General features: G+C 44.1%; 1 protein-coding gene across 1 annotated transcript; it reads left to right on the top strand.

Moving 5' to 3' along the window:
- Positions 1-21,555: 21,555 nt before the first annotated feature.
- On the top strand, positions 21,556-30,532 carry LOC123165502 (kinesin-like protein KIN-UB). The gene is made up of 19 exons (XM_044583160.1): positions 21,556-21,913; positions 22,963-23,063; positions 23,157-23,279; positions 23,798-23,983; positions 24,097-24,318; positions 24,414-24,579; positions 24,721-24,870; positions 25,025-25,113; positions 25,277-25,480; positions 25,986-26,078; positions 26,226-26,354; positions 26,479-26,610; positions 26,994-27,135; positions 27,762-27,854; positions 28,529-28,654; positions 28,778-28,903; positions 29,322-29,465; positions 29,642-29,770; positions 29,864-30,532. Exons 1-19 carry the CDS (start codon positions 21,703-21,705, stop codon positions 30,022-30,024), a joined length of 2,727 nt encoding a protein of 908 aa, XP_044439095.1. The 5' UTR covers positions 21,556-21,702; the 3' UTR covers positions 30,025-30,532.
- Positions 30,533-72,089: the final 41,557 nt, after the last annotated feature.

Genomic DNA, 72,089 nt, shown 5'->3' with positions numbered 1-72,089 from the left:
CAATAGTGGAGTCTCCCTACTGAAGAGCATGCTCCTAACGGACCACAGACAAGTAGAGAGCATCACCAGAGGGCTGATAGCGCTGACGAAGATGAGTCCACATCTCAAAGACAGTACCGAGGCCTATAAACTCAGAAGCAAACTGAGGCAAAACACTGGAAGTGAGAACAGTCGCAGCACGAGCATCATCATCACACCACTGAGTGTAAGCAGCCAGATCGTCATGATAAACAGAAAGAGCATTTGAATAATCCAAGACCTCCTGGCCATAAGCGGCATCCGCATCATCAGCAGCAACCCTGGCTGCAGCCCTATCAGCATCAGAAGCATCCGCGTCAAGAGCCGGTGGCGTCGGCAGTGGGGTAGGAGCCACAGGAGGCACTGGGCGCGGAGGACAGGGGACCTCACTGGAAAGAACACCACAGAGACGAATGGCACACATGTGAATGCGCATAAAGGCAACGAACTCAGCATAGTTAGCCCCATCAAATATCACTGGGCAGTGCGGGATGACAACATAGCCAGATGACGCCAAAGACATGGTGCTCTTCTCTGTCTCTTTTTTTTAGAATAGCTAAAGGTCACCCAAGACTCAGCTGGCCAAGATGAGAGCGGCCAGAACCAGCAGCAGATCAATCACACGAAAAGCTAGCCGAACGAGGACCAAATCGGTTTGACAGAGTCGCGATCTGGAGCAGTAGACACCCGGACAAGAAACAGCAGCAGCCACTCACGTGACCACGCGAGCGCCCTGCAGGCACCGCGGAAGACAGCAGCGTCGCGGACGGGGCCGACGGTCGGTAGCAGCAGCGCAGATGGGGCGGCGACCGGTGGCGCCGAAGAAGACAACAGTGACGCAGACAAGGCTGGCGGCCGGGCGGGGACGGAGCGGTTGACCTCCGATAGCTGCTGCCTCTGCTTGATTGAGAGATGGACCGACGGGCAGCTCGATCTGGGGCGGATGGATTGGCCTGCAGCAGAGGAGTAGGCTATAGCGACGGGCCCGCCTGCAGTGACAGAGCCGCGATCTGGAGTTGTAGATGCCCGGACACGAAACAACAGCAGCAAAGCATGCACGCGTGACCACTCGAGCACCTGCAGACGGCAGCGGAAGGCAGCAGTGGCGCCGACGAGGCCGGCGGCCGGCAGCCGCGGAAGGCAACAGCGCCGCTGACGAGGTCGGCGGCCAGCAGCCGTGGAGGAAGACAAACGGCCAGCGGCGACCTTGGAGGAAGACAAGCGGCCATCGGCTCAATCGATCGGGACGAAATCCGATATAGAATCCAACACAGCGATGGATCGGCTAGCTAGCATGGACGTGAAGCGCATGTAGCTGGAGATGGACATAGGCAAAAGCAAAATCACGGGCCGGCAGAAAAGAGAGCAATGGCGGCCATGCAGAAGATTGGACCGGAAGCAGCACGAGTTGCGCGTGCGGGAAAAAACCTAGAGCTCTAATACCATGTTATGAAAGCAACTTATATTATTAGGAGGCCAATGCCAATATATATACATATACATGAGGATGCCAAAAGGCTACAAGAGGATGCAAAGAGACTAGAATGCAAAAGGCCAAAAAACATCACTTAATATAACTCTAACAGTATGATTCTCAGACGTGCTACGCATATTCAAGTGCAGGACGAAGGACACAGAAGCTTAACACGCACGCTGCAGCTGCAGGAGCACAAGAATAGTAACCGCGGGGAGGGATGCGTACGTACGCAGTGGCAGTGCGAGTGGGCTGTCACCGTCGGTGCCAGGTTAGAGCAACTCTAGCAGAACCCGCATTTCGCCCCGATGATGTCTACTACGCAACCTTCTTCTTGTAGACGTTGTTGGGCCTCCAAGTGCAGAGGTTTGTAGGACAATAGCAAATTTTCCTCAAGTGGATGACCTAAGGTTTATCAATCTGTGGGAGGCGTAGGATGAAGATGGTCTCTCTCAAACAACCCTGCAACCAAATAACAAAGAGTCTCTTGTGTCCACAACACACCTAATACAATGGTAAATTGTATAGGTGCACTAGTTCGGCGAAGAGATGGTGATACAAGTGCAATATGGATGGTAGATATAGGTTTTTGTAATCTGAAAATATAAAAACAGCAAGGTAACTAATGATAAAAGTGAGCACAAATGGTATTGCATGCTAGGAAACAAGGCCTAGGGTTCATACTTTCACTAGTGCAAGTTCTCTCAACAATAATAACATAACTGGATCATATAACTATCCCTCAACATGCAACAAAGAGTCACTCCAAAGTCACTAATAGTGGAGAACAAACGAAGAGATTATGGTAGGGCACGAAACCACCTCAAAGTTATTCTTTCTAATCAATCCGTTGGGCTATTCCTATAAGTGTCATAAATAGCCCTAGAGTTCGTACTAGAATAACACCTTAAGACACAAATCAACCAAAACCCTAATGTCACCTAGATACTCCAATGTCACCTCAAGTATCCGTGGGTATAATTCTACGATATGCATCACACAATCTCAGATTCAACTATTCAACCAACACATAGAACCTCAAAGAGTGCCCCAAAGTTTCTACCGGAGAATCAAGACGAAAACGTGTGCCAACCCCTATGCATAGGTTCATGGGTGGAACCCGCAAGTTGATCACCAAAACATACATCAAGTGAATCACGTGATATCCCATTGTCACCACAGATACGCACGGCAAGACATACATCAAGTGTTCTCAAATCATTAAAGACTCAATCCGATAGGATTACTTCAAAGGGAAAACTCAATCCATTACAAGAGAGTAGAGGGGGAGAAGCAACATAAGATCCAACTATAATAGCAAAGCTCGCGATACATCAAGATCGTGCCAAATCAAGAACACGAGAGAGAGAGAGAGAGAGATCAAACACATAGCTACTGGTACATACCCTCAGCCCCGAGGGTGAACTACTCCCTCCTCGTCATGGAGAGCGCCGGGATGATGAAGATGGCCACCGGTGAGGGATCCCCCCCTCCGGCAGGGTGCCGGAACAGGGTCCCGATTGGTTTTCGGTGGCTACAGAGGCTTGCGGCGGCGGAACTCCCGATCTATTCTGTTCCCCGAAGTTTTTAGGGTATATGGATATATATAGGCGGAAGAAGTACGTCAGGGGAGCCCCAAGGGGCCCACGAGGGTGGAGGGCGCGCCCAGGGGGGTGGGCGCGCCCCCCTGCCTCGTGCCTTCCTTGTTGCTTTCTTGACGTGGACTCCAAGTCTCCCGGGTTGCTTTCTTTCCAAAAAATAACTTCTCCAGAAGGTTTCATTCCGTTTCGACTCTGTTTGATATTCCTTTTCTTTGAAACACTGAAACAAGGGAAAAAACAGGAACTGGCACTGGGCTCTGGGTCAATAGGTTAGTCCCAAAAATAATATAAAAGTGTTTAATAAAGCCCATAAACATCCAAAACAGATAATATAATAGCATGGAACAATCAAAAATTATAGATACGTTGGAGACGTATCAGCATCCCCAAGCTTAATTCCTGCTCGTCCTCGAGTAGGTAAATGATAAAAACAGAATTTTTGATGTGGAATGCTACCTAACATAATTATCAATGTAATCTTCTTTATTGTCGCATGAATGTTCAGATCCATAAGATTCAAAACAAAAGTTTAATATTGACATGAAAACAATAATACTTCAAGCATACTAACAAAGCAATCGTGTCTTCTCAAAATAACATGGCCAAAGCAAGCTATCCCTACAAAATCATATAGTCTGGCTATGCTCTATTTTCATCACACAAAATATTTAAATCATGCACAACCCTGATGACAAGCCAAGCAATTGTTTCGTACTTGTGATATTCTCAAACTTTTTCAATCTTCACGCAATACATGAGCGTGAGCCATGGACATAGCACTATAGGTGGAGTAGAATGGTGGTTGTGGAGAAGACAAAAAGGAGAAGATAGTCTCACATCAACTAGGCGTATCAACGGGCTATGGAGATGCCCATCAATAGATATCAATGTGAGTGAGTAGGGATTGCCATGCAACGGATGCACTAGACCTATAAGAGTATGAAAGCTCAAAAAGAAACTAAGTGGGTGTGCATCCAACTTGCTTGCTCACGAAGACCTAGGGCATTTTGAGGAAGCCCATCATTGGAATATACAAGCCAAGTTCTATAATGAAAGATTCCCACTAGTATATGAAAGTGACAACATAGGAGACTCTCTATCATGAAGATCATGGTGCTACTTTGAAGCACAAGTGTGGTAAAAGGATAGTAGCATTGTCCCTTCTCTCTTTTTCTCTCATTTTTTTGGGCCTTCTCTTTTTTTTGGCCTCTTTTTTCTCTTTTTTTATTTTTCGTCCGGAGTCTCATCCCGACTTGTGGGGGAATCATAGTCTCCATCATCCTTTCCTCACTTGGACAATGCTCTAATAATGATGATCATCACACTTTTATTTACTTACAACTCAAGAATTACAACTCGATACTTAGAACAAAATATGACTCTATATGAATGCCTCCGGCGGTATACCGGGATGTGCAATGACTCATGAGTGACATGTATGAAAGAATTATGAACGGTGGCTTTGCCACAAATACAATGTCAACTACATGATCATGCAAAGCAATATGACAATGATGGAGCGTGTCATAATAAATGGAACGGTGGAAAGTTGCATGGCAATATATATCGGAATGGCTATGGAAATGCCATAATAGGTAGGTATGGTGGCTGTTTTGAGGAAGGTATATGGTGGGAGTATGATACCGGCGAAAGGTGTGCGGTATTAGAGAGGCTAGCAGTGGTGGAAGGTTGAGAGTGCGTATAATCCATGGACTCAACATTAGTCATAAAGAACTCATATACTTATTGCAAAAATTTATTAGTTATCGAAACAAAGTACTATGCGCATGCTCCTAGGGGGATAGATTGGTAGGAAAAGACCATCGCTCGTCCCCGACCGCCACTCATAAGGAAGGCAATCAATAAATAAATCATGCTCCGACTTCATCACATAACGGTTCACCATACGTGCATGCTACGGGAATCACAAACTTTAACACAAGTATTTCTCAAATTCACAACTACTCAACTAGCATGACTCTAATATTACCATCTTCATATCTCAAAACAATCATAAAGAATCAAACTTCTCATAGTATTCAATGCACTTTATATGAAAGTTTTTATTATATCCCTCTTGGATGCCCATCATATTAGGACTAAATTCATAACCAAAGAAAATTACCATGTTGTTTAGGCTCTCAAAATAATATAAGTGAAGCATGAGAGTTCATCTATTTCTTCAAAATAAAACCACCATTGTGCTCTAAAAGATATAAGTGAAGCACTAGAGCAAACAACAAACTACTCCAAAAGATATGAGTGAAGATCAATGAGTAGTTGTATAATTATGTAACTATGTGAAGACTCTCTAACATTTAAGAATTTTAGATCTTGGTATTTTATTCAAACAGCAAGCAAAGCTAAAGAAAATAAAATGACGCTCCAAGCAAAACACATATCATGTGGTGAATAAAAATATAGCTCCAAGTAAAGTTACCGATGAACGAAGACGAAAGAGGGGATGCCTTCTGGGGCATCCACAAGCTTAGGCTCTTGGTTATCCTTGAATGTTACCTTTGTTGGGGAACGTAGTAATTTCAAAAAATTTCCTACGCACACGCAAGATCATGGTGATGCATAGCAACAAGAGGGGAGAGTGTTGTCCACGTACCCTCGTAGACCGAAAGCGGAAGCGTTAGCACAACGCGGTTGATGTAGTCGTACGTCTTCACGATCCGACCGATCAAGTACCGAACGCACGACACCTCCGAGTTCAGCACACGTTCAGCCCGATGACGTCCCTCGAACTCCGATCCAGCCGAGTGTTGAGGCAGAGTTTTGTCAGCACGACGGTGTGGTGACGATGATGATGTTCTACCGACGCAGGGCTTCGCCTAAGCACCGCTACAGTATTATCGAGGTGGACTATGGTGGAGGGGGCACCGCACACGGCTAAAAGATCAAACGATCAATTGTTGTGTCTCTAGGGTGCCCCCTGCCCCCGTATATAAAGGAGCAAGGGGGAGAGGTGCGGCCGGCCAGAACGGGCGCCAGGAGGAGTCCTACTCCCACCGGGAGTAGGACTCCCTCCCTTTTCCTTGTTGGACTAAGAGTGGAGGGGGAAAGAGGAGGGAGAGAGGAAGGAAAGGGGGGCGCCGCCCCCCTCTCCTTGTCCTATTCGGACTAGGGGGGAGGGGCGCGCGGCCTGCCCTGGCCGCCTCTCCTCTCTTCACTAAGGCCCACTATGGCCCATTAAGCCCCCGGGGGGTTCCGGTAACCTCCCGGTACTCCGGTAAAATTCTGATTTCACCCGGAACACTTCCGATATCCAAACATAGGCTTCCAATATATCAATCTACATGTCTCGACCATTTCGAGACTCCTCGTCATGTCCGTGATCACATCCGGGACTCCGAACAATCTTCGGTACATCAAAACATATAAACTCATAATATAACTGTCATCGAAACTTTAAGCGTGCGGACCCTACGGGTTCGAGAACTATGTAGACATGACCGAGACACGTCTCCGGTCAATAACCAATAGCGGAACCTGGATGCTCATATTGGCTCCCACATATTCTACGAAGATCTTTATCGGTCAGACCGCATAACAACATACGTTGTTCCCTTTGTCATCGGTATGTTACTTGCCCGAGATTCGATCGTCGGTATCTCAATACCTAGTTCAATCTCGTTACCGGCAAGTCTCTTTACTCGTTCCGTAATACATCATCCCGCAACAAACTCATTAGTTGCAATGCTTGCAAGGCTTAAGTGATGTGCATTACCGAGAGGGCCCAGAGATACCTCTCCGACAATCGGAGTGACAAATCCTAATCTCGAAATACGCCAACCCAACAAGTACCTTCGGAGACACCTGTAGAGCACCTTTATAATCACCCAGTTACGTTGTGACGTTTGGTAGCACACAAAGTGTTCCTCCGGTAAACGGGAGTTGCATAATCTCATAGTCATAGGAACATGTATAAGTCATGAAGAAAGCAATAGCAACATACTAAACGATCAAGTGCTAAGCTAACGGAATGGGTCAAGTCAATCACATCATTCTCCTAATGATGTGATCCCGTTAATCAAATGACAACTCATGTCTATGGCTAGGAAACATAACCATCTTTGATCAACGAGCTAGTCAAGTAGAGGCATACTAGTGACACTCTGTTTGTCTATGTATTCACACAAGTATTATGTTTCCGGTTAATACAATTCTAGCATGAATAATAAACATTTATCATGATATAAGGAAATAAATAATAACTTTATTATTGCCTCTAGGGCATATTTCCTTCAGTCTCCCACTTGCACTAGAGTCAATAATCTAGATCACATCGCCATGTGTTTTAACATCAATAGTTTACATCACCATGTGATTAACACCCATAGTTCACATCGTCATGTGACCAACACCCAAAGGGTTTACTAGAGTCAATAATCTAGTTCACATCGCTATGTGATTAACACCCAAAGAGTACTAAGGTGTGATCATGTTTTGCTTGTGAGAGAAGTTTAGTCAATGGGTCTGCCATATTCAGATCCGTATGTATTTTGAAAATTTCTATGTCTACAATGCTCTGCACGGAGCTACTTTAGCTAATTGCTCCCACTTTCAATATGTATCCAGATGAAGACTTAGTGTCATATGGATCATTGCCAAAACTTGTATCGACGTAACCCTTTTACGACGAACCTTTTGTCACCTCCATAATCGAGAAACATATCCTTATTCCACTAAGGATAATTTTGACCGCTGTCCGGTGATCTACTCCTAGATCACTATTGTACTCCCTTGCCAAAATCAGTGCAGGGTATACAATAGATCTGGTACATAGCATGGCATACTTTATAGAACCTATGGTTGAGGCATAGGGAATGACTTTCATTCTCTTTCTATCTTCTGTCGTGGTCGGGCTTTGAGTCTTACTCAATTTCACACCTTGTAACACAGGCAAGAACTCTTTCTCTGACTGTTCCATTTTGAACTATTTCAAAATCTTGTCAAGGTATGTACTCATTGAAAAAAAAACTTATCAAGTGTCTTGATCTATCTCTATAGATCTTGATGCTCAATATGTAAGCAGCTTCACCGAGGTCTTTCTTTGAAAAACTCCTTTCAAACACTCCTTTATGCTTTGCAGAATAATTCTACATTATTTCTGATCAACAATATGTCATTCACATATACTTATTAGAAATGCTGTAGTGCTCCCACTCACTTTATTGTAAATACAGGCTTCACCGCAAGTCTGTATAAAACTATATGCTTTGATCAACTCATCAAAGCGTATATTCCAACTCCGAGATGTTTGCACCAGTCCATAGATGGATCGCTGGAGCTTGCACATTTTGTTAACACCTTTAGGATCGACAAAACCTTCTGGTTGCATCATATACAACTCTTCTTAATAAATCCATTAAGGAATGCAGTTTTGTTTATCCATTTGCCAGATTTCATAAAATGCGACAATTGCTAACATGATTCGGACAGACTTAAGCATAGATACGAGCGAGAAACTCTCATCGTATTCAACACCTTGAACTTGTCGAAAACCTTTTGCGAAAATTCTAGCATTGTAGATAGTAACACTACTATCAGCGCCCGTCTTCCTCTTGAAGATCCATTTAATCTCAATGGCTCGCCGATCATTTGGGCAAGTCAATCAAGCCATTTTGCGGAATCTGGGCTCATCATCGCTTCCTCATAGTTCGTAGGTTCGTCATGGTCAAGTAACATGACCTCCAGAACAGGATTACCGTACCACTCTGGTGCGGATCTCACTCTGGTTTACCTACGAGGTTCGGTAGTAACTTGATCTGAAGTTACATGATCATCATCATTAGCTTCCTCACTAGTTGGTGTAGTAGTCACAGGAACAGATTTCTGTGATGAACTATTTTCCAATAAGGGAGCAGGTACAGTTACCTCATCAAGTTCTACTTTCCTCCCACTCACTTCTTTCGAGAGAAACTCCTTCTCTATAAAGGATCCATTCTTAGCAACGAATATCTTGCCTTCGGATCTGTGATAGAAGGTGTACCCAACTGTCTCCTTTGGGTATCATATGAAGACACATTTCTCCGATTTGGGATTTAGCCTATCAGGATGAAACTTTTTCTTATAAGCATCGCAACCCCAAACTTTAAGAAACGACAACTTAGGTTTCTTGCAAAACCATAGTTCATACGGTGTCGTCTCAACGGATTAGATGGTGCCCTATTTAATGTGAATGCAGCTGTCTCTAATGCATAACCCCAGAACAATAGTGGTAAATCGGTAAGAGACATCATAGATTGCACTATATCCAATAAAGTACGGTTATGACGTTCGGACACACCATTATGATGTGGTGTTCCAGGTGGCACGAATTTGTGAAACTATTCCACATTGTTTTAATTGAAGACCAAACTCGTAACTCAAATATTTGTCTCCGTGATCAGATCGTAGAAACTTTATTTTCTTGTCACGATGATTTTCCACTTCACTCTGAAATTCTTTGAACTTTTCAAATGTTTCAGATTTATGTTTCATCAAGTAGATATACCCATATCTGCTCAAATCATCTGTGAAGTTCAGAAAATAACGATACCCGCCACGAGCCTCAACACTCATCGGATCGCATACATCAGTATGTATTATTTCCAATAAGTCAGTTGCTCGCTCCATTGTTCCGGAGAACGGAGTCTTAGTCATCTTGCCCATAAGGCATGGTTCGCAAGCATCGAGTGATTCATAATCAAGTGATTCCAAAAGCCCATCAGCATGGAGTTTCTTCATGCGCTTTACACCAATATGACCTAAACGGCAGTGCCACAAATAAGTTGCACTATCATTATTAACTTTGCATCTTTTGGCTTCAATATTGTGAATATGTGTATCACTACGATCGAGATCCAACGAACCATTTTCATTGGGTTTGTAACCATATAAGGTTTTATTCATGTAAACAGAACAACAATTATTCTCTAACTTAAATGAATAACCGTATTGCAATAAACATGATCAAATCATATCATGCTCAACGCAAACACCAAATAACACTTATTTAGGTTCAACACTAATCCCGAAAGTATAGGGAGTGTGCGATGATGATCATATCAATCTTGGAACCACTTCCAATACACATCGTCACTTCATCCTTAACTAGTTTCTGTTCATTATGCAACTCCCGTTTCGAGTTACTACTCTTTAGCAACTGAACTAGTATCAAATACCGAGGGGTTGCTACGAACACTAGTAAAATACACATCAATAATCTGTATATCAAATATACCTTTGTTCACTTTGCCATCCTTCTTATCCACCAAATACTTGGGGCAGTTCCGCTTCCAGTGACCAGTCCCTTTGCAGTGGAAGCACTTAGTCTCAGGCTTAGGTCCAGACTTGGGCTTCTTCACTTGAGCAGCAACTTGCTTGCCGTTCTTCTTGAAGTTCCCCTTCTATCCCTTTGCCCTTTTCTTGAAACTAGTGGTCTTGTTAACCATCAACACTTGATGCTCTTTCTTTGATTTCTACCTTCATCGATTTCAGCATCACGAAGAGCTCGGGAATTACTTTCGTCATCCCTTGCATACTATAGTTTATCACGAAGTTCTACTAACTTGGTGATGGTGACTAGAGAATTCTGTCAATCACTATTTTATCTGGAAGATTAACTCCCACTTGATTCAAGCGATTGTAGTACCCAGACAATCTGAGCACATGCTCACTGCTTGAGCTATTCTCCTCCATCTTTTAGCTATAGAACTTGTTGGAGACTTCATATCTCTCAACTCGGGTATTTGCTTGAAATATTAACTTCAACTCCTGGAACATCTCATATGGTCCATGACGTTCAAAACGTCTTTGAAGTCCCGATTCTAAGCCGTGAAGCATGGTGCACTAAACTATCAAGTAGTCATAATATTGAGCTAGCCAAACGTTCATAACGTCTGCATCTGCTGCTGCAATAGGTCTGTCACCTAGCGGTGCATCAAGGACATAATTCTTCTGTGCAGCAATGAGGATAATCCTCAGATCACGGATCCAATCCACATCATTGCTACTAACATCTTTCAACATAATTTTTCTCTAGGAACATATCAAAATAAACATAGGGAAGCAACAACGCGAGCTATTGATCTACAACATAATTTGCAAAATACTATCAGGACTAAGTTCATGATAAATTTAAGTTCAATTAATCATATTACTTAAGAACTCCCACTTAGATAGACATCCCTCTAATCTTCTAAGTGATCACATGATCCATATCAACTAAACCATGTCCGATCATCACGTGAGATGGAGTAGTTTCAATGGTGAACATCACTATGTTGATCATATCTACTATATGATTCACGCTCGACCTTTCGGTCTCAGTGTTCCGAGGCCATATCTGTTATATGCTAGGCTCGTCAAGTTTAACCTGAGTATTCCGCGTGTGCAACTGTTTTGCACCCATTGTATTTGAACGTAGAGCCTATCACACCCGATCATCACGTGGTGTCTCAGCACAAAGAACTTTCGCAACGGTGCATACTCAGGGAGAACACTTATACTTTGATAATTTAGTGAGGGATCATCTTATAATGCTACCGTCAATCAAAGCAAGATAAGATGCATAAAAGATAAACATCACATGCAATCAATATAAGTGATATGATATGGCCATCATCATCTTGTGCTTGTGATCTCCATCTCCGAAGCACCGTCATGATCACCATCGTCACCGGCGCGACACCTTGATCTTCATCGTAGCATCGTTGTCGTCTCACCAATCTTATACTTCTACGACTATCGCTACTGCTTAGTGATAAAGTAAAGCATTACAGGGCGATTGCATTGCATACAATAAAGCGACAACCATATGGCTCCTGCCAGTTGCCGATAACTCGGTTACAAAACATGATCATCTCAAACAATAAAATTTAGCATCATGTCTTGACCATATCACATCACAACATGCCCTGCAAAAACAAGTTAGACGTCCTCTACTTTGTTGTTGCAAATTTTACGTGGCTGCTACGGGCTTAGCAAGAACCGTTCTTACCTATGCATCAAAACCACAACGATAGTTTGTCAAGTTGGTGCTGTTTTAACCTTCGCTAGGACCGGGCATAGCCACACTCGGTTCAACTAAAGTTGGAGAAACTGACACCCGCCAGCCACCTGTGTGCAAAGCACGTCGGTAGAACCAGTCTCGCGTAAGCGTACGCGTAATGTCGGTCCGGGCCGCTTCATCCAACAATACCGCCGAACCAAAGTATGACATGCTGGTAAGCAGTATGACTTATATCGCCCACAACTCACTTGTGTTCTACTCGTGCATATAACATCAACGCATAAAACCTGGCTCGGATGCCACTGTTGGGGAACGTAGTAATTTTCAAAAAAATTCCTACGCACACGCAAGATCATGGTGATGCATAGCAACGAGAGGGGAGAGTCTTGTCCACGTACCCTCGTAGACCGAAAGCGGAAGCGTTAGCACAACGCGGTTGATGTAGTCGTACGTCTTCACGATCCGACCGATCAAGTACCGAACGCACGGCACCTCCGAGTTCAGCACACGTTCAGCCCGATGACGTCCCTCGAACTCCGATCCAGCCGAGTGTTGAGGGAGAGTTTCGTCAGCACGACGGCGTGGTGACGATGATGATGTTCTACCGACACAGGGCTTCGCCTAAGCACCGCTAAAGTATTATCGAGGTGGACTATGGTGGAGGGGGGCACCGCACACGGCTAAAAGATCAAACGATCAATTGTTGTGTCTCTAGGGTGCCCCCTGCCCCCGTATATAAAGGCGCAAGGGGGAGAGGTGCGTCCGGCCAGAAGGGGCGCGCCAGGATGAGTCCTACTCCCACCGGGAGTAGGACTCCCTCCCTTTTCCTTGTTGGACTAGGAGTGGAGGGGGAAAGAGGAAGGAAAGGGGGGCGCCGCCCCACTCTCCTTGTCCTATTCGGACTAGGGGGGAGGGGCGCACGGCCCTGCCCTGGCCACCTCTCCTCTCTTCCACTAAGGCCCACTATGGCCCATTAAGCCCCCGGGGGGTTCCGGTAACCTCCCGGTACTCCGGTAAAATTCTGATTTCACCCGGAACACTTCCGATATCCAAACATAGGCTTCCAATATATCAATCTACATGTCTCGACCATTTCGAGACTCCTCGTCATGTCCGTGATCACATCCGGGACTCCGAACAATCTTCATTACATCAAAACATATAAACTCATAATATAACTATCATCGAAACTTTAAGCGTGCGGACCCTACGGGTTCGAGAACTATGTAGACATGACCGAGACACGTCTCCGGTCAATAACCAATAGCGGAACCTGGATGCTCATATTGGCTCCCACATATTCTACGAAGATCTTTATCTGTCAGACCGCATAACAACATACGTTGTTCCCTTTGTCATCGGTATGTTACTTGCCCGAGATTCGATCGTCGGTATCTCAATACCTAGTTCAATCTCGTTACCGGCAAGTCTCTTTACTCGTTCAGTAATACATCATCCCGCAACTAACTCATTAGTTACAATGCTTGCAAGGCTTATAGTGATGTGCATTACTGAGTGGGCCCAGAGATACCTCTCCGACAATCGGAGTGACAAATCCTAATCTCGAAATACGCCAACCCAACAAGTACCTTCGGAGACACCTGTAGAGCACCTTTATAATAACCCAGTTACGTTGTGACGTTTGGTAGCACACAAAGTGTTCCTCCGGTAAACGGGAGTTTCATAATCTCATAGTCATAGGAACATGTATAAGTCATGAAGAAAGCAATAGCAACATACTAAACGATCAAGTGCTAAGCTAACGGAATGGGTCAAGTCAATCACATCATTCTCCTAATGATGTGATCCCGTTAATCAAATGACAACTCATGTCTATGGCTAGGAAACATAACCATCTTTGATCAACGAGCTAGTCAAGTAGAGGCATACTAGTGACACTCTGTTTGTCTATGTATTCACACAAGTATTATATTTCCGGTTAATACAATTCTAGCATGAATAATAAACATTTATCATGATATAAGGAAATAAATAATAACTTTATTATTGCCTCTAGGGCATATTTCCTTCAACCTTGGGGTGCCTTGGGCATCCCCAAGCTTAGGCTCTTGCCACTCCTTATTCCATAGTCCATCGAATCTTTACCCAAAACTTGAAAACTTCACAACACAAAACTTAACAGAAAACTCGTAAGCTCCGTTAGCGAAAGAAAACAAAACACCACTTCAAGGTACTGTAATGAACTCATTCTTTATTTATATTGGTGTTAAACCTACTGTATTCCAACTTCTCTATGGTTTGTAAACTACTTTACTAGCCATAGATTCATCAAAATAAGCAAACAACACACGAAAAACAGAATCTGTCAAAAACAGAACAGTCTGTAGTAATCTGTAACTAACGCAAACTTCTAGAACTCCAAAATTTCTAAACTAAATTGGTGGACCTGAGGAATTTGTATAGTAATCATCTGCAAAAAGAATCAACTAAATAGCACTCTCCAGTAAAAAGTTGAAGCTAATCTCGTGAGCGCTAAAGTTTCTGTTTTTTACAGCATGACCATAAAGACTTCACCCAAGTCTTCCCAAAGGTTCTACTTGGCACAAACACTAATTAAAACACAAAACCACATCTAAACAGAAGCTAGATGTATTATTTATTCCTAAACAGAACCAAAAAGCAAGAAACTAAAATAAAATTGGGTTGCCTCCCAACAAGCGCTAACGTTTAACGCCTCTAGCTAGGCATGATGATTTCAATGATGCTCACATAAAAGATAAGAATTGAAACATAAAGAGAGCATCATGAAGAACATGACTAGCACATTTAAGTCTAACCCACTTCCTATGCATAGGGATTTTGTGAGCAAACAACTTGTGGGAACAAGAATCAACTTGCATAGGAAGGTAAAACAAGCATAACTTCAAGATTCTAAGCACATAGAGAGGAAACTTGTTATTATTGCAATTCCTACAAGCATATGTTCCTCCCTCATAATAATTTTCAGTAGCATCATGAATGAATTCAACAATATAACTATGACATAAAGCATTCTTTTCATGAGCCACAAGCATAGAATTTTTATTACTCTCCACATAAGCAAATTTATTCTCATCAATAGTAGTGGGAGCAAAGTCAACAAAATAACTATCATGTGAAGCATAATCCAATTTAAAATTAAAATCATGATGACAAGTTTCATGGTTATTTTTATTCTTTATAGCATATGTGTCATCACAATAATCATCATAAATAGGAGGCATGCTTTCATCATAATAAATTGGCTCATCAAAACTTGGGGGACAAAAAATATCTTCTTCATCAAATATAGCATCCCCAAGCTTATGGCTTTGCATATCATTAGCATCATGGGTATTCAAAGAATTCATACTAACAACATTGCAATCATGCTCATCATTCACATATTTTATGCCAAGCATTCTATGTAATTCTTCTTCTAGTACTTGAGCACAATTTTCTTTTCCATCATACTCACGAAAGATATTAAAAAGATGAAGCGTATGAGGCAAACTCAATTCCATTTTTTGTAGTTTTCTTTTATAAACTAAACTAGTGATAAAACAAGAAACTAAAAGATTCGATTGCAAGATCTAAAGATATACCTTCAAGCACTCACCTCCCCGGCAACGGCGCCAGAAACTGCTTGATGTCTACTACGCAACCTTCTTCTTGTAGATGTTGTTGGGCCTCCAAGTGAAGAGGTTTGTAGGACAGTAGCAAATTTCCCTCAAGTGGATGACCTAAGGTTTATCAATCCGTGGGAGGCGTAGGATGAAGATGGTCTCTCTCAAACAACCCTGCAACCAAATAACAAAGAGTCTCTTGTGTCCCCAACACACCCAATACAATGGTAAATTGTATAGGTGCACTAGTTCGGCGAAGAGATGGTGATACAAGTGCAATATGGATGGTAGATATAGGTTTTTGTAATCTGAAAATATAAAAACAGCAAGGTAACTAATGATAAAAGTGAGCACAAATGGTATTGCATGCTAGGAAACAAGGCCTAGGGTTCATACTTTCACTAGTGCAAGTTCTCTCAACAATAATAACATAACTGGATCATATAACTATCCCTCAACATGCAACAAAGAGTCACTCCAAAGTCACTAATAGTGGAGAACAAACGAAGAGATTATGGTAGGGCACGAAACCACCTCAAAGTTATTCTTTCTAATCAATCCGTTGGGCTATTCCTATAAGTGTCATAAATAGCCCTAGAGTTCGTACTAGAATAACACCTTAAGACACAAATCAACCAAAACCCTAATGTCACCTAGATACTCCAATGTCACCTCAAGTATCCGTGGGTATAATTATACGATATGCATCACACAATCTCAGATTCAACTATTCAACCAACACATAGAACCTCAAAGAGTGCCCCAAAGTTTCTACCGGAGAATCAAGACGAAAACGTGTGCCAACCCCTATGCATAGGTTCATGGGTGGAACCCGCAAGTTGATCACCAAAACATACATCAAGTGAATCACGTGATATCCCATTGTCACCACAGATACGCACGGCAAGACATACATCAAGTGTTCTCAAATCATTAAAGACTCAATCCGATAGGATTACTTCAAAGGGAAAACTCAATCCATTACAAGAGAGTAGAGGGGGAGAAGCAACATAAGATCCAACTATAATAGCAAAGCTCGCGATACATCAAGATCGTGCCAAATCAAGAACACGAGAGAGAGAGAGAGAGAGAGATCAAACACATAGCTACTGGTACATACCCTCAGCCCCGAGGGTGAACTACTCCCTCCTCGTCATGGAGAGCGCCGGGATGATGAAGATGGCCACTGGTGAGGGATCCCCCCTCCGGCAGGGTGCCGGAATAGGGTCCCGATTGGTTTTCGGTGGCTACAGAGGCTTGCGGCGGCGGAACTCCCGATTTATTCTGTTCCTCGAAGTTTTTAGGGTATATGGATATATATAGGCGGAAGAAGTACGTCAGGGGAGCCACGAGGGGCCCACGAGGGTGGAGGGCGCGCCCAGGGGGGTGGGCGCGCCCCCCTGCCTCGTGCCTTCATCATTGCTTTCTTGACGTGGGCTCCAAGTCTCCCGAGTTGCTTTCTTTCCAAAAATAACTTCTCCAGAAGGTTTCATTCCGTTTCGATTCCGTTTGATATTCCTTTTCTTCGAAACACTAAAACAAGGGAAAAACAGGAACTGGCACTGGGCTCTGGGTCAATAGGTTAGTCCCAAAAATAATATAAAAGTGTTTAATAAAGCCCATAAACATCCAAAACAGATAATATAATAGCATGGAACAATCAAAAATTATAGATACGTTGGAGACGTATCACCCGACCCGTAAAATAACCTCCAAAATGCGGGTCGGGGCGAAAAAACCAGCCCGATCAGACCCCGCATCCCGCCCCGGCCCGCAAAAATTTTTAGGGGGCGCGGCAAAATCCCGAGCCCAACCCGGGAAAACGCGGCTTTCCCTCTCGCGGCTGCGGTGCCCTGCATATAAGCGGAAGCGGTTGGTGGGGGGACATTTCATCCCGCGCTTTCTCCCACCAACCACCTCTCCTCTCCCCCCTCGCGCCGCCGCCGACCGCCGCCCAAGATTCCGGCGACCGCAGTCGGCAGGAGCACGCCGGAAGGCCGCCACTCGCACGAGGCCTCCCCACCTCCCCCCTGCGTCGGCGGGCCGCCGGATTTGCAGATCTGCGACACTTCACCGCGGGCCGCCGGATTTGGCTTTTTCCGGCCGCCGGTTGCTGCCCCAAGTGATGGAGTGGTCGGGGAGCCTCTCCCGCAGCCCAGGCAAGGGCGCATCGCCGCATGCAGGTACGAGTTTGTCCGCCGCCGTCGCCGAAGGTTTGCGGGCATGGACTCGTCCGACCATCCACCGGGCTCGGCGCTCGCGCAGCATCTTTGCGGCTTGCCGATGCCGCTCATAGAGTGCGACGACTGCACGCGGAAAGTGCTGCGGCTCACTTCGAGCACGCCAAAGCACCCCGGATGGGTGTTCTTCAAATGCGAAAACGACGGGGTACGTGCACTTGCGGTAGCTCGTTTCATAGTTCATTCTCTAGTTCAATTGCGGTAGCTCACTTCGAGCTTGCTCATTCTTTTGTGTAGGACAATGGATGCTCATTTTGATTTTGGGAAGGTCAATACATTGATTTGTTGATAGAAAGAAACTTAATAAATGTTAGTGCACTCCTTAGTACAATCGAAGGCAATGATGCGGCTACATGTGCAATTAGAAGGGAAGCAACATCTACTTCTTCCGAACCAAAGATGAAGAAAGAAAAATGCAAAATCAAGAATCCACAGATCAACAACGAATGCATGGAGAAGATATTAGTCCAACTAGTGGAAGCAGTTATGAAAGTTGGAAATCTTCTAAAATGCATACTTGTAGTTCTTGTTTTCTTTGGTCTTGCTATTCTAGCAAAGATTTGATGATATCTTTTGTATCCAATGTTGTTAAATAAGAAAAGCAATGCAATATGCATGATCAAATTGAGTTGCAAATTTCAGTTTTGCGGGCCGGGAGGAGCTGCGCTCGATCAGACGCCGCAACCCCCAACCCATAAAAAAGCATATTCCGGAAATATCTTTTTTTACGGATCCATTTATGCGGGGTCTGCATACGCGGCCGTCCGCGCCGACCCGCAAAGGCGTTTTTCCGCAACCTGTAAAAACATTTTGCGGGTCGGGAGGATGCTAGAGTTGCTCTTAGGTGTGTGTTCAGTCGGTACAAACTGTATGTCTGCAGGGTTCGATCGGTAAGCTGAAATACTCCCGCACCGTCGGGATCGAACAGACAGAAGTGATGTCTCCGGCACGGAACACGTCGAGATCGGGATGGAAACATGGCGCCAACCAACCAGATCGAACGCGTACGTGTGCACCCTGTGGATGTAACGAGGCACTGACGGTGACGCGATTATTATGCCGTCTGTCTCCCCCCGTTGCCAAGGATCCTCGTATCGTCACCGTCCGTCCCAACAGAAACGAGTCTCGGACGAGCTCTGCGTCGCTTGGCGGACGGAGGAGGGAAGCCGATGGGGGTGCTGTCTTTTGCTGCAAACAAAACATCCATGTGAAATGTGAAAGTCGTCTCGAAAGTTGCATCGATCTTGGAAACATCCTCCCTCCACTCCACTCGATCATCAGCAATGACCCAGCACCCAGCTTTAATAATAATTAATAATAAAGAAAAGAAAAACACCGAAGTAACGGTCGTAACGTTCGTTTTGTTCGGATTTTGTCTGTTTGGATAAGGCAATGGGGCGGCGTCCGCGCGTTTTCCTGAACGTGTGTCCAACGCGCGGACGCATCTGGTCCGGCTAGCCGGAGTGTCTGTGTGCACATTTTTTAAGCACCAAAAGCACATTTCTTTTATTTCATAAACGACATTTTGATACACTGTAGTACATAATTCACCAATTCTTCTCTAGAATAGCAATACCAAAGAAAATAAAAACAACAATTAGACATTTTAAAAGATATCCAACTTCCATAACTGCTCCCACTAGTTGGATTAATATCTTCTTTATGTCTTCATTGTTGATCTGCGGCTTCTCGAGCTTGCACACTTCTTTCTTCTTCGGTTCTAAAGAAGTAGACGTTGCTTCACATCTAATCTTATCTGTAGCCTCTATTCTAGTAAGGAGTGCTCGAGCATCTATCAAATTTCGTTCTATCAATAAATCGATGTATCCTTTCCAATACCAAAATTTGCATCCATCATACACATAAATTTAGCAAACAATGAGCTACCGAAATTGCGCTCAGTCTGGTGAACATCCGAATCAAAAGAAGCACATACCCCATTTTTTTGCACTTGAAGAACACCCATTCAGGATGTTCCAGCATGGTAGAAACGTGGTGCACGACATTCCGCAGGCAATTGTCACACTTTATGACCGACAACGGTGAGCCGGCGAGCCGTTGGGCCAACGTCGAGCCCGGGCGACGGCCTGGCTCGTCTTTGACGGCGAACCGCCAACGTGATAAATCCGAGCGGCTAGAGGCGGAGTCATTACCTGCATGCGGTGCGGAGGCGTTGCCTTGGCTGTGCGCTGCGGTACCCGGCCAATCCATGGCAAGCCACAGTCGTCGGCGGCCAGAATGCGGCAAATCCGGCGGCCAGATGCGCCAAATCCCGCTGCCGAAGATTTAGCGGTTGGCTGTCGGTGCCGGGGGGAGAGAGGCACAAAATCCGATGGTCGTGCTTGGGGGGCGGGCGAACCGGCCAGGGGGTGGCCGGGAAAATGGGCGGCGGCGGCTATGGCGGCGGGAGTGGGAGGGAAGAGAAAAAGGGGCGTATGTACCCTCGACGGGCTGGCTAGGGGAGGACAATGGCACGCGTCCAGCCCGTCATCGCGTGTCCGTTTCGACGCAAATGTGGTCCAAATTTGAGTCAGAAATGGGACGAAACTGGACAAAAAACGGACGCTTGTCCGTTCCCTCCCGCACATTGGGCCACGTTTTGTGTCCACCCTCAAACGAACGCGGACGAACTAGTTGGGGTGATGCATTGGAGTTGGGCTAGGAGCATCTCTAACAGATCCCGTAAAAGTGGTCAAACCTTGGTATTTATGATACAAGCTAAAAAAATTATCCCGAATAGATCTCATAAAACAACATACTCCGTAATTTTTTTTACAGGCTCCCTTATATTCGAGCCCCAAGCCTTTATATCTAGTGGATTTCAGCCCTTTTTGTAGGATACTGTAAACCGATCAACGCGGGAGCAGGGGGGCTCGCGACGCCGCGCACGAGCAACGAGCAAAGCGAAGGAGCTCGTTGCCGGAGCATCGCCGGAGCATGCGTCGGGCCGTCGCTGGAGCAGGCAGCGGGCCACATCAGGCGGCAGGCCGGAGCGGCGCCGTTCGGACGGGCCGGAGTTCGAGTTCGTCCATGCGTGCGTTCCGAGGAAGAAGAAGCGTGAGGAGAAAAAAAAACCGTCTACGATACGGGTTTACGGAATCCGTTTCGCCCGATGCCTTGCGGTGCCGTAAATTCGTTTCAAGGAAGACTGTATACCGTGTTTTACGTGTGGTACTTTACAGGATCTTGCTAACCCCCTGTGGAGATGGACCATCAAATTGATCGACCACCACAAGTGAAAAAGATGGCGAGAGCGAGGCAGCCGGATTCAAACGCCCTACGCTACGCTACACACGGCCGCACGCCCAGCAGCCTCGCATGAACAAGTCGCATGAGGCCCGGGACCCGGTCGCTGCCCGGTGGGACCAGCTTCTGTCATGGCCCGCCGAAAAAGGCCTCTGCGGGGGGGCCCAGACCAGCCGCAGGAACCAGAGATACGGATACACGGCCCGCGACGCGACCCTGCTTTCTTGCTCTTGTGTTTGTGTAGCGGCTCGGCTCGGCTCCGCCCACCAACCCAGCAGCACAGCAGCAGCAGCAGCGGTAGCAGCCAGCCAGCCTCCACCCCCCCCCCCCCCCCCCTCCTCCTCGCCGGCCCTCCACCCCCTCCCTCCCTCCCTCCGGCGGGCCCCGCGCCCTCCCCTCCCCTCACCGCATTTATTCCCCGGCCACCGATCCCGTGCTCCCCCTGCAGGCCTCCCGGCTCACCATCTCCCCGTGATCCCTGTCACGGACGCGCCGCCGCCGCTGCCACCCCTATCTAATGGCGAGCGGCGCCAGGAATGGCGGGGGAGGGCTGGGCTCCAGGACGACCGCGAAGATGGACAGGCAGCAGGGCTCCACCGCCACGCCCAAGGCCCCCGCCGGGAAGCCCCGCCTCTCCGCGGCCGGCGGCGGCGCTTACCGGCGCACCAGCTCCGGCCCGCTCCCCGCCGCGGGCGCCGGCGGGGGGCGCAACTCGTCCGAATCCGGAGGTGCGTCTGCCTGCTTGCTACACTTAATGGGATCCGGATTTGGATTTGCTGTTATCTACGGGAGGTTTTTTTTGGGGGTTTGCTGTCCGGCCTGATCTGCCGCATTGCGCCGGCTGATTCGGCCTGCTCGGCCGTGCCGGATCAATCGGCTGCTTGATCTCCTGAGTTTTTTTGCGGGTTTCGGTTCGTCGGCGTGGCCGAGCGTATCTGCGCTAGTGCGATCGCTTTGGGGGAATTTCTTCAGATTTTGGACTGTGCTCCCTCAGTAGCGCCGCCGCCTTTGAACGATTATCGTGTAACGTAGCTGCACAAGCACAACACAGCAACTGCGCCAAACCGTGGAGGAAGAATGATTGAGATGCGTTTGGTCAATGGGTCACAAACTCACAATATCCTTAGATCGTAGTATCATTCCGAGAAATCAATAGCGGATGCCTTGCTGCCCCATTTTTTCTTCCCATTTTAGAATATGCTATTTCCTCGACGGGAGGACATTGGTGATATAGTCTTAGTTGTGCTCGGACCACTGGTGTTCGTCCTCCAGCTGCCTCGTGCACCGCTCATGATGGCACTGTACCCAGCCGCCACCCACCCTTCCGATCTTTCAGTAACTGCGGATTGCACCGAAGAGTCCAGCTTGGTAGATGTGCGTCCATAATTTTGCTTTTATGTTCTTCACTTCTCTTACTAAATTGTGCACCGCAGTCAAACTGTCAAAGTAGACAATTCACTCAGCATGGCTGGGAAGAATTCACTCAGCACTCAGTCAAGAATAGTCAACGGTTGCAGAGAGATTGCTTTTTGTGGTGATTTGTTTTGCATTTGCCTTTTGCATTCCAGAAGAATTACTTGCTGAAATGGTGGGCGCTGTTTTCCTATTGATATGAGATAGAATGCCTTCTTTTGCTAGATTATTTTTGTTGCATACGCAATTTTGCCTGACATGATCATTCCAAATTCATAAGCAAATTTGCGTGTGTGCGTGGAAATATCGATTCATCTGCATTCGTTTAATCAAATGAATTTTGCCTCCCCCATTTTTTCTGCAGTTTCTAGCAGAGTTAGAGTTGCTGTAAGGCTAAGGCCTCGGAATGCAGAAGAGCAGGCGGCAGATGCTGATTTTGCTGACTGCGTTGAACTCCAGCCAGAGGTTTGATCTCCTGTTTAGCATACTGTGTGAAATATGACTCATTTAGGTTTCCTATGGACTCACTTGAATACTTGATTAACGTTTGATGTTTAGCTCAAAAGACTAAAGCTTCGTAAAAACAATTGGGAGTCCGACACATTTGAATTCGATGAAGTGCTTACAGAGTTTTCTTCACAGAAGAGAGTGTATGAAGTTGTTGCTAAACCAGTTGTGGAGGTATGTGAACTTCGAACATTTATACATCAGTAATCACAGTAGCTTGTGCTCGTAGTGAAATCTCTAAGAAACAATATACATTTGCATGTTGCAAGCTTGTTGCTTTTAACCTATATTTTGTGGATAGATATTCTTAGCAGAACTTAAAATGACTTTTGGCGTGGGTGTTGATATATCATGTAATGAAATCTGAAACTTTAGCCAAGTACTCCCTCTGTTCACTATTATAATATGTTCATGTTCTAACTTTTTTCTGAATCGGATGTATATAGACGCATTTTAGTGTGTTTGTTCACTCTTTTCAGTCCGTATGTAGTCCATATTGAAATATGCAAAACATCTTATAATAGTGAACGGAGGGAGTAGCTGACATGATAAATGAAACCTGGAGTTGAACTCTTGGAACTTTCTTATTGTGTCATGGCCTTCAGTTTTACTCCTGCCATTTGTTTGTTCTTACCAATACTCCTGCTATGTGTTACTTTCTTACCAATGTCAACGATGTCCGTGTTCTGCAGAGCGTTTTGGAGGGATATAATGGTACAGTTATGGCATATGGGCAGACTGGTACTGGCAAGACTTTTACACTTGGAAGGCTTGGTGATGAAGATACTGCTGCACGAGGAATCATGGTCCGCGCAATGGAGGATATTCTTGCTGATATAACCCCTGAGACTGATACAGTATCACTATCTTATCTACAGGTTTGTGATGCTTGGCTTCTGTGTGATTTTATCTTGTACCTTCGTTTTGGATTTGTGCACTCTAACTTTATACAGTTCTCTGACCGTAACTCTGTATTGGGTTGTTGTTGCAGTTGTATATGGAAATGATACAAGATCTCCTTGATCCTGTAAATGATAACATAGCCATTGTAGAAGACCCAAGAACAGGGGATGTTTCGTTGCCTGGGGCCACTGTAGTTGAAGTTAGAGACCAGAAGAGTTTTATGGACCTTTTAAGGATTGGTGAAGCTCATCGTGTTGCTGCAAACACAAAGTTGAATACAGAGTCATCTCGTAGTCATGCAATTCTCATGGTAATCTTTATGTTCTTTGATCTTGCTGCCTATTAGCACATGATTACGACTACTGTGGTTATTTTTTTGAGCTTCTGTGATTATCTTTGGTGAAGGTAAATGTCAGAAGGGCTGTAAAAGGTAGAAGTGAAATGAATGTTAGCATGTCTGCTGAAAATGGGCATTCATCTTCAATGATGGACTCTCTACGACCACCTATTGTCAGGAAAAGCAAGCTTGTAGTTGTAGACCTGGCAGGATCCGAGCGAATAGACAAATCTGGTAAGTGCATTCTCATCGATAAAATTTGGCACATTTTTTCTTAAAAATGTCATGCCTTCCCATAATTTTTATCTTCGTCTTGAGATAATTGTTTTTACTGTAAACTGCAACCCTGTAGAGCTGAAAATTGATGTTGTGCAGGAAGCGAGGGTCATACATTAGAAGAGGCGAAGTCTATTAACTTGTCCCTAAGTTCACTAGGAAAATGCATCAATGCACTTGCTGAAAGCAGCGCACATGTACCTGTTCGTGATTCCAAGCTTACTAGGTTGCTTAAAGATTCATTTGGAGGTAAATTCCCTTGGTTTGGTCAAAAGCGAAAATGATTTACATAGCTAGGTCATCAGCCATCTTATTGCAAAGCTTGCCTTTGTGCGCCTTGTTGCCTGTAGGCTATCGCAGTAATTTGTTCTCACAGAGGTGCTTCTGTTGTTGGATTTCATAGGCACTGCAAGAACATCATTGGTTGTGACGATTGGTCCATCTCCAAGACATAGGGGGGAGACTACGAGTACAATAATGTTTGGACAAAGAGTATGATCTCGCACTAAGATATATTTAATGGTTTTATTTTCTCTTTTCTTGACCAACTGGCCATCTCATGATACCATGGAAGTGTAGGAAAACTATTCTGATTTGCTTTGTTTCTGATTTGCTTCGTTTATGGAATAACAGTTACTTTCATGTTTCATTCTAGGCAATGAAGGTTCAGAACATGGTGAAATTAAAGGAAGAATTTGACTACAAAAGTTTGTGTAGGAGACTTGATATTGAATTGGACAAGTTAATCGCAGAAAATGAAAGGCAACGTAAATATTTTGATGATGAAATTGAACGAATAACAGCAGAAGCGCAATACCGTGTTGCTGAGGCAGAAAAGGAATGCAAAGTTTCTCTAGAGGTTTGCTTCCATCATAATGTTCTTTTACTTCTGTTTTGTGTGCGTTGAACTCCATGAGGGCACTATTTTTTCTTATATGTTTTTACCTTTAGTTAGAGAATAAATATAAGATCTGGGACATCAGTAGTCTTAATTTGCTGAATTCCATAGGTGTAAACTTGGTTCTAGATCTCCACCATAAACTAACTTGAATCTTAAATTGCCTGGATAGTTTTTTAGTTGATACCTTCTCCATGTCTGGGCTCCTCAATTTTCTCACCTCTACCATCATTTAACTCTTCTGAAGCATCTCTGTTGGCTCTCTAGAGTCCCTCTAAAGGCGAGTTTGATCAAGAATAAGTACCATAATATTAACGCAAATAATCCTATGTTTATTTCGGAAACTCTTTTTTATTCGGTATAAATGGCTGGATCTTAAAGCTTCCTAAATTATTACGTTGGCTCTAGCATGCTTGATTGACACTTCATTTGGTATTCATTTTAGCTGTGTGGTTTCTTATTGCAGAATGAGAAAATGAAGTATCATCAAGAATACTTGGACTCTATAAAGATACTAGAAGAGAAGTGGAAAGTACACCAACAGTCACCTAAGAAACAGGTACATCTTATCATGATTAGATCAGCTTTACTTATTGGTTATTTGGTCAGTTATGGGTTAATCTTTTAAGACATCAGTTATGATGAAGTGCCACATCTTGTATTGTAAAATCTGAAAATGATTACCCATGCAATTTTTCAAATGTAGATTAAAGAGGAGTCTACATCAAATGGTGACGTGCAGGACTTACTGCAGAATGAGAAAATGTTACGCCAATCTGCTGAAGATGAGTCCAATGACCTTAAGAATCAATTATCACACTGGAAAAAGATGGAGGTACTGTCAATATATATTGCTAGAAAGATGACCTTAAGCATCAAGTATCCACTGGAAAAGATATATTGTTTTTGAAATAAACTCATTCCTCAGCGTCGCTGCTAACCATATTTTTGTGTTATAGGCCACAGCTACCGCTGAAGTAGTGAGACTCCGGAGAATGTTGGATACTGAAGCTAGCCAAAAAGACAAACTCGAAGAAGAAATAGCTGTTTTGAAAAGTCAGTTAATGCAGTTAAGTCTGGATGCTGATGAGGTAGGACTTACTGCTGATGCTAGTTTTTATGTTATTAATAACGTTTCTGAATGATGTGAAATTATTATTTTCAATTTAGTAAGTTGTGTATCTATGTTTTGTATTTATTTGGTGATTCCCTGTCAACAACGCAATTATTATTCTTTTTGAATGTTTCACCTTGTAAAAGCATTATTAAGTTCTTTGGCTAACCAATTTTACTTGAAGCAAACTCATAATATTACTTGACTTGTAGCCTTCCCTATTATGTGGAATATACTGTCTTTATTCAATGCATCCAACCATCTACAATTTGTTGGAACTTGTTTCCCTTTTTTACTTCTAATGAGTACTATAGTGCTACCCTAAGGTCCATAATGTGCCTTTTCTTTCGTTTCAATCAGACAAGAATGAGCCTTGACACAGGAGATGGACCAGGAAAAATATTTCCTGGTTTAGATTCTTTGATGTCTCACTCTCGGAATTCGCAGCCTAGAGAGCAGAGCAATGGACCTAAGGCGCCAGTCGCGAAACTCTTTGAGCAAGGTATTTATTACTTATTTGCTGTTTCTCGAGAATGAAATCTTGCCTGCAATGTTGAAAATTTCAATTAGTCGAGTTTTTTTTTTCTGCCACTGATTTTGGTTCTACACCTGACTCGCTCATGATTGCCTTCCAAATTCTGCTTATTTGACCCTCTTGTTCTTTAAAGCATCTCCAAACTGTAAAACCGAATGATTAGCTTAAAAGTATTACTCTACCAGTTATTTCCCTGGTTATAAAAGTGGTGCAAAATAATTTGTTTTCTGAAAACAAATGATACCTAGTCCTTATAATTGTGTTCTGTGCTTCCTTACAAACTTACATATCATGGCAGAGACACCATAGCAGAGCAATCAGATGTGACACATGTTGAGGAAATATTTTGGAGTATACTTACACATGCATCATGTATAGTGACGATAATGATAAAACAATACTGTATGATCTTGTGAATTAATACAGCTTGCGAAATCAAAGGCAACAATGAGAATATTGATTTAAACCATGATGAAACTACTACAGCGTTTTGTCCCTATCTTTAGTCTTTACTATAACTGTCATTTGAACTGATTGACATCTCTAGAGTGTGATTGATCTTTTGATGAAAGTTTCCCCCCTATCTGTTTCAGTTGGGTTACAGAAGATATTGTCATTGCTTGAGTCGGAAGAACCTGATGTTCGTGTTCATGCCGTAAAAGTTGTCGCGAATCTGGCGGCTGAAGGTATAAGCTTCACATTGTTTTAGTTAGATATAAAGCTGCTACATATTGTTTTACGTGCCAGTGTTGCATTTGTTGTATGGGTATGTTTTCCAGTCATCATATATTTGAAGTTGATTTTTAGGCATCACCATTTGCTGCATGTTGCTACATGTGGGTATATGTAGAGCTGTTTGTTATGCATGATGAAATTATATACTCCCTCCGTCCCAAAATAAGTGTCTCAACTCTAGTAAAACTTTAGTACAAAGTTGTACAAAAGTTGAGACACTTATTTTTGAACGGAGTGAGTAGTACTCCCTCCGTAAAGAAATATAAGAGTGTTTAGATCACTAAAGCAGTGATCTAAACGCTCTTATATTAGTTTACAGAGGGAGTACTTATCTATAAGCATGTTACTGATCTCTGAATTACCTCCTGGTTAGATATTAGGATGTTGTAGCATGGCTTTTCAGTTTCTACTTCAATTTAACCCTGGCACTAAACATCACTGTTTAATGGGAATATGTATTTTTAGTGCGACATATGATGCTTGCTAGCTCATGTCGATTCTCACTCTATGGACACAACTTGCAAATAGTTGCATTTATTTGCTCAACTTTGCCCTGAACATCATATGATTATGCACTAATTTCACATAATTGTGAAGTAACTATATTTGACCTTCCCTACTTCAGAGGCAAATCAAGAAAAGATTGTAGAAGCAGGTGGCCTCACTTCCCTCCTAATGCTGCTTAGGAGCTCTGAGGATGAGACCATACGCAGAGTAGCGGCAGGAGCAATTGCTAATCTTGCAATGAATGGTTAGTAACCCAGCAGTATTTTGGTTTTATAATTCATGAAGAGAAGTACATTATTAGATAGTGATTTTTTTCTCTGTGGTAGAAAATGTCTTCTTATCTGATTGTGATAATCTACATATGCAGAAACGAATCAAGATCTTATAATGGCTCAAGGTGGTGTAACCTTGTTGTCAATGACAGCATCTGATGCGGAGGACCCACAAACTCTAAGAATGGTGGCTGGAGCTATCGCCAACCTGTGTGGCAATGGTAACCATGTTCTGCTGGTTTGCTTAAGCAAGCGCTCTATTATCTTATATGAATTTAACGTGCCGAAAGATATGCAAAATTTTAGACACAGTACTGTGATGTTAGTGCTGACTAGAATTCATTATCTGCACTAAGCTTACCTGAATGTAGCTCTAGGTTCTGTAGTGCGGGAAGGGGGGGGGGGGGGGGGATGAGATCTAGGTTTTGTTCAGTAAGCAGGAGTTTTTGAGGTCAGGAATTGAATGGTAGATTGCTTTTCTCGAAGAAGTAGATTACTTTCCTAAGAAACAGTAGATTACCTAAAGGCTGATGTAGGAGCCTACATGATCTACAAATAATTCGATGATTACTTGGACAATAGATACATCATTTCTATCCATGTGGCTGTATCCTAAACTTCTTATTTTTCTTTAACCAGACAAACTGCAAACTCGTCTAAGAGGAGAAGGTGGAATCAAAGCATTGCTGGGAATGGTTAAGTGTGGCCACCCTGATGTCCTTGCTCAAATTGCTCGTGGCATTGCAAACTTTGCAAAATGTGAATCTAGAGCAGCTACTCAAGGTAATGGATTAACAGCAGAGACATGAATTTTCAAGTTCATTCAAACTTTGTACGATATCCCTGCATTATGTGGAGACACATATTAGCTAGACCCTTGATACATTGCAGTCCCACGTAATTTTTCTTTTGAGATCGATCTTTTATGTACTAAGATATGCATATTTCTATTCCATCAGGAAACAAGGTGGGGAGATCATTATTGGTCGATGATGGGGCACTTCCTTGGATCGTAAAAAACGCAAATAATGAGGCTGCCCCAATTAGGCGGCACATCGAGCTTGCACTGTGCCATTTGGCGCAACATGGTTACTACTCTTTCTCTCTCACACAACTCAAATAAACTTGTAAACAGTAATTGCATGTACTTATGTTTGTGGTGTCAATCTGGCCTTCTGCAGAGGTAAATGCCAAGGATATCGTGAGTGAAGGCGCGCTCTGGGAACTTGTTCGGATCTCGAGGGATTGCTCTCGGGAAGATATAAGGATGCTAGCATACCGCACGCTGACATCCAGCCCAACTCTTCAGTCGGAGATGAGAAGATTGCGGATAGAGTGTTGATGAATTGACCCAAAAAGATTCAACTGGGTCTCATCCTCGCACCGAGTGGAGTTACGTTTCTTGCCCAAATCTCCCAAGTCGAGTAGAGGCGCTGCTGTTGCGCAAGCGCTGGCAATCAAGCGCGCCGGCCCTTTGATATACCCAGCTTCTGCAAGCAAGCATACATGGCCGGGCAGCGGACCCGTTGAGTTCTGTCTCAACTGTCAATGGTGCGCGCCATCATTCTCCTCAAGATGATTCATTCTATTTATGGTGGCGATTCGTTTATTCAAATCCTAGCATGTGAGAGGCTTTACTTACTTGGATGTAACCTGTAGAAGAATTTGTGTTGTAAAATCCACGATCGTGGTCGGGATATGGGTGGGCCAGCTGAGTGGCTTGCGGTGCAGATAGGTTGGCTTGGGTTGGGGCCATGACATGGATTATATACTTATATACTTGTATTAATTGTACAGTAGACAATCTTTCGACTGTAACTTAATAGTTCTTCAGAGACTGTTTGTTAGAAGAGTGTTTGCGTATACAATATGTCTGGCAGATGGCTGCCTGCAGCGTGAGAATTACGAGGACCGTTGCGTTGCAAACGGTGCCTGGGAGTCGAAAAATCCGAAGTGCGCTGGTCAGTTTTGGCCTGGCTGCACACAACAAGTTAGCGACTAGGGATAACCTAACGAAGAGAAACATGCGTAAACCTGAAGTCTATTGTTTGAATGTGTGGTGGGTGAAATCATTTGGGAAAAGATTTCTTTGCTATACTTCAACATTGCTGTAGGCTTCCTCTTATGAGAATGTTGCTGGCTTTCGGATTGCTAAAAAGAAACAAGCTGCCCTCAGCACTATTTGTGCTGCAGTGCTATGATGCTTGCGGAGCGTCAGAAATCTTGAGCAATCTGAAGTGACTTTCTGTTAAGCTGGTTTGGGCCTTGATTCTGAAAACCCTCAGGAAACGGAAGCTCCTGGTCTCGGTAACTGAGCGGGGAGGCTGGCTGTTTGTCCAAACAAATGTTTTTGGTTCGGTTGCGGTGCGTGGAAGGAACCGCCCGAGGAGTGGCAAAATTTCATGTTTTGACCCTTTTGTGATAGTTAATCGAGATCGTAAAAATTTCGGGATCTGACCCTTTTGCTATCGCCAGGGTCTATAGCAGTAGGGTGTAACAGCCTATCGCCAGAGGCTTTGGCGGTAGGAAATAACCATACCGTCAAACAGGCTGGCGGTAGTATGTACAACCCTACCGTCAAAGTGCCCGGCGGTAGGTGCGAGCATGCAATGTGTTTCATACTTGGGAAGGGCCTTGGCGGTAGGATGTTATACCCTACCGCCATGGACCCTCGCGGTAGCAAAAGGATTAGATGCCGAAATTTTTACAAACTAGGGTCGGATCTCGATTAACTACCATAAAAAGGGTCCAAACACGAAATTTAGCCCCGAGCAGTGGGGGGTGGACATGTCCGCATGCCGACAGGCAGAGAAGCGAAGCGGACAGGGGCAGGGTTTGCTATGCGATAACTAGGACGAGAGCAGGCCCTCTCACTGACCGTCAGCGCGCCATCAGCTCGCTTCAAGTTGAAGACAAGGACAACAGAAGAGTTAGAGCGACGACAGAGACTGGCTTCCATTCTTAAAAAAGTTGAAAACCGCATCAAGTTAACCACAAGAAAAGGGGCCGGCCATCTCTCGTTGAGGGGCTAGGGCAGGGTAGGGTCCCAGCAGTGGTCACCCGTCGTTGTCACCGATCACTCACGGTCAGTAGAGTGGTTGAGGAGGAGGAGAGTCCTGCAGGGCCATGCACGCACGCATATACGTACCACATGCAACTTAAGGCTTGGCATGGATCATCACTCTCTCGCCACTCTAGCTTTGTCCCGACCTCTGGACTGGAGGTGGAGGGGAGGGGAGGGCAGACGAGACACCCAATTCAACTCGTCGACCACTTCACCTTTCGAGTCCTATGAGAGTGAAGATGTGCTGCCAAATAGAGTATTTGGCTAGCGTGTGCGTAGGCTAGCTGTCCGTGCATGCAACATGTGGATCTGGGGTAATGCTACTACTATGCCTTGTGACCTGTACTGTGATGATGGCGTCGTACGAGAGGGAGAGACTTTCTCCACTTCGCAGACTCGCACGCGTGCATGTACTCGCGGTGCTACGAGTACGAGCACTGTGTCTAGTCCAAGCTCACAGCCAGTCTCTCTCTCTATCTCTCTCTCTCTCTCTCGTGGTGGTGATGGCGTCACGCACGTACATTCCGCAGGTACGTGGGAGTACACGGGATGACTGTACTTGTCACTGACACCAGCTATATATGCACATATATATAGAGAGAGAGGAGAGGCCCTGACTGAAGGCGCTTCAATGGAGGGAGAGGAGGGGAGGAGCCTGCGGCGGACGGACCGACGTTGACAGTCACCACTCACCACCCATGCGTGCACGCACAGTGTTGACCGTTTTCGCCGACGACGGACGTACGCACGCATGCATTACCTCCTCTCGAAACAGCGAGACCGCGATATCGCAGGGGGCGATCTTGTCGGACATGTACATGCATGCATGCAGTTGCAGTGCATGCACTCAAGTGTATAGGGACGGAGCCGGTGCGGGAATGCGAAAGCTATTCAAGGGTCGCCGTCGCCGAAAAGCCGTCGTGTCACTCCTCCCCGTGCGTGAGTGCGTGCGTGCCCTTTGCTGACGACACAAACCGGAGACCAAAATCTATCTCGCATGGATCGCTTGTGGAGCTGCCACCCCTCCCTCCATCGGTCGCCGCGTACCGTACGTCTGAATGGAGAGCCTGCGTCGACCCCGCATGTGCTTGGTGTGCTTGGCATTGGTACATTATACATGGGCAAAAGAGAATACCCAACTGTATCCGGAGAAATATGGACGACGTATAATCATCGCTTGTGCTCAGTTCACCTGATCATCGAAAGGCTCGAGCTGTCGGGGGAAAAAGGACGAGCAATTAATCTAGCCCAGTTCGCATGTGTGTGCGGTTGATCGTTAATAACAAAATATTCCCCCTAAAGAAATATAAACACGTTTAGATCACTAAAGTAGTGATCCAAACACTCTTATATTTCTTTACAGAGGGAGTACTAGCTAGATGTAACTTGTCTAAGCGTCGCCATGAGGATGACCCTACTTGTGTGTTCAACATCTTTTTGATTGCATTGCTGCCTCTAATGTGTGGAAAGTCATTCGCTAGAGTGTTGGGCATTTCTGTCCCATACTCTTTCGACGACATATGAAAACATCCAAAAAATAAGAAGATTGATGTTGTGATCAATGCTGTTTCGACTTACATTGTGGAGCTTATGGACCATGCGAAATGATCTTGCCTAAGGGAAGGGTTTGGCCGAGTCTATAGTACGTCCTGGATCAAGTAAGCTCACTGCTGCATCAGTCAAAGGTACTCTGCGTCGATGCTCATGGTGTGCTCTTGCTTCGCAGCCTGATAGCTCCTCGATCATCACTAAGAAGAGATTATCAAGCACCCGGTCTAGAGCTTCAGGGTGAAAGTCTAGGTCAGACCTGAGTGGTTAACCCGATAATGATGATGTTTTTATGACGTCGTTATCTTGTTGAAGGCATTACTCAGATATGCTCAGACTGATTCTTCAGGGTGAAAACCTAGATACAGGCCTCGTGGTTGGATCCAGTGATGCTAGCGCTTGAGTGTCGCTCCCTTTCTAAAGGTGTCGCTGTTGAAGAACCTCGTCGTCCATGTGATGTCATGAGATGATTGGTGCGGATATAGTCATTACTGTAGTTTGCCGATCGCAGATATGATCGTCTTATTTTTTTTCCATGCCGACATATAGTTTAGGTGTTTTATGACTTTGCTAGTTGTCGGTGGGTTTTCGCGTGTCTGAGTTGGTGTTGGCTGTGTGCTCCTATCTATACAGAGGTCGGGTGTGTGTTCATTGTGTTTTATATCTTCTTGATGCTCTATTCTGAACCAATAAGATCCACCTTTTGTCAAAAAAAGTAAGAAGAGGTTATGATGATAGCTTGGTTTTGATCTCTTCAGGAGTGGCGACCAGCGAGCACAAGGCGACGATACAACTGATGGGCTTCAGTGTGTTTCGTGCGATCCAGATGTAGGCCAATGTCTTGTCTCGTCTTGCTGCTATGTTGCTTGGACACGAACCTTATGTTGAAAATATGCCCTAGAGGAAATAATATTATACTGTTATATTTACATATTCATAATTAAGAGTTAAAATTCCTTGCTATAACTGGTATGATCCTGGAATATGCGATTTAGTGAAAAACTCATATGCATGTGTGGAATGATAAACGGCATAATAAGATTCCTAGTCTTGTCTCTAAGACTAGCTCAGGTGTTGTTGGTGATTATGTTTTCTGAATCTTAGGATAGCGTTAAGTGTAAAAATAGTCCTAAAACAACATTGAGAGTGTGACGTTAGAAGAACAATTATATTGAATCGACCCAAACTTGTTTGTTATACTTCGAGAAAATATCGTCAGAAGTCAATTATTATAACACGAAGTGTTAATGTGTGATTTAGTTCCGTAGACCATGAGAGTATCGTAGTCACTTTTTACCGTATGATGAACTTTGGGGTTTCTCAAACGTCATCTATAACACGATGATCATAACGACAACTTACAAGTTCATCGGAAAGTTTGACAAGGTACTAGATAGCTTGAGAGTGGAATTTGCTCCTCCGACGATGGAGAGATATTCTTAGGGCCCTCTTGGTATGGCGGCATCGATCATCATCTGGCCAGACGCAGGTGACCATGTCATGGGGATACCGGAACATGTCAACGAGAAAGAAGAACAAAACCGCTAACAAGGAGACCGGTATAATGAGCATGTCTATGACTCAAGAGGATACCGATATATCTCACCTCGGGTTTTCTAAAGTATCATGAAGCAAAGGGAATAGCACATGATAACCAAAGGTTCACTCGAATGTCATTCACGTAATCAGAAGGATTGATATGGGTGTCCATAGTTCCACTATCGGTCATTGAACGAAGTTTTTTTTTCATGTCTATGTTTTACCGAACCTACAGGGTCACAAACACTACAAAAAAAAAATACACTTCCGTGATGATACGTGTTTGTCACAGTAGGTCATGTTTTCTGTCATGCATGTACATCCATGTCGATTTTATGACAGAATCAAGATAGTCATACCTGTGCTGTCGTAGAAGTGTTCCATGACATTACCAAAATTATCATCACGGAAGTGTCCACTTCCATGACGATAAATCGCGCGTCATAGAAGTGCTTTCGTCAAGGGTGACCGACACGTGGCATCCACCGTAACGGGACGCCGTTAAGCTATCGGGTCCGGTTTTGGATCCGATAACCCGTTAACAGCCCGGACCAATGGGGATTTTCCACGTGTAAAATACTCATTGGCCGGAGGAAACACGTGTTTGCTCACCGTTGGGACAGATGTCATCCACTCATTGGACAGGAGGCGCCTATGATACGTCGATACATGGCACGACCCAACAGAGGCCCATTCCGGTGAAAAGGCCGGCCCAGCTAAAGGCCCACCATGTTTTTTCAGACACTAGTGGGCTGGTCCGTTAACAGCCTGCCATATTTTGGGACAAATTGAGGCCCATACCAGACCAGGCTCGTTCACAGCCTGCCGTGTTTTGGGCCAAATTACGGCACATATCGGATCAGGCCCGTTAACAGGCCACTGTTCTTTTGGGCCCATTCTAAGACATGTTTGTATTTCAGCCTTTTAAATGCCCGTTTACCAGTTCGGCCCGATAATTGTTTCGGCCTGTGGTGCATCTGGGACGTTATCGGCCCGGTTTAACTTTAGGCCATTTAACGGCCCGTGTAGACACTGGGCTATTTCTTGTCCGAAGTAACTTTAGGCCTCTTAACGGCCCGTAGTCTTCGTGGATAAATTTCAGCCCAACTGGCCTACCCGCCTGTTAATGGCCCATGTAACAGTTGGGCCTAATTACAGCCCGCGTTGAATACGGCCTGCTTACAGCCCATCTGATAATGGTCCGTGACACTTTAAGGCCTATGGCCCGCATAGATACCGGCCTGCTTAAAGCCCATAATTTTATTGGGCCAAACGGGCCCGAGATATATTTTGGCCTGTTAACTGCTCGTCCTATTTGGGCCAAACATGGGCCTTAGGCAGTTTGGGCCTGTATTGGCCCGTGAATTTTTCAGCTCAACGCTAGCCCAATCTAGGTTTTAGCCTGTTAAAAGCCCATTGTATTCTCTGGCCCAGCTGGCCAGAACTTTACTCGACCTGTTAATGGCGGGAAACAACCATAAGGTTCAGATCTGCTAATGGCCCAAGATGATTATAGGCCCACGTTTTGGCCCATATGAGTAACGGGCCGGCCTGAAGACCGACAACACTGAGATCCACTGATCCTTCCGGCCTAAATTATGTTGGGGAACACAGTAATTTAAAAAAAATTCCTACGATCACGCAAGATCTATCTAGGAGATGCATAGCAACGAGAGGGGAGAGTGTGTCCACGTATCCTCGTAGACCGAAAGCGGAAGCGTTATATCAACGTGGTTGATGTAGTCGTACGTCTTCACGATCCGACCGATCTTAGCACCGAACGTACGACACCTCCGTGTTCAGCACACGTTTAGCTCAATGACGTCCCTCGTACTCTTGATCCAGTTGAGGCCAAGGGAGAGTTCCGTCAGCACAATGGCGTGGCGACGGTGATGATGAAGTTACCGGCGCAGGGCTTTAGCACATGTCTTAAACACTAGGACGATATGACTGAGGTGTGTAATTATGGAGGGGGGCACCGCACACGGCTAAGACAAATCTTGGGTGTCTTTGGGGTGCCCCCTGCCCACGTATATAAAGGAGGAGGAAGAGGAGGCCGGCCCTAGAAGGGGCGCGCCAAGGGGGGAGTCCTACTTGGACTCCCGGTCCAAGTAGGATTCGGTCCCCCCTTTCCTATTCCAACTAGGAGAAGGAAGGGAAGGAGGAAGAGGGGAGAAGGAAGGAGGGGGGCGCCGCCCCTCCTAGTCCAATTCGGACCAGCCCATGGGGGGGGGGTGGCGGCGGCCACCCCTTGGGGCCCTTCTCTCCTTTCCCGTATGGCCCATTAAGGCCCACTACTTCCCCCGGCGAATTCCCGTAACTCTTCGGTACTCCCAAAAATACTCGAATCACTCGGAACCTTTCCGATGTCCGAATATAGCCTTCCAATATATCGATCTTTACCTCTCGACCATTTCGAGACACCTCGTCATGTCCGTGATCTCATCCGGGACTCCGAACAACCTTCGGTACATCAAATCACATAAACTCATAATACCAATCGTCATCGAACGTTAAGCGTGCGGACCCTACGGATTCGAGAACTATGTAGACATGACTGAGACACATCTCCAGTCAATAACCAATAGCGGAACCTGGATGCTCATATTGGCTCCTACATATTCTACGAAGATCTTTATCGGTCAAACCGCATAACAACATACGTTGTTCCCTTTGTCATTGGTATGTTACTTGCCCGAGATTCGATCGTCGGTATCATCATACCTAGTTCAATCTCGTTACCTGCAAGTCTCTTTACTCGTTCCGTAATGCATCATCCCGAAACTAACTCATTAGTCACATTGCTTGCAAGTCTTATAGTGATGTGCATTACCGAGAGGGCCCAGAGATACCTCTCCGATACACGGAGTGACAAATCCTAATCTTGATCTATGCCGACCCAACAAACACCTTCGGAGACACCTGTAGAGCATCTTTATAATCACCCAGTTACGTTGTGACGTTTGATAGCACACAAGGTGTTCCTCCGGTATTCGGGAGTTGCATAATCTCATAGTCAGAGGAACATGTATAAGTCATGAAGAAAGCAATAGCAATAGAACTTAACGATCATTATGCTAAGCTAATGGACGGGTCTTGTCCATCACATCATTCTCCTAATGATGTGATCCCGTTCATCAAATGACAACACATGTCTATGGTCAAGAAACTTAACCATCTTTGATTAACGAGCTAGTCTAGTAGAGGCATACTAGGGACACTTTGTTTTGTCTATGTATTCACACATGTATCAAGTTTCCGGTTAATACAATTCTAGCATGAATAATAAAAATTTATCATGATATAAGGAAATAAATAATAACTTTATTATTGCCTCTAGGGCATATTTCCTTCAGTCTCCCACTTGCAGTAGAGTCAATAATCTAGTTCACATCGCCATGTGATTTAACACCAATAGTTCACATCACCATGTGATTAACACCCATAGTTCACATCGCCATGTGACCAACACTCAAAGGGTTTACTAGATTCAATAATCTAGTTCACATTGAAATGTGGATAATACCCAAGAGCACTAAGGTGTGATCATGTTTTGCTTGTGAGATAAATATTAGTCTAGGGTCTGCAACATTCAGATCCGTATGTATTTTGCAAATTTTCTATGTCTACAATGCTCTGCATGGAGCTACTCTAGCTAATTGCTCCCACTTTCAATATGTATCCGGATTGAGACTAAGAGTCATCCGGATCGGTGCAAAAGCTTGCATCGACGTAACTCTTTACGATGAACTCTTTATCACCTCCATAACCGAGAAATATTTCCTTATTCTACTAAGGATAATTTTGACCGCTGTCCAGTGATCCACTCCTGGATCACTATTGTACCCTCTTGCCAAACTCATGGTGAAGTACACAATAGGTCTGGTACACAGCATAGCATACTTTATAGAACCTATGACTGAGGCATAGGGAATGACTTTCATTCTCTTTCTATTTTCTGCCGTGGTCGGGTTTTGAGTCTTACTCAACTTCACACCTTGCAACACAGGCAAGAACTCCTTCTTTGACTGTTCCATTTGAACTACTTCAAAATCTTGTCAAGGTATGTACTCATTGAAAAATCTTATCAAGCGTCTTGATCTATCTCTATAGATCTTGATGCTCAATGTGTAAGCAGCTTCACCGAGGTCTTTCTTTGAAAAACTCCTTTCAAACACTCCTTTATGCTTTCCAGAAAATTCTACATCATTTTCGATCAACAATATGTCACTCACATATACTTATCAGAAAGGCTGTAGTGCTCCCACTCACTTTCTTGTAAATACAGGCTTCACCGCAAGTCTGTATAAAACTATATGCTTTGATCAACTCATCAAAGTGTATATTCCAACTCCGAGATGCTTGCACCAGTCCATAGATGGATCGCTGGAGCTTGCACACTTTGTTAGCACCTTTAGAATTGCCAAAAACTTCTTGTTGTATCATATACAACTCTTCTTTAAGAAATCCATTAAGGAATGCAGTTTTGACATCCATTTGCCAGATTTCATCAAATGTGGCAATTGCTAACATGATTCAGACAGACTTTAAGCATCGATACGAGTGAGAAAATCTCATCATAGTCAACACCTTGAACTTGTCAAAAACCTTTTGCGACAATTCGAGCTTTGTAGATAGTAACACTACTATCAGCGTCCGTCTTCCTCTTGAAGATCCATTTATTCTCAATGGCTCGCCGATCATCGGGCAAGTCAATCAAAGTCCATACTTTGTTCTCATACATGGATCCCATCTCAGATTTCATGGCCTCAAGCCATTTCGCGGAATCTGGGCTCATCATCGCTTCCTCATAGTTCGTAGGTTCGTCATGGTCAAGTAACATGACCTCCAGAACAGGATTACCATACCACTCTGGTGCGGATCTAACTCTGGTTGACCTACGAGGTTCAGTAGTAACTTGATTTGAAGTTTCACGATCATCATCATTAGCTTCCTCACTAATTGGTGTAGGAATCATTGGAACTGATTTCTCTAATGAACTACTTTCCAATAAGGGAGCAGGTACTATTACCTCATCAAGTTCCTTTTTCCTCCCACTCACTTCTTTCGAGAGAAACTCCTTCTCTAGAAAGGATCCACTCTTAGCAACAAACATCTTGCCTTCGGATCTGTGATAGAAGATGTACCCAACAGTTTCTTTTGGGTATCCTATGAAGACACATTTCTCCGATTTGGGTTCGAGCTTATCAGGTTGAAGCTTTTTCACATAAGCATCGCAGCCCCAAACTTTACGAAACGACAGCTTAGGTTTATTGCTAAACCACAGTTCATACGGTGTCGTCTCAATGGATTTAGATGGTGCCCTATTTAACATGAATGCAACTGTTTCTAATGCATAATCCCAAAACGATAGTGGTAAATCGGTAAGAGACATCATAGATCGCACCATATCCAATAAAGTATGGTTACGACGTTCGGACACACCATTACGCTGTGGTGTTCCAGGTGGCGTGTGTTGTGAAACTATTCCACATTGTTCTAAATGAAGGCCAAACTCATAACTAAAATATTTGCCTCCGCGATCAGATCGTAGAAACTTTATTTTCTTGTTACGATGATTCTCCACTTCACTCTGAAATTCTTTGAACTTTTCAACTGTTTCAGATTTGTGTTTCATTAAGTAGATATACCCATATCTGCTCAAATCATCTGTGAATGTCAGAAAATAATGATACCCGCCGCGAGCCTTAACACTCATCGGACCGCATACATCGGTATGTATTATTTCCAATAAGTCAGTAGCTCGCTCCATTGTTCTGGAGAACGGAGTTTTAGTTATCTTACCCATGAGGCATGGTTCGCAAGCATCAAATGATTCATAATCAAGTGATTCCAAAAGCCCATCAACATGGAGTTTCTACATGCGCTTTACACCAATATGACCTAAATGGCAGTGCCACAAATAAGTTGCACTATCATTATTAACTTTGCATCTTTTGGCTTCAATATTATGAATATGTGTATCACCACGATCGAGATCCAGCAAACTATTTTCATTGGGTGTATGACCATCGAAGGTTTTACTCATGTAAACAGAACAACAATTATTCTTTGACTTTAAATGAATAAACGTATTGCAATAAACATGATCTAATCATATTCATGCTCAACGCAAACACCAAATAATATTTATTTAGGTTCAACACTAATCCCGAAAGTATAGGGAGTGTGCGATGATGATCATATTAATCTTGGAACCACTTCCAACACACATCGTCACTTCACCCTTAACTAGTCTCTGCTCATTCTGCAACTCCCGTTTCGAGTTACTACTCTTAGCAACTGAACCAGTATCAAATACTGAGGGATTGCTATAAACACTAGTAAAGTACACATCAATAACATGTATATCAAATATAGCTTTGTTCACTTTGTCATCTTTCTTATCCACCAAGTATCTAGGGTAGTTCTACTTCCAGCGACCATTTCCTTTGCAGTAGAAGCACTCAGTTTCAGGCTTGGGTCTAGCTTTGGGTTTCTTCATGGGAGTGGCAACTTGCTTGCCATTCTTCTTGAAGTTCCATTTCTTTTCCTTTGCCCTTTTACTTGAAACTAGTGGTCTTGTCAACCATCAACACTTGATGCTTTTTCTTGATTTCTACCTTCGCCAATTTCAGCATCGCGAAGAGCTCGGGAATCGTTTTTGTCATCCCTTGCATAATATAGTTCATCATGAAGTTCTAGTAGCTTGGTGATTGTGACTAGAAATACTATCAGTCACTATATTATCTGGAAGATTAACTCCCACTTGATTCAAGCGATTGTAGTACCCAGACAATCTGAGCACATGCTCACTGGTTGAGCTATTCTCCTCCATTTTGTAGGCAAAGTACTGTCAGAGGTCTCATACCTCTCGACACGGGCATGAGTCTGAAATACTAATTTCAACTCTTGGAACATCTTATATGCTCCATGATGTTCAAAACGTTTTTGAAGTCCCGGTTCTAAGCCGTAAAGCATGGTGCACTAAACTATCAAGTAGTCATCATACCGAGCTTTGCAAAACGTTCATAACGTCTGTATCTGCTCCTGCAACAGATCCGTCACCTAGCGGTGCATCAAGGACATAATACTTCTGTGCAGCAATGAGGATACTCCTCAGATCATGGACCTAGTCCGCATCATTGCTACTATCATTTTTCAACTTATTTTTCTCTAGGAATATATCAAAAAAAGGGGAGCTACTTCGCAAGCTATTGATCTACAACATAGATATGCAAATACTATCAGGACTAAGTTCATGATAAATTAAGGTTCAATTAATCATATTACTTAAGAACTCCTACTTAGATAGACATCCCTCTAATCATCTAAGTGATCACGTGATCCAAATCAACTAAACCATGTCCTATCATCACGTGAGATGGAGTAGTTTTCAATGGTGAACATCACTATGTTGATCATATCTACTATATGATTCACGCTCGACCTTTCGGTCTCAGTGTTCCGAGGCCATATCTGCATATGCTAGGCTCGTCAAGTTTAACCCGAGTATTCTGCATGTGCAAAACTGGCTTGCACCCGTTGTATGTGAACGTAGAGCTTATCACACCCGATCATCACGTGGTGTCTCAGCACGAAGAACTGTCGCAACGGTGCATACTAGGAAGAACACTTATACCTTGAAATTTAGTAAGGGATCATCTTATAATGCTACCGCCGTACTAAGCAAAATAAGATGCATAAAGGATAAACATCACATGCAATAAATATAAGTGATATGATATGGCCATCATCATCTTGTGCCTTTGATCTCCGTCTCCAAAGCACCGTCATGATCACCATCGTCACCGGCTTGACACCTTGATCTCCATCGAAGCATCGTTGTTGTCTCGCCTACTATTGCTTCTACGACTATCGCTACCGCTTAGTGATAAAGTAAAGCAATTACATGGTGATTGCATTTCATACAATAAAGCGACAACCATAAGGCTCCTGCCAGTTGCCGATAACTTTTACAAAACATGATCATCTCATACAACAATTTATATATCATCACGCCTTGACCATATCACATCACAACATGCCCTGCAAAAACAAGTTAGACGTCCTCTACTTTGTTGTTGCAAGTTTTACATGGCTGCACGGGCTTAGCAAGAACCGTTCTTACCCACGCATCAAAACCACAACGATTTTTCGTCAAGTGTGCTGTTTTAACCTTCAACAAGGACCGGGCGTAGCCACACTCGATTCAACTAAAGCTAGAGAAACAGACACCTACTAGCCACCTGTGTGCGAAGCACGTAGGTAGAACCAGTCTTGGTCATGTAATGTCGGTCTGGGCCACTTCATCCAACAATACCGCCGAATCAAAGTATGACATGCTGGTAAGAAGTATTACTATTATCGCCCACAACTCTTTGTGTTCTACTCGTGCATATAACATCTACGCATAGACCTGGCTCGGATGCCACTGTTGGGGAACACAGTAATTTCCAAAAAATTCCTACGATCACGCAAGATCTATCTAGGAGATGCATAGCAGCGAGAGGGGAGAGTGTGTCCACGTACCCTCATAGACCGAAAGCGGAAGCGTTATATCAACGCGGTTCATGTAGTCGTACGTCTTCACGATCCGACCGATCTTAGCACCGAATGTACGGCACCTCCGTGTTCAGCACACGGTCAGCTCGATGACGTCCCTCGTACTCTTGATCCAGTTGAGGCCGAGGGAGAGTTCCGTCAGCACAACGGCGTGGAGACGGTGATGATGAAGTTACCGGCGCAGGGCTTTGCTTAAGCACTACGATGATATGACCGAGGTGTGTAACTGTGGAGGGGTGCACCGCACACGGCTAAGACAAATCTTGGGTGTCTTTGGGGTGCCCCCTGACCACGTATATAAAGGAGGGAGGAAGAGGAGTCCGGCCCTAGAAGGTGCGCGCCAAGGGGGGAGTCCTACTTGGACTCCTGGTCCAAGTAGGATTCGGTCCCCCCTTTCCTATTCCAACTAGGAGAAGGAAGGGAAGGAGGAAGAGGGGAGAAGGAAGGAGGGGGGCGCCGCCCCCTCCTAGTGCAATTCGGACCAGCCCCATGGGGGGGCGCGCGGCCACCCCTTGGGGCCCTTCTCTCCTTTCCCGTATGGCCCATTAAGGCCCACTACTTTCCCCGGCGAATTCCCGTAACTCTCCGGTACTCCGAAAAATACCCGAATCACTCGGAACCTTTCCGATGTCCGAATATAGCCTTCCAATATATCGATCTTTACCTCTCGACCATTTCGAGACTCCTCGTCTTGTCCGTGATCTCATTCGGGACTCCGAACAACCTTCGGTACATCAAATCACATAAAGTCATAATACCTATCGTCATCGAACGTTAAGCGTGCGGGCCCTACGGGTTCGAGAACTATGTAAACATGACCGAGACATATCTCCGGTCAATAACCAATAGCGGAACCTGGATACTCATATTGGCTCCTACATATTCTACGAAGATCTTTATCGGTCAAACTGCATAACAACATACGTTGTTCCCTTTGTCATCGGTATGTTACTTGCCCGAGATTCGATCGTCGGTATCATCATACCTAGTTCAATCTCGTTACCGGCAAGTCTCTTTACTCGTTCCGTAATGCATCATCCCGAAACTAACTCATTAGTCACATTGCTTGCAAGGCTTATAGTGATGTGCATTATCGAGAGGGCCCAGAGATACCTCTCCGATACACGGAGTGACAAATCCTAATCTTGATATATGCCCACCCAACAAACACCTTCGGAGACACCTGTAGAGCATCTTTATAATCACCCAGTTACGTTGTGACGTTTGATAGCACACAAGGTGTTCCTTCGGTATTCGGGAGTTGCATAATCTCATAGCCAGAGGAACATGTATAAGTCATGAAGAAAGCAATAGCAATAAAACTTAACGATCATTATGCTAAGCTAACGGATGGGTCTTGTCCATCACATCATTCTCCTAATGATGTGATCCCGTTCATCAAATTGACACCACATATCTATGGTCAGGAAACTTAACCATCTTTGATTAACGAGCTAGTCTAGTAGAGGCATACTAGGGACACTTTGTTTTGTCTATGTATTCACACATGTATGAAGTTTCCGGTTAATACAATTCTAGCATGAATAATAAACATTTATCATGATATAAGGAAATAAATAATAACTTTATTATTGCCTCTAGGGCATATTTACTTCAGTCTCCCACTTGCACTAGAGTCAATAATCTAGTTCACATCTCCATGTGATTTAACACCAATAGTTCACATCACCATGTGATTAACACCCATAGTTCACATCGCCATGTGACCAACACTCAAAGGGTTTACTAGAGTCAATAATCTAGTTCACATTGCAATGTGGATAATACCCAAGAGCACTAAGGTGTGATCATGTTTTGCTTGTGAGATAAATATTAGCGGAAGCATGTATTTCTGCTTGAATTTCAGACTGAAGATGTCGAACAGATTCAGGCGGCGACTTCATCGAGCTTGTGTCACTGAGTAAGTTTGACACTACATCAGGATGTGACTTGGTGGTTGTATCCCTACCCTCAATATGTGTTGCCTATTCCTCTGGAATATGTGTTAGAGGGACAAACAATGGGTTCGTCTCACTATCATTGTGGCAGTTCTTCCTAGCAGCGGTGTTGTCACCCTGAAAGAGAAACAAGTAGGTAGATAACAGGTTTTGCACATATAAGCATCAGCGCTGTCAATTCATCTCATTTCTTTGTCAGAAATAAAGAGACACGGTTTAAAATAGCATTAACATAATAGGCATTGTTCATAGTTAAGACGGTAGGAAATGGCATTGTGCAGGAGCGGCCAGCTTCACCAGACCACTGGATTACAGATCAAGAACACAAGCATAGATGTAGTTCTAAACAACGTATAAGCATGAATGGTGAGTGTATTGTCAATTTATACCATTTCAGATTGATAAATAAAGAGACACGATTTAAATAACATTAATATAATATGGCATTGTTCATAGTTGAGACATAGCAGGATATGGCATTGTGCTGTTGTTGGTAGTCTCACCACACCACTGGATTACAGATCAAGAACACAAGCATACACATAGCAGGATATGCACTTCTACTTTATAAACTTTGAACAAGCAATTTGATGCAGACGACAAAAATAAATAGCATTTGCACTCATAGCTATCCACATGTAAACAACAAAGTTTGAAGGCTCGAGGAGAACAAACTTACATTAGTAGTGCAGATAGGCTCTATAAAGGCCTTGTCCATATTGATGGGGGGGGGCAACTCAAGAAGTTTACCTCACACTCTTCTTCAAGAGTATTGCCTTTATTGTATTTGTTAAGAGTAAATATAGATGTGAAAATATAGGAACAAATGGCGATTATTTAACTTAAGATGCAGAGTACAAATGTAAATACAACATACATTCAGAAGGCACTGACAAGAGCAATGCGGAGCTAAAATTCTTCAGTAACATTGGTTTTATTCAATATTTTGGCAAGAGTAAATGTAGATCTGATGTGTAGAAAAATGGAGGACAAGGGAAAATAAGCTGCAAAGTGTACATGAAGAACTAGCTGACAAATATAAGGACAACAGATACTTACAAGAACAATGCAGAACTAAATTTCTTCATAGGCATTGGGTTTATTCTACATTAATTTAAGCATTAATATAGATCTGATAATTTGGAGCGAACAGTTGATAAGAAAGCTATAATGCACAATGATGTCACATAATCCACCAGGTATGTAACGATAGGACAATAGGTACTCACAAGAGCAAAGCAGCGACCAGCATAGTTGCGATATCCTAGGTTTTGCGGGGCTGGTTCTATCGCCAATATACGTCGGCTGCTATGTGATTTCTCTGGTAGCACCACCTTTTTCAAGGACTTTGCTTGTACTCCTTCAGGTTCTGCAATCACCTCTTCCTTTTGGACGTCTGAAACACAAGAACAACATTTGAATGGAAAAACATGGTATGGGGACAAATGGAATAGGTGTTGATAATGGATGGGCATGGCATCTTCACATATATCATGAGTAAACTAAGCAGATGGCGGTGCAACGAAGCAAAATAAATGCAAGACACCTTATGCAAGATATGTGCAACCAATAAAACCTTGCCAAATTAGAACAGACACCTTATTGGGTGAACATGATAGGTCATCTGCCATTGACTCCTTGAGCTCAGAATAGTCATTAGGATCATATTCTGAATATGAATCTATAGGTCGGGAGCATGTGGGTTTCATTGCATCCACAATGGACCTCAATCCCGTGATACCAAGTTTGTTACCCATTGAACTGTTCCGCAATATTCTTCTGATGTGCACATTCTTATATTCATTGTGATTACGTACAATATCTGTAAAGCATGAAAACACAAATAGTAGTGAGATTATCTTTGTAATGCAGAGGATATTGTAATATAATAGAGGCTCCCTGTAAACCCTTGTGTGCTATCACTGGATTCTGATGAGAGAGCCCATGTGTGCTGTAATATGGTGAGTTGATTAATATAATCTGGCACAACTACACAAAAAAATAGGCTCCCTGTTGGGGGCCCCAGATGTAAGGATAGTTGGCAGATAATAGGTTCATAATATACCGTATAGAAAGTTTATTGCCAAACCATGATAACGAGAGCGTAGAGCCAGTAGGCAGATCGTAGTGTAGATAATAGGAGTACACCATAACCACCATAAAAAAAATCGGGAAAGCGGAACTGGCTGGAAAACATAGGGTTTTGCCGCTACTAATATGCAGCCTATCGATCACCTACATGCCAACTCTATTCATTTGAAGGCGCACAACTGTTACTATCAGTTTAGTCTATCAAAGACCGCGCGGCTCCCACCATTTCCGGGGTATTATGGTAGACCAACTCGAAGTGCGAAATCATTTAGCAGAACCGGCCCAATAGAGGTGTCGACTGCAGATGTCCCTGCTCCCCTTCCTGACAAGGGACATACTATGCTTCCCATACAGAACACCGCACGGGCCGCCGGTCGAACCACCGGCCCCCACCTCCTGTGTTCCTCCGCCATCCCCACCCCCACCCTCGCCCCACTCGCGTCGAGTTTTATTCGTTCGGCGAGGCCCCACCACCGCCCCCACAACCACCTTCCCCACCCGAGCCCCTTCCTTCGCACCGGCAAACTCCGGTGAGGTCTGAAAAATCTACTGACCCAATTTTGAAATTTAGTCTACTGTCATTTAACTAGTGTGGAATATAAAACGGGAAAACCATAAGCATTGCGAGTATAGTATTGAGCGTGCCATGGCGGATCTGAAGGTGCAAACCGGACAAAGGCAACTTGGCAACCAATGTTTGCTTTCAACTAGCAAGTATGTGATGGACAAGAAATCAGAGTAAAGCAGTGGCGATCTATTTTCTTGCTGCGATAAATAAGTTGAGCAGATACGAAAGAGTACCGCCTTTGGTGCGGCGCCGTGTATGCATCTGCTGAGAATTTGATGGTGCTACGGTAGCGATGGCTGTCGGCGACGTGGAAGCAGATCTAGGAGGGTAGACGGTGGCGGCAGAGCGCGGTGGACGAGACGGTCGTAAGAGCGGCACCAGCAAGGTGGACGACGGCGGGGATGAAGCGAGAGGATGGGATGCAAGGATCCCGGTCCGAAGCCATGGATGAGAGAGGTCGATCTCTTGTAATGGACGACGGCGTCGGGGTATCAACTCCGGCATAGTGGAGGAGGACGGCGGTGGATGGGGTGGCGGACGGAGGAGGCTGGGGTGGAGAGGGTGTTTTGGCGCCCACGGAGTACGAATGGGGAAATGGAGGGAGAGAGGAAGGGGGAACCATGTCTTCAGGGTGCGCTTGTCTCAAATGCGAGGAAATTTACAAACTTAGCCCCCGTTTAAAATTTCCTACATCACTGCAATATTAGTCGGTTGGGGATAGGACGGTAATCTCGCATACACCGAATATTTGCCGACGAGAGTTTGTTTTTGGCGCCCACCGTGTATGAATCGGGGAGGGAGTCAATTTCGGCCGAGGAGACACTATGTTTTGGCGCCCACCGTGTATGAATCCGGGTGAGAGGCGGTTATGTCATGTTTGAGTGAAATTACAAACCTACCCCTATCGAAACCTATAGAAATCAAGCCGATAGGCTTTGCGTGGCAGGGATAGGCAGTAATTTCCATCCCGCAGATTTTGGTTTCAGGCGGTTACTGCGACTTTCCCCGCTTCGTTCAATTTTTTGCAGAGTGCACGTTTACCGTGCCACCTCAACTCGAATCCAGTTTGTATTCTATTTTTGTTCGGGCAGGATCCATTTTCGATTGGAATACAATTCTATATACATCATTTTTTTATATATACTTTCAAAAGCACAACACCCTTTATACATAAATATGGTTTACAAATGGCATGATCTCAGATTCATAATGCTGTATCCATCTTAATTTGGATTTTCAAATATTTGAAACCACTTTATGTTGAAATCCAATGTATGCATTCCTCGCTAACTGTCTCCAATTAATGTGTGTTTCATGCGGTTTTTTTACTTCTCAAACATGTATAATGTGTTTCACACACGCAACATATAGTGTAATCCCGTTTAGACATTAATTGCATATAAACCATGCATTGTCTCTAAGGCTGGTTGTAATGGGAGTATCATAAACTAGTATCATGCATATGATACTAGTGTATGATACTACATCCGTAATGCAAAGTATTATATGTTGGTATCATAGAGTACTATATTTATTGCCATGCATGACACAAAGTAGCACATCATTTAATATGATACGGTATCATGATATGATACTCAAGCATCTCTTTCTTCATTTAATTCTATGGCATCTCATCAAAATTGCTTAGTTGGCATGCATGATACTACCTATGATACTACCATTACGGGTAGCCTAATTAAAGAATCTATGGATCACTAATATTGATAAACTATATAACATTACTCGTGTCACCAAATTCAAATGAATATGCATGTTTGATACACCAATTTGCGTTATGATATTATCGATGTCGTGATCTTCAGTTTTGAATCCCCTTTAATCCAGATATTCGTCTCATATAGCTATCACTCATGCTTATATAGGAGTATCTCTCTAGACCTATACGCGTTCATCGTCTCTCGGGTATCTCTCGTGCTATATGTATGTCGACAATGATCTTTTATCTTCATAACACACTGACGGTACTCTCTCCCTCGACCTTTATCACTCTATCTCTCTCTAAGTATATCTCACTCCCTGCTATGTGTCTCTAACTATGATTCTCCATGTGAAGTCTCTTTCTCTCACACAAACACAAACTTCGTCTCCCGGGGTCTCATTTCTCTCTACTATTCCCGTGTGTGCCACTCGCACACCCCCTCTCACACAGAGATGTCTTTCGCTCCTTAGGTATGAGAAGCTACGACTCTTCCTCTTAAACATCTCTTTCTCACACACAAACACAAACTCTGTCTCCCAAGGTCTCATATCTCTCCACCATTCTCTTGTATGTCGCTCACACACACTCTCTCTCCCTAGAGATATATTGCGTTCCCTCATATGTCTCTCTAGCTATCACTCTCGTTGTGAAATATCTTTCTCTCTCGCAGACACAAAACTCCATCTCTCGGGATCTCATTTCTCTCTGATATTTGTTTGTATGTGACTCACATCCACCCTCTCTCTATCTCTCTCACACCCACACACATAACTCAGCCTTCTGATCCACTCGACTCCTATCTCTAACGCACACTAGCTAGCATCTTTATCTTTCTATTTATCTGTTTCTCCATGAACCTTCTTTCTTGCCCTCACTCTTGCTTCCTATCACACACACTATATATGTTTCTCTCTACATGCAGTCAAGTGCCCTCTTTTTATCTTTCTCTCACACACACATAACTTCACCCTCTGAACCACCCGGCGGTCATCTCCAACACTCAAACTAGCCGATGTCCCTCTAGCTAGCATCTCCATCTCTGTATCTATCTGTAGTTTCTCCGTCAACATTTCTTTCTCGCACGCACTCTTGCTTCCTATCACCCACACTATATATGTCTCTCCATACATGCATTTATAGGTTGATCTATTTTGCACAATCGTTGTGTCTCACTCCCTCTGCTCGCCATCGATGCATGCTCCAGCCCACGCCACTATCTCTTAAAGACAAAAACACATGCTCAATTGTCGGGCCTTCTTCCCTGCACTCTCACATGCATGCATATTGTCATACCGATCCGTCTCTCCCATGTCGTTGATCTTATGGATTATGTCTTCTTTCTTTTATCTTGATCATGCGCGCGCGCACACACACACATATCCCACGTATACATGTATACCGCTCTCACATGCACGTTCAAGGTCTCTATGTCTCCATACGTAGTTAATTACCCTCAACCCTAACGCCACATCGAATCGTTCTCTTCTTGTGTGCACATAACTTCCTCCTAGATGGGTAAAACACACACTCACACTTAACAATCTCCTTCTAGCTACCCCCTCTCACTCTTCCCCTATATCCCCGAAACCAATAAGACCATCCCTTCGTTTAATTCCCGCCTACATGCATGATCGATATAGAGTAGTCTTCCTCGGTGTCTCTCGAACAAACACGTTCTCTCGATGTCGACTCCTCTCACGCGCACACACCTTCTCTTCCCTCTCTACGGGCCTTTTCTCTCTCGTACCCCATCGTTGGTGGCCTCTGCCATACACATCACCTCTCTATGATGAAGCCACGCACACTTAAATTACATCCGCCACCGAGGACCCCGCGTCACACACACACACACACACGCACCCACCCACCCACCCACCCACCCACCCACACCCACACACCCACACACACACACACGCACGCAGCCACCCACCCCCACCCCCCACACACACTAAGAATCCATCTCTCTCTCTCTCTCTCACACACACACCCACCCACCCCACCCTCCCCACACACACACTAAGACTCCATCTCACACACACATGCTCTAGGCGGAGCATTCGTTCCTACCACCCTTCATCCAACCTTACCCGTATGATAAAAAATCACCTTAATTTACTTGTATAACATGGACAAATTCCACTTTACTTTAGTAGTTAGCAAACTTATCATCTCTACACTTATAAAAAACCGAGTTGATGATGATGGTGTGCCTGCCATCTTGTAATATAGACCGTCCGATCTATGTCTGACAGATAGAAAGCAAACTATGATAATTTTACAAAAGATACCCGCACCTCTCTCCACATCCTTATCTCCCACAACCTCATTGCTGAGCAATTAAAAAGGAAGTCTCTGGAACAATCTAGCATGGTGGCCGCTGCCGCCTGCCGGCGCCGTCCATCCCCATGCCTCCGCCCAGTCCGACCACCAGTCACCACCACGCTCCACTCCTCCTCACCTTATCTCTCATCTTTCATTTTTTCGATGAAATTCTCGAGATAGCAGTTTTCCGATAAAATTCTTGAGATATCATTAGTTTTTACACATGGGATTACTCCTGCATGGGTCAATCACAACAGGTGTTTTGTAAAAAAATGCATATTGATGTTCCGTGCAATGCACGAGCATCTTGCTTGTAACTATATAACGCAAATCACGAGCAGAAAATGACATTTTCTTACACAACCACGTTAACATGGCCACCTAAATCACTAGCTAAAGTGTATACTTATATCCCGATGCAAAAGGTTGAGTACATGTCCGAAGAGTAGAGTCGCACACACGCACTCTGTTTCCCAGAATCACACACACACACCAGTTACATGACGCCCACTTAAGCAGACACGTATGTTACAATTTGTGCACCCGTGGGTACATGTGATGGTGCACATTTATTTAAGCCGGACGGTGAACCCAAACAGTAGCTGCATTCATTCCCCTCCTGCTGCCTCTTCTCTGGTCGCTGTCGCCCGGTAGCCATGGCCCGGCCGAAGGTAACGACATACGCCATACTTCCGCCGGAGCGGCGCTTTAATCTGGAAATTTTAGTGGTCATGCATGCATCTTTTTGTGCTAGCACTCCTATATAAGGGTTGACCGGTCGCTTCACGCAGACGTGCGCGGGCGGTGGAAGAGGAAGGAGAAGGGAAGCGGGCTGTGGAGTAACGTTTTTTACCACAATTTCTTAGGAAACTGAGTGCAATAATTGAGTAGTTTTGCTAACTACCAGTACTACACATGAAACGGTTCAAAACCAATACTCCCTTGCCAGTGGACGCTTCCCGCGTGAAACGGTCAGCGTCGCCCTGGAGCGTCAGTGCCACATTAATGCCCGGCCAGAGCGGAGGCGACCTCTCACTGGCGCCGGCTTCGAAGTAGCGCGATGGCCGAGAGAGAGCCGCTTCCCGATGCACGCGACTGCTCCGCGTTGAGGCTGGCCATAGTTTGGATGAGTCTCCATCGTGGGGAGCCACACTAAATGCAATGATATGGATCGTTCCATCTATGAAGAACACGTGGGACTAGAACTACGAGACGGACATGTACCCAGGAGTGGACGTACGAACTTGAGTAATGTAGCGCAATAAGTGAAGTAGAAAGGCACAAATAGTATGAACATGAGTGGCATATAGGCATTTGTCTCTTACTACGTACCACTAAATGTTGTACGTGCAATGCACGGTGATGTTATGGAGTACGTGCCTAAGTACTCAACTACTACTATATTAATTGGAGGCACATATTAGGTTTTATATTTGTTTACGTGTATGCCCCGAGACCTTCCAACTAGACGTGTCTTTCTCTCCGGGTCGCACTTTGTATCGTTCATACCACTAGTACTACTACGTGTGGTCTCCGACCCAGAAGTGGAAGAAGTGGAGACGCTCTACCACGCTGTTCATGTCCCACTCCTTTCGCTGACGTGTGGGACATCCAACACGTGCCGTGTTTGGCACTCCTTCGTCGTAAGAGTTGAAACGCTAGCATTCATCAGAAATAAAAAATAAATATAAATCAGCAGTGATACTATACCACACGGTTTCCTTGCTCCTCGATATCGGAAAGAATACTTCCGTTCGCCAACATGTGGGACGTCGACCATCCTGGTCCACTTGCCATGCACGCAGAACTCCAAGGGAGAGTCACCCTGGTCGTCGCGCCGCAGTAATAATGACTAATGAGCCGTCAAATCACAGGCCCAACCTTTCCCACTGTTAAGTTGCTCGGATGAAGGAACCATCATGACTTCGTTGAATTCCGCCTCTTGAAGAAAACTACTGTACCAACAGTACTGCTAGCTACAGTAGTTACTCCAGCAGAGGCCTCCTTTCGTTCATAGGATAGGAATTTTATAGGAATATGAAAATCATAGGAAGTGAGATGACATGAATCTCAATTCCTATAGAGAAAGAGATGCCATTTGATGCATAGGATAGGAATTTTTCCATTGAGTCTAGGCTAATGTACTGGTAATTTGCTCTAAAAACTACAATAGTAACTAGCAGTACTGGTACATACTCGTACTCAAACACACACACACACACACTAACTACTAGTACTACTACTTCTCACATGCTGGCCAGACGCCGTCGTTCTCCTTCCCGGCTTTGTCGGCGACACCCCACCGTGCTTGGATCTCCGCCGACATCTCCGCAGCAGCGCGTGCGTCCTCTTCGTTCTTGCGGTGGCGGGCCTCTCTTTTCTTGAGTGCTTTCTGAATTTTCCGCTCCCTCTGTGCGGCTTTGGCCGCCTCTTGCTCTACCGCCCATTCGGCCTTGGCACCTTCAAATTCCGCCCACGTAGGTGTGAGGTCGCGAGCGGCGATGAACTCGGCACGGCGGGATGCCATCGCTTCCCTACCATTTTGTGTGCGGTCGTGGGCGGCGAGGAACTCGGCGCGGCGGGATGCCATCACTTCCTTACCGGTTAGTGTGCGGCGCGGTGGCATGAACGACGCTTGGTGAGAGCTCTGGGGTGGAGTGGCTAGACAACCGTATAGTGCATTGGTTTGTCAAGAGCTCAAGGACAGAAGACGAAGGAAATTTGGATTCCCCTTCAATCCTGGACATTTATTACCGAGTAAAATGCATTGGCGGTCATCGAACTTGTCTTGATAGCTCACTTTGATAATTGTATACGAGATATGGTGATTATACGGTCACTGGCTCAGCGTATAGCTCCGTATTTGTCTAGTTGACCAGTCAAACAATCCGCATGCTCCTCATCAGCTCGTGTTCTTTATCTATCTATCTATGCGGGCCTACCAGTCAGTGGAGAAAGAAATAAAAACCAAAATTATGCGTATGTGAGGAATCAAACCATGGACTCGTCGCTGCAACGCACACTCGTCACCAAATGAAAATGAAATACTTTGCGTTAAATGCACAAACAGATTTTTTTATATTATACGTGATGCACACATTAGCGCACACCGTCCATAGAGGCAAGTAGCATGTACGCGTGCAGACACTCACGCTCACGCTGTCAAACCATGCTAATGCATGCACGTTGCCCTCTCAATAAAAGTCCTGCTCATGGCGCAACGCAAACGGCGAGCCCGTCACCTGCGCGCCCCGGCAGTGCCTGACATTACTATTTAGACGTTTGATGGAGGCCTCCGCGAACGCCGAGCATGTATTCACCTGGCTCAACACCAACGGTCATACTCGGGACTCGGCGCCTTGCTCATGTATATCGTCCATCACAACGACAATCTATAAAACAGCCTAGCTAGAGAGGGTACTATGGTATGGAGTATGTACTATCGTGAGCGACCGATTATAGTGCCACTGCACACGAGTGTGCGTCTGATCGATTCGTCCATTATTCGTAAGTTATGCATGGTTGTGTGGTGTCTAATGGTAGTCGTCGAAGGCTAGCTGGCGACAAGAGCGGTTGCATGGACGCCTGGTTGTCAATACGTGCCGCATACGCTTCAAAGACTCGTCATCCATGAGTTCACATTTTACCACCACGCCAGCATCTGACCGCCCTGGCCTACCGAACGTCAATGCCGCATTCACCAGACTTAACTGCAGGTGCAGTTGGTGTGTCACTAACATGCGGGCCAGATGCCCATTGGGCCCACATGTCAGTGACCCAACGCACCTGCAGTTAAGTCACTGAAGCAGCGTCCGCATTCACGCCCGACGAACCTACTCCGGCGCCAGCCGTCCATCCATCTGCCGCATCTCATTGCCATTCGCCCGCTGTATTAACTTGAGCCCCAGCTCTGATACGTCTCCAACGTATCTATAATTTATGAAGTATTCATGCTATTATATTATCCATCTTAGATGTTTTATATGCTATTTTATATTATTTTTGGGACTAACCTATTAACCTAGAGCCCAGTGCTAGTTTCTGTTTTTCCTTGTTTTTGAGTTTTATAGAAAAGGAATACCAAACGGAGTCCAATTGACGTGCCAATTTTTGACCATTTTTTATGGACCAGAAGAAGCCCACGGAGCATCGGAGATGGACCAGAAGAGTCCCGAGCCGTCCACGAGGGTGAAGGGCGCGCCCCCTATCTCGTGGACGACTCGGAGACCCCCCTGACGTGAGACCGACGCCAAAAATTCCTATAAAGACAGAAACTCCCAGAAAGAAACCTAGATCAGAAGTTCCGCCGCCGCAAGCCTTTGTAACCACGAGAAATCAATCTAGGCCCTCTCTGGTACCCTGCCGGAGGGGGCCATCATCACCGGAGGCCATGGGGAAGGATCTCGGAGGGGCCATCATCGCCATGAAGGCCAAGGACTAGAGGGGGAACCTCTCCCCATCTAGGGGGGAGGCCATGGAGGAGGAAGCACAAGGGGGAGAACCTCTCCTCCTCTCTCTCGGTGGCGCCGAAGTGCCATCGGGAGGGGAATCATCACCGCGATGATCGTCTTCATCAACATCACCATCCTCATCTCTTTTACGCGGTCCACTCTCCCGCACCCCGCTGTAATCCCTACTTGAACATGGTGCTTTATGCCACATGTTATGATCCAATGATGCGTTGCCATCCTATGATGTTTTGAGTAGATATCCTTTGTCTTTGGGTTGATTGATGATCTAGATTGGTATGAGTTGTATGTTTTATTTTGGTGCTGTTCTATTGTGCCCTCCGTGTCGCGCAAGCGTGAGGGATTCCCGCTGTAGGGTGTTGCAATACGTTCATGATTCGCTTATAGTGGGTTTCTTGAGTGACAGAAGCATAAACTCGAGTAAGGGGGTTGTTGCGTATAAGATAAAGGGGACTTGATGCTCTAATGCTATGGTTGGGTTTTACCTTAATGATCTTTAGTAGTTGCGGATCCTTGCTAGAGTTCCAATCATAAGTGCATATCATCCATGAATAGAAAGTATGTTAGCTTATGCCTCTCCCTCATATGAAATTGCAATGACGACCACCGGTCTTGTTAACAATTTCCTAGGACAATTCCGCACACCAATCCATCATTATTCCACACTCGCTATTTATAATACTTAAGTAATATATTCTAACTTTATGATAACAACACCTACTTTTATATTTTAGCTCTCCGATACCATGCAAAGTTATCCTCTTCATACCCACAACGTAGTTTTATTTCTCGTTTCTAGTTGGAAGCAAACGTTCAGTGTACGTAGAGTCGTATCAGTGGCAGATAGGACTTGAGAGAATATTGATCTTACCTTTAGCTCCTTGTGGGTTCGACACTCCATACTTATCACTTCCACCTTTGGGAATTGCTACGATGATTCCCTGCACTTGGGGATTATCAAGCTCCCAGCCATAGCCAAAGACCCACACTCATTCTCCTCCGGTCCCTTCCTTCTGTCGGCACCACTCCAACCATGGCCTCCTGGCGCTCCAAAGCTCTCTTGGACGTACTGTCGCAGGAGCAGACGAAGGACATCGGCGGCTCCGCTCCGGGCACGCTCCAAAGCTCTCTTGGACGTACTGTCGCATGAGCAGACGATCGCCGGCTCCCCACCGGCCGCCCTCTGCCGCCATGACCACGAAGCCGGCGCGCGTGCGCGGGCGCAGCCAGCAGCGAGGAAGAGTAGTGCACGGTAGGTTGCCGCCGCTCTGGTCCCAGGAAGGCCACCGCTCCTCCACTCAGTCGACGCCAAGCTTTGTGGGATAAACATCGGCGGCCGATTAGCCGCTTGACGGCGATGTGGAGGCGGAAATCTTCAGAACCTTGTGCTCCGGAGGAGGAGGTTATTGAGGCGGATGAGGAGGAGGCAAAGGCAATGGCCGGCTTTCTCGGGTTCATGGCCGAACATGGTGGTTGGGCGTCGACGATCGTTTAGATTAGGTTTACAGTAGGTTTTAGTACGGTTTGTGCGAAATATGTAATGAATTTCGTCCAGTTTGTAGGAATTTGTTTCGAAATGTAATGAATTTCATCCGGTTATTTTGAAATTTGCTTTGTTTGCATGAATTTTGTCCGGTTAGTTCATATAGTTGTCGAAAGGTATGCGGGCAGCATTGGATGGCATCCATCAGTGTCCTCGGACAGATGCCGGTGTAAATTTGTGGGCCAGCGCTGGAGATGCCCTAACTATCATGCTATAATCGCTAACAGTGCTCCATTATTTGGCAGGGAACAGTTATCCCTCGATCAAAATCAGATCCGCCGTGTTTCACACTCCTCCCACGTAAGAGTGTAAACTCTTGCTTACATAAAAATGGAGCAAGTGGACGGCACTGTAGCATGTCATATCACTCAAACTAGCATGCCTAACGCGCGGGAAAGCACCGCCCTCGTCATTTTGTTTTGGATTTCTATCGATCGATCGCACGAAAATGTTACGCTTTGCAAGTTCAAAAGGAAAAGGCGGCACACTTACGACTCGTACGCGTCGCACCCCCAATAGTCCGGCTCGCACGCCACTCACCAGAGGGGACACACGTTGTCTTGCAATTTTACTGACATGTGGGACTGCAATTAAATAAACCGTCGATAGCCGAAAGATAATCGCTCGTCGGACGTTGGCTGAGAAGAGAGAGACGGGGGACGGAGAAGAGATTGCCCACCCGCCGCGCACGGACTCCAAGAAATATATGGTGATAATGTGAGGTGGGCCATGCGGGAGTCCGGACCACTTCCAAGCCCGCTTCTGACCGCCCTGGCCCACCAGAACCCCCCACCTCCCCGCATGCGCTCCCCCCTCAGTCGCCAGCTGCCCGCATTCATAGCAAGTAGTACCAGTAAAATACTGGGCTATAAGCCCGCTTATGTGGAGGAGAGAGAGGCATTGATAAAGTCAAGGAGTGGGCTCTGCAAGAGCCCGTCTCTACACGTGCTCCTAGGTATAAAAAAACTAATTCTAAAAAAAAGAAAGGTCAAAAACATTTGAGAGGAAATAGATAGAGAGAAAGTGAGAAAAAGTTGTAACTTTATAGCCAACCTTATAGTCAATACTATGGTAGTATTACATGAGGAAGGAGGGAGTGGTGCACATGCCAAGTTCACTGGGCTGCCGTGTTTCACACTCCTCCGTCGTAACAGTGGAGACAATAGCTTTCATCAAAAATAAACAATGAATACTCGTTGCTTGATACGTCTCCAACGTATCTATAATTTTTGATTGTTCCATGCTATTATATTATCTGTTTTGGATGTTTAATGGGCTTTATTATGCACTTTTATATTATTTTTGGGACTAACCTACTAATCGGAGGCCCAGTGCAAATTGCTGTTTTTTTTGCCTATTTCAGTGTTTCGCAGAAAAGGAATATCAAACGGAGTCCAAACGGAATAAAACCTTCGGGAGAATCCTTTTTGGAACAAACACAATCCAGGAGACTTGGAGTGGATGTCAAGGAAGCAACGAGGCGGTCACGAGGTAGGAGGGCGCGCCCAGGGGGGTAGGCGCGCCCCCACCCTCGTGGGCCCCTCGTGGTTCCACCGACCTACTTCCTTCGCCTATATATACTCTTATACCCTGCAAACATCCAGGAGCACCACGAAACCCTATTTCCACCGCTGCAACCTTCTGTACCCGTGAGATACCATCTTGGGGCCTTTTCCGGTGCTCCGCCGGAGGGGGAATCGATCACGGAGGGCTTCTACACCAATACCATAGCCTCTCCGATGATGTGTGAGTAGTTTACCAAAGACCTTTGAGTCCATAGTTATTAGCTAGATGGCTGCTTCTCTCTCTTTTATTCTCAATACCAAGTTCTCCTCGATCCTCTTGGAGATCTATTCGATGTAATACTTTTTGCGGCGTGTTTGTCGATATCCGATGAATTGTGGGTTTATGATCAAGATTATCTATGAACAATGTTTGATTCTTCTCTGAATTCTTATATGTATGATTTGAAATCTTTGCAAGTCTCTTCGAATTATCAGTTTGGTTTGGCCTACTAGATTGATCTTTCTTGCAATGGGAGAAGTGCTTAGCTTTGGGTTCAATCTTGCGGTGCTCGATGCGAGTGACAGAAAGGGAACCGACACGTATTGTACTGTTGCCATCGAGGATAAAAAGATGGGGTTTATATCATATTGCTTGAGTTTATCCCTCTACATCATGTCATCTTGCTTAATGCGTTACTCTGTTCTTATGAACTTAATACTCTAGATGCATGCGGGATAGCGGTCGATGTGTGGAGTAATAGTAGTAGATGCAGGATCGTTCCGATCTACTTGTCACGGACGTGATACCTATATACATGATCATGCCTATATATTCTCATAACTATGCGCTTTTCTATCAATTGCTCGACAGTAATTTGTTCACCCACCGTAAGATATGCTATCTTGAGAGAAATCACTAGTGAAACCTATGGCCCCCGGGTCTATCTTCCATCATATTAATCTGTCGTCAACTAGCTATTTCTGTTTCCTTTTATTTTGCAATCTTTACTTTCCAATCTATACAACAAAAATACCAAAAATATTTATCTTATTATCTTTATTAGATCTCACTTTTGCAAATGGGCGTGAAGGGATTGACAACCCCTTTATCGTGTTGGTTGCAAGATTTGTTTGTGGAGGTACGAGGGATTTGCGTGTAGTCTCCTACTGGATTGATACCTTGGTTCTCAAAAACTAAGAGAAATACTTACGCTACTTTGCTGCAGCACCCTTTCCTCTTCAAGGGAAAACCAACGCATGCTCAAGAGGTAGCAAGAAGGATTTCTGGCGCCGTTGCCGGGGAGATTTACGCACAAGTCAAGACATACCAAGTACCCATCACAAACTCTTATCCCTCGCATTACATTATTTGGCATTTGCCTTTCGTTTTCCTCTCCCCCACTTCACCCTTGCTGTTTTATTCGCCCTTTTTCGTTCGTCTCTCTTCGCTTGCCTCTTGTGTGCCTGTTTGCCCTGATGGCCTTGCCTGAAAGCGTTGATCTTCACCTTAGAAGGTTGGAAGAAATTGAAAACAACGTTAGAAGTTTTATGTCTCTGCAATTTGAGCATAATAATTTCTTCAGAAATGAGCTTAAAGAACAGAAAAGTTTTATGGAGTACATGAATAAAGAGCTTGATGATATATGTCTAAGGAATTTTATGGTTTGAAATCTCAGTTTGCTCATCTTGAAAATTTAGTAGACCAAATTTCGGATAAGCAAGCCACCTTAGTTAATAAGATGGCCGCTAAACCGGAAGATCTAGAGGATAATAAGGATGAAGATCTAAAAGTGATTGATGTGTCTCCGATTAAATCTTTGTTTTCCAATATGAATCTTGATAAAAATGGGACTGGAGATGAGTCAACTTTAGTTAAATGGCGTCCCAATGATTCGGAGTTTTTAGATCTTGATGCAAAAATTGGTAAAACTGGGATTGAAGAGGTCAAAACTTTACATAGCAATGAACCCACTATTTTGGATTTCAAGGAATTTAATTATGATAATTGCTCTTTGATAGATTGTATTTCCTTGTTGCAATCCGTGCTAAATTCTCCTCATGCTTATAGTCAAAATAAAGCTTTTACCAAACATATTGTTGATGCTTTACTGCAATCTTATGAAGAAAAACTTGAATTAGAAGTTTCTATCCCTAGAAAACTTTATGATGAGTGGGAACCTACTATTAAAATTAAGATTAAAGATCATGAATGCTATGCTATGTGTGATTTGGGTGCTAGTGTTTCCACGATTCCTAAAACTTTGTGTGATATGCTAGGTTTCCATGAATTTGATGATTGTTCTTTAAATTTGCACCTTGCAGATTCCACCATTAAGAAACCTATGGGAAGGATTAATGATGTTCTTATCGTTGCAAATAGGAATTATGTGCCCATAGATTTCATTGTTCTTAATATAGATTGCAATCCTTCATGTCCTATTATTCTTGGTAGACCTTTCCTTAGAACGATTGGTGCAATTATTGATATGAAAGAAGGAAATATTAGATTCCAATTTCCATTAAGGAATGGCATGGAACACTTTCCTAGGAAGAAAATTAAATTACCTTATAAATCTATTATGAGAGCCACCTATGGATTGCATACCAAAGATGATAATACCTAGATCTATCCTTGTTTTTATGCCTAGCTAGGGGCGTTAAACGATAGCGCTTGTTGGGAGGCAACCCAATTTTATTTTTGTTCCTTGATTTTTTTCCTGTTTTGTAATAAATAATTTATCTAGCCTCTGGTTAGATGTGGTTTGGTGTTTTAATTAGAGTTTGTGCCAAGTAAAACCTTTAGGATAACCTACGGTGATAGTTAATTTGATCTTGCTGAAAAACAGAAACTTTTGCGCGCATGGGATTAGTTTTCATAAATCACAGAAACATGCTTTTCAGTTGATTCTTTTTTAATAAGATTAGTAAACAAATTGCTTAGTACTTCCTAAATTGGTAGAATTTTTGGAGTTCCAGAAGTATTCGAAAGTTTCAGATTGCTACAGACTGTTCTGTTTTCGACAGATTCTGTTTTTCGGGTGTTGTTTGCTTATTTTGATGAATCTATGGCTAGTATCGGGGTGTATGAACCATAAAGAAGTTGGGATACAGCAGGTTTAACACCAATATAAATAAAGAATGAGTTCATTACATTACCTTAAGGTGGTGGTTTGTTTTCTTATACTAACGGAGCTCATGAGATTTTCTGTTGAGTTTTGTGTTGTGAAGTTTTCAAGTTTTTGGGTAAAGATTTGATGGATTTTGGAATAAGGAGTGGCAAGAGCCTAAGCTTGGGGATTCCCAAGGCACCCCAAGGTAAAATTCAAGGACAACCAAAAGCCTAAGCTTGGGGATTCCCCGGAAGGCATCCCCTCTTTCGTCTTCGTCTATCGGTAACTTTACTTGAGGCTATATTTTTATTCACCACATGATATGTGTTTTGCTTGGAGAGTCTTGTATGATTTGAGTCTTTGCTTTTTAGTTTACCACAATCATCCTTGCTGCACACACCTTTTGGGAGAGACACACATGAATCGGAATTTATTCGAATACTCTATGTGCTTCACTTATATCTTTTGAGCTAGATAATTTTGCTCTAGTGCTTCGCTTATATCTTTTTAGAGCACTGTGGTGGTTTTATTTTATAGAAATTATTGATCTCTCATGCTTCACTTATATTATTTTGAGAGTCTTTTAGAACAACATGGTAATTTTCTTTGGTTAAAATTTTAGTCCTAAAGTGATGAGCGTCCAAGATAGGTATAATAAAAACTATCATATAAAGTGCATGGAATACTATGAGAAGTTTGATTCTTTATGATTGTTTTGAGATATGAAGATGGTGATATTAGAGTCATTCTAGTTGATTAGTTGTGAATTTGAGAAATACTTGTGTTGAAGTTTGTGATTCCCATAGCATGCACGTATGGTGAACCGTTATGTGATGAAGTCGGAGCATGATTTATTTATTGATTGTCTTCCTTATGTGTGGAGGTCGGGATCGCGCGATGGTTAACTCCTACCAACCCTTCCCCTATGAGCATGCATGTAGTACTTTGTTTTGATGACTTGTAGATTTTTGCAATAAGTATGTGAGTTCTTTATGACTAATGTTGAGTCCATGGATTATACGCACTCTCACCCTTCCACCATTGCTTGCCTCTCTAATACCGTGCACCATACACCCACCATATACCTTCCTCAAAACAGCCACCATACCTACCTATTATGGCATTTCCATAGCCATTCCGAGATATATTGCCATGCAACTTTCAAACGTTCCGTTTATTATGACACGCTCCATCATTGTCATATTGCTTTGCATGATCATGTAGTTGACATTGTATTTGTGGCAAAGCCACCATTCATAATTCTTTCATACATGTCCCTCTTGATTCATTGCATATCCCGGTATACCGCCAGAGGCATACACATAGAGTCATATTTTGTTCTAAGTATCGAGTTGTAATTCTTGAGTTGTAAGTAAATAAAAGTGTGATGATCATCATTATTAGAGCATTGTCCCAAGTGAGGAAAGGATGATGGAGACTATGATTCCCCCACAAGTCGGGATGAGACTCCGGACTAAAAAAAAGAGAAAAGGAAAGAAAAGAGGCCATAAAAAAAGAGAAAGAAAGGCCCAAAAAAAATGAAAAAATGAGAGAAAAAGAGAGAAGGGACAATGTTACTATCCATTTACCACACTTGTGTTTCAAAGTAGCACCATGATTTTCATGATAGAGAGTCTCTTATTTTATCACTTCCATATACTAGTGGGAATTTTTCATCATAGAACTTGGCTTGTATATTCCAATGATGGGCTTATTCAAATTGCCCTAGTTCTTCGTGAGCAAGCAAGTTGGATGCACACCCACTTAGTTTCTTTTGTTGAGCTTTCATACACTTATAGCTCTAGTGCATCCGTTGCATGGCAATCCCTACACACTCACATTGATATCTATTGATGCATCTCCATAGCCCGTTGATACGCCTAGTTGATGTGAGACTATCTTCTCCTTTTTGTCTTCTCCACAACCACCATATTCTATTCCACCTATAGTGCTATGTCCATGGCTCATGCTCATGTATTGCGTGAAAGTTGAAAAAGTTTGAGAATACTAAAGTATGAAACAATTGCTTGGCTGAAACTGGGGTTGTGCATGATTTAAATATTTTGTGTGATGAAGATAGAGCATAGCCGGACTATATGATTTTGTAGGGATAACTTTCTTTCGCCATGTTATTTTGAGAAGACATGATTGCTTTGTTAGTATGCTTGAAGTATTATTATTTTTATGTCAATATTAAACTTTTGTTTTGAATCTTTCGGATCTGAACATTCATGCCACAATAAAGAAAATTACATTGAGAATTATGCCATTTTGTAGGGACATGATTGCTTTGTTAGCATAACACATCAAAAATTCTGTTTTTATCATTTACCTACTCGAGGACGAGCAGGAATTAAGCTTGGGGATGCTTGATACGTCTCCAACGTATCTATAATTTTTGATTGTTCCATGCTATTATATTATCTGTTTTGGATGTTTAATGGGCTTTATTATGCACTTTTATATTATTTTTGGCACTAACCTACTAATCGGAGGCCCAGTGCAAATTGCTGTTTATTGCCTATTTTAGTGTTTCGCAGAAAAGGAATATCAAACGGAGTCCAAACGGAATGAAACCTTCGGGAGAATTGTTTTTGGAACAAACACAATCCAGGAGACTTGGAGTGGACGCCAAGGAAGCAACGAGGCAGCCACGAGGTAGGAGGACGCGCCCAGGGAGGGTAGGCGCGCCCCCACCCTCGTGGGCCCCTCGTGGTTCCACCGACCTACTTCCTTCGCCTATATATACTCTTATACCCTGCAAACATCCAGGAGCACCACGAAACCCTATTTCCACCGCTGCAACCTTCTGTACCCGTGAGATACCATCTTGGGGCCTTTTCCGGTGCTCCGCCGGAGGGGGAATCGATCACGGAGGGCTTCTACACCAATACCATAGCCTCTCCGATGATGTGTGAGTAGTTTACCAAAGACCTTTGAGTCCATAGTTATTAGCTAGATGGCTGCTTCTCTCTCTTTTATTCTCAATACCAAGTTCTCCTCGATCCTCTTGGAGATCTATTCGATGTAATACTTTTTGCGGTGTGTTTGTCGAGATCCGATGAATTGTGGGTTTATGATCAAGATTATCTATGAACAATATTTGATTCTTCTCTGAATTCTTATACGTATGATTTGATATCTTTGCAAGTCTCTTCGAATTATCAGTTTGGTTTGGCCTACTAGATTGATCTTTCTTGCAATGGGAGAAGTGCTTAGCTTTGGGTTCAATCTTGAGGTGCTCGATGCGAGTGACAGAAAGGGAACCGACACGTATTGTATTGTTGCCATCGAGGATAAAAAGATGGGGTTTTTATCATATTGCTTGAGTTTATCCCTCTACATCATGTCATCTTGCTTAATGCGTTACTCTGTTCTTATGAACTTAATACTCTAGATGCATGCGGGATAGCGGTCGATGTGTGGAGTAATAGTAGTAGATGCAGAATCGTTTTGATCTACTTGTCACGGACGTGATGCCTATATGCATGATCATGCCTAGATATTCTCATAACTATGTGCTTTTCTATCAATTGCTCGACAGTAATTTGTTCACCCACCATAAGATATGCTATCTTGAGAGAAGCCACTAGTGAAACCTATGGCCCCCGGGTCTATCTTCCATCATATTAATCTCTCGTCAACTAGCTATTTCTGTCGCCTTTTATTTTGCAATCTTTACTTTCCAATCTATACAACAAAAATACCAAAAATATTTATCTTATTATCTTTATCAGATCTCACTCTTGCAAGTGGCCGTGAAGGGATTGACAACCCCTTTATCGCGTTGGTTGTAAGGTTCTTATTTGTTTGTGCAGGTACAAGGGATTTGCGTGTAGTCTCCTACTGGATTGATACCTTGGTTCTCAAAAACTGAGGGAAATACTTACGCTACTTTGCTGCATCACCCTTTCCTCTTCAAGGGAAAACCAACGCACGCCATATAAGTATAAGCGTACCACGAGCTCATCAGCCCCAACATTTCTCTTCGGTGAGTGTTTTGCAAGTACTATAGCTCGCACAGTAGCTAGCCTACTAACACCAAGAATCATCAAACAAGCCCTGCTGATATGCTAAATAGTTCAAACTTACATCTAAGCATGCCATATATTACATCAAAAGCTGGTGAGGATACATCTATTTCCATAACTCGGAGAGGGTTCACATGATTCACTACCAAACAAAAGTAGCAAGTACCGCCCACACAAGATAGTGCACTAGCCCTAAGATGGTTTGATAACACGCATCGTTTGGTAATTAAACATAGGGCAATGCAAACTACCCTGAAGCATTAGCGTGACATCGGAATGACCACAACACGGATAGAGGCATGGGAAACGATCTCTGGGGCGATGTCCATAGGACTGACCTCAACATCGGAATTGATCTCTGGGGCGATGTCCACAGGATGGACAGCGGCATCGGAATCGATCTCCGGGGCGATGTCAACAGGACGGACCGCTGAAGGAAATATGCCCTGGAGGCAATAATAAAGTTATTATTTATTTCCTTATTTCATGATAAATGTTTATTATTCATGCTAGAATTGTATTAACTAGAAACTTAGTACATGTGTGAATACATAGACAAACAGAGTGTCACTAGTATGCCTCTACTTGACTATCTCGTTGAATCAAAGATGGTTAAGTTTCCTAGCCATAGACATGACTTGTCATTTGATTAACGGGATCACATCATTAGAGAATGATGTGATTGACTAGACCCATTCCATTAGCTTAGCACTTGATCGTTTAGTTTGTTGCTATTGCTTTCCTCATGACTTATACATGTTCCTATGACTATGAGATTATGCAACTCCCGAATACCGGAGGAACACTTTGTGTGCTACCAAAAGTCACAATGTAACTGGGTGATTATAAAGGTGCTCTACAGGTGTCTCCGATGGTACTTGTTGAGTTGGCATAGATCGAGATTAGGATTTGTCACTTCGATTGTTGGAGAGGTATCTCTGGGCCCTCTCGGTAATGCACATCACTATAAGCCTTGCAAGCAATGTGACTAATTTGTTAGTTGCGGGATGATGCATTACGGAACGAGTAAAGAGACTTGCCGGTAACGAGATTGAGCTAGGTATTGAGATACCGACGACCGAATCTCGGGCAAGTAACATACCGATGACAAAGGGAACAACGTATGTTGTTATGCGGTTTGACCGATAAAGATCTTCGTAGAATATGTAGGAACCAATATGAGCATCCAGGTTCCTCTATTGGTTATTAACCGGAGACGTGTCTCGGTCATGTCTACATAGTTCTCGAACCCGTAGGGTCCGCACGCTTAAAGTTTTATGACGATCGGTATTATGAGTTTATGTGTTTTGATGTACCGAAGGAACTTCGGAGTCCTGGATATGGTCACGGACATGACGAGGAGTCTCAAAATGGTCGAGACATAAAGATCGATATATTGGACGACTATATTTGGACATCGGAATGGTTCCGAGTGAGATCGGGAATATACCGGAGCACCGGGAGGTTACCGGAACCCCCCGGGAGGTATATGGGCCTTATTGAGCCTTAGTGGAAAAGAGAGGAGAGGAGCAAAGGAGGGGGCGTGCGCCCCCGCCAAGCCCAATCCGAACTGGGAGGGGGGCCGGCCCCCCTTTCCTTCCTCCCTCCCTCCTTCCCTTCCTTTCCCTCTCCTACTCCAACTTGGAAGGGGGGGAATCCTACTCCCGGTGGGAGTAGGACTCCCCTTGGCACGCCCTCCTCCTGGCCGGCCGCCTCCCCCTCCTCTACTCCTTTATATACAGGGAGGGGGGCACCCCTTGGAGACACAACGATTGATCATTGATCTTTTAGCCGTGTGCGGTGCCCCCTCCACCATATTCCACCTCGGTCATATCGTAGCGGTGCTTAGGCGAAGCCCTGCGTCGGTAACATCATCAACATCGTCATCACGCCGTCGTGCTGACGAAACTCTCCCTCGAGCTCTACTGGATCGTGAGTTCGCGGGACGTCACCGAGCTGAACGTGTGCTGAACACGGAGGTGCCGTACGATCGTGAAGACATACGACTACATCAACCACGTTGTCATAACGCTTCCGCTTTCGGTCTACGAGGGTACGTGGACGACACTCTCCTCTCTCGTTGCTATGCATCACCATGATCTTGTGTGTGCGCAGGAATTTTTTTGAAATTACTACGTTCCCCAACAGTGGTATCAGAGCCAGGCTTATGTGTAGATGTTATATGCACGAGTAGAACACAAGTGAGTTGTGGGCGATACAAGTCATACTGCTTACCAGCATGTCATACTTTGGTTCGGCGGTATTGTTGGATGAAGCGGCCCAGACCGACATTACACGTACGCTTACGCGAGACTGGTTCTACAGACGTGCTTTGCACACAGGTGGCTGGCGGGTGTCAGTTTCTCCAACTTTAGTTGAACCGAGTGTGACTATGCCGGGTCCTTGTTGAAGGTTAAAACATCACTAACTTGACGAAATATCATTGTGGTTTTGATACGTAGGTAAGAACGGTTCTTGCTCATCCTGTAGCAGCCACGTAAAACTTGCAACAACAAAGTAGAGGGCGTCTAACTTGTTTTTGCAGGGCATGTTGTGATGTGATATGGTCAAGGCAAGATGCTATATTTTATTGTATGAGATGATCATGTTTTGTAACGGAGTTATCGGCAACTGGCAGGAGCCATATGGTTGTCGCTTTGTATGAAATGCAAACGCCCAGTAATTGCTTTACTTTATCACTAAGCGGTAGCAATAGTTGGCGAGACGACAACGATGCTACGATGGAGATCAAGGTGTCGCGCTGGTGAAGATGGTGATCATGACGGTGCTTTGGAGATGGAGATCAAAGGCACAAGATGATGATGGCCATATCATATCACTTATATTGATTGCATGTGATGTTTATCTTTGATGCATCTTATTTTGCTTAGACCGATGGTAGCATTATAAGATGATCTCTCACTAAATTTCAAGGTATAAGTGTTCTCCCTGAGTATGCACCGTTGGGAAAGTTCGTCGTGCTGAGACACCACGTGATGATCGGGTGTGATAAGCTCTACGTTCACATACAACGGGTGCAAGCCAGTTTTGCACACTAGAATAATCGGGTTAAACTTGACGAGCCTAGCATATGCAGATATGGCCTTGGAACACTGAGACCGAAAGGTCGAGTATGAATCATATAGTAGATATGATCAACATAGTGATGTTCACCATTGAAAACTACTCCATCTCACGTGATGATCAGGCATGGTTTAGTTGATTTGGATCACGTGATCACTTAGATGATTAGAGGGATGTCAATCTAAGTGGGAGTTCTTAAATAATATGATTAATTGAACTTTAATTTATCATGAACTTAGTCCTGATAGTATTTGCATATCTATGTTGTAGATCAATAGCTCGCGATGTAGTTCCCCATTTATTTTTGATATGTTCCTAGAGAAAAATAAGTTGAAAGATGTTAGTAGCAAAGATGCGGACTAGCTCCGTGATCTGAGGATTATCCTCATTGCTGCACAGAAGTATTATGTCCTTGATGCACAGCTAGGTGACAGCACTATTGCAGGAGCAGATGCAGACGTTATGAACGTTTTGACAAAAGCTCGGTATGATGACTACTTGATAGTTTAGTGCACCATGCTTTACGGCTTAGAAACGGGACTTCAAAAATGTTTTGAACGCCACGGAGCATATAAGATGTTTCAAGAGTTGAAATTGGTATTTCATACTCATGCCCGTGTTGAGAGGTATGAGACCTCTGACAGGACTTTGCCTACAAGATGGAGGAGAATAGCTCAACCAGTGAGCATGTGCTCAGATTGTCTTGGTACTACAATTGCTTGAATGAAGTGGGAGTTAATCTTCCAGATAAGATAGTAATTGACAAAGTTCTCTAGTCACTATCACCAAGTTACTAGAACTTCGTGATGAACTATAATATGCAAGGGATGACAAAAATAATTCCCAAGCTCTTCGCGATACAAAAATCGGCGAAGGTAGAAATCAAGAAAAACATCAAGTGTTGATGGTTGACAAGACCACTAGTTTCAAGAAAAAAGGGGCAAAGGGAAGAAGGGGAACTTCAAGAAGAACGGCAAGCAAGTTGATGCTCAAGTGAAGAAGCCCAAGTCTGGACCTAAGCCTGAGACTAAGTGCTTCTACTGCAAAGGGACTGGTCACTGGAAGCGGAACTACCCCAAGAATTTGGCGGATAAGAAGGATGACAAAGTGAACAAAGGTATATTTGATATACATGTTATTAATGTGTACTGTACTTGTGTTTATAGCAACCCCTCAGTATTTGATACTAGTTCAGTTGCTAAGAGTAGTAACTCGAAACAGGAGTTGCAAAATAAACAGAGACTAGTTAAGGGCGAGGTGATGATGTGTGTTGGAAGAGATTCCAAGGTTGATAAGATCACCATCGCACACTCCCTTTACCTTCGGGATTAGTGTTGAACCTAAAATAAATGTTATTTGGTGTTTGCGTTGAGCATGAATATGATTGGATCATGTTTATTGCAATACGGTTATTCATTTAAGTCAAAGATAATTGTTGTTCTATTTACATGAATAAAACCTTCTACGGTCATACACTCAATATAAATGGTTTATTGAATCTCGATCGTAGTGATACACATATTCATAATATTGAAGCCAAAAGATGCAAAGTTAATAATGATAGTGCAACTTATTTGTGACACTGCCATTTAGCTCATATTGGTGTAAAGCGCATGAAGAAACTCCATGCTGATGGGCTTTTGGAATCACGTGATTATGAATCACTTGATGCTTGCGAACCATGCCTCAAGGGAAAGATGACTAAGACTCCGTTCTCCGGAACAATGGAGCGAGCAACTGACTTATTGGAAATAATACATACTGATCTATGCGGTCCGATGAGTGTTGAGGCTCGCGGCGGGTATCGTTATTTTCCGACCTTCACAGATGATTTGAGCAGATATGGGTATATCTACTTGATGAAACACAAGTCTGAAACATTTGAAAAATTCAAAGAATTTCAGAGTGAAGTGGAGAATTATCGTAACAAGAAAATAAAAGTTTCTACGATATGATCGCAGAGGTAAAATATTTGAGTTAACGAGTTTGGCCTTTAGTTAAAACAATGTGCAATAGTTTCACTACTCACGCCACCTGGAACACCACAGTGTAATGGTGTGTCCGAACGTCGTAACCGCACTTTATTAGATATGGTGCGATCTATGATGTCTCTTACTGATCTACCATTATCGTTTTGGGGTTATGCATTAGAGACAGCTGCATTCACGTTAAAAAAGGGCACCATCTAAAATCCGTTGAGATGACACCGTATGAACTATGGTTTAGCAAGAAACCTAAGCTGTCGTTTCTTAAAGTTTGGGGTTGCGATGCTTATGTGAAAAAGTTTCAT

Source organism: Triticum aestivum, chromosome 7D (genome assembly GCF_018294505.1).
Source record: "Triticum aestivum cultivar Chinese Spring chromosome 7D, IWGSC CS RefSeq v2.1, whole genome shotgun sequence".
Lineage (NCBI taxonomy): Eukaryota > Viridiplantae > Streptophyta > Magnoliopsida > Poales > Poaceae > Triticum > Triticum aestivum.
Note: the sequence above shows the minus strand (reverse complement) of the source record. Positions and strands in the feature narration are given on the sequence as shown.

Coding starts and splice junctions, on each gene's coding strand:
- LOC123165502 (XM_044583160.1), top strand. CDS start 21,703: ATGGCGAGCGGCGCCAGGAATGGCGGGGGAGGGCTGGGCTCCAGGACG. Junction 26,611..26,993: donor TAAGTCTGGATGCTGATGAG/GTAGGACTTACT, acceptor CGTTTCAATCAG/ACAAGAATGAGCCTTGACAC. Junction 28,904..29,321: donor CGCCAACCTGTGTGGCAATG/GTAACCATGTTC, acceptor TTCTTTAACCAG/ACAAACTGCAAACTCGTCTA.